Source organism: Mytilus galloprovincialis, chromosome 2 (genome assembly GCF_965363235.1).
Source record: "Mytilus galloprovincialis chromosome 2, xbMytGall1.hap1.1, whole genome shotgun sequence".
Lineage (NCBI taxonomy): Eukaryota > Metazoa > Mollusca > Bivalvia > Mytilida > Mytilidae > Mytilus > Mytilus galloprovincialis.
In genome coordinates, this window is record NC_134839.1 from 11,698,329 (window position 1) to 11,770,417 (window position 72,089).

General features: G+C 30.9%; 1 protein-coding gene across 4 annotated transcripts; it reads left to right on the forward strand.

The window, feature by feature from the left end:
• Positions 1 to 5,508: 5,508 nt before the first annotated feature.
• On the forward strand, positions 5,509 to 60,219 carry LOC143062899 (uncharacterized). 4 transcript variants are annotated; one of them, XM_076234713.1, is made up of 20 exons: positions 5,509 to 5,616; positions 14,252 to 14,376; positions 27,719 to 29,581; positions 32,611 to 32,628; positions 33,813 to 33,994; positions 36,521 to 37,075; positions 37,668 to 37,732; positions 38,789 to 38,872; positions 39,250 to 39,282; positions 41,140 to 41,287; positions 41,595 to 41,670; positions 42,763 to 42,950; positions 43,593 to 43,858; positions 44,411 to 44,673; positions 47,094 to 47,183; positions 48,724 to 49,237; positions 49,986 to 50,951; positions 51,557 to 51,712; positions 52,136 to 52,181; positions 56,890 to 60,219. In XM_076234713.1, exons 2-20 carry the CDS (start codon positions 14,307 to 14,309, stop codon positions 57,034 to 57,036), a joined length of 5,730 nt encoding a protein of 1,909 aa, XP_076090828.1. In that variant the 5' UTR covers positions 5,509 to 5,616; positions 14,252 to 14,306; the 3' UTR covers positions 57,037 to 60,219. The 4 variants fall into 4 exon arrangements, with proteins under 4 accessions (XP_076090828.1, XP_076090830.1, XP_076090829.1 ...); XM_076234715.1 differs by lacking the exon at positions 47,094 to 47,183; XM_076234714.1 differs by lacking the exon at positions 39,250 to 39,282.
• Positions 60,220 to 72,089: the final 11,870 nt, after the last annotated feature.

Below are 72,089 nucleotides of genomic sequence, written 5' to 3' on the forward strand. Positions count from 1 at the left end.
TGAGAGTATTCACAGTTACTTACAGCGAGTTCAAAGCCAATTTCAATTAATAAAAAGTAATGCATCTGAGACTAAATTATCAATTACTACACATCCAGCATCCAATGGCACGGTAAACAAGATCTCCGTAAAAATGAGGATGTGCTATCCCGTTTGAAATAAGTTTTCTACAGGTAGAACCAAACTTCAAAACGAAATCTAGAATTTAGTAAAGGTTTTAAGTGATTTGTGGTAACAAAATCCCTGAATTAATAATTTATCAGTAATACATAGATTTCGTTCATTAAAATCCAAAACGTTACAACAGACACGGGCATAGCGGAGGTGTTGTGATATACAAACACCGTAAGATAGAGGTGCCAAAGGAACGTCACCATCCAAAAAAGGAAAATTAACAATCAGGAACGAAGTATGGAAAGCAAAACAAACACTTTTAAAATTAACAGTACATATTAGCATATAAATATCGAAAATAGATCAATACTTTTCGCTTGGGTTTGGATGACTTTTAAATAAAACGACCATAAACTCAATTAAAATCAACAAAGCACTAAAATGACCTTTAGTATTAAACTTTTTTGGGCAATTTTATCAAGTGAGATGTAAATATTTCTGTACTTAACTTTTAAATTCCACTTATTTTTTGTTCATGTTAAAAATTCAATATCCTTTTAAATGCATCAATATCCCATATCCCATTTACTTTTAGGACAAATATCCCATATCCCTAAAATTAAAATGGCAAATATCCCGTATCCCAATATACCCTATACAAGCCTCTCTTATACGTTCAGGTATTTCACATCCAATATTTTATGGAAATATTCTATATAAAACACAAAAATGTCAGTATTCACCTCAGAAGCTAACAAAACCTTTAAATAGACTTATTAAGAAGGGATATAGTTACGATACTGTTGTCAGGTCATTAAAGATTGCATATTTTGGCGTTAATATTGATTCACTTATAGGGTCTTTGCATCGGAACTAAACACATTTATTATTAATAAATTGCCAGTTGTTGGCATGACACGGGTTATGTTCTTCTCATATATGTTTTGATGGTATGATACTACACCCCTCACGGGGAGGATTGTGTCTGAGTATTCATATGATGAAGACATAATTTTTCAATCAGTTTAATTGAAGTCCGGAGCTGGCATGTCAGTTAACTGCTAATAGTCTGATGTTATTTATGTATTATTGTCATTTTGTTTATTTTCTTTGGATACATCTTCTGACATCAGACTCGGACTTCTCTAGAGCTGAATTTTAATGTGCGTATTGTTATGCGTTTACTTTTCTGCATTGGCTAGAGGTATAGGGGGAGGGTTGAGATCTCACAAACATGTTTAACCCCGCCGCATTTTTGCGCCTGTCCCAAGTCAGGAGCCTCTGGCCTTTGTTAGTCTTGTATTATTTTACCTTTTAGTTCTTGTGTACAATTTGGAGTTGAGTATGGTGTTCATTATCACTGAACCACTATATATTTGTTTAGGGGCCACCTGAAGGACGCCTCCGGGTGCGAGAATTTCTCGTTGCATTGAAGACCTGTTGGTGACCTTCTGCTGTTAGTGTAAACATATTTTATTAATTAAATTCAGTAATGTACACAAATAGGCATTTACATAATAATACATGTGAAATAATTAAGAGGCTATCCAAGTAAATATCAGGCAAATCCTATGATATTGGTGGCACAACTTATTTTTTTTCCCACTGAATTTTTGGATCCAATGCAACGTTTATATCATACAAAGGATATATATGTCAAAGATATTTTTGAATCATCAGTGGATGGCTCAGAAAATGATTTTAAAGTTCGCTAACAATGCAACAAAATTTTGTACAAAATGAAGAGTTATCTCCCCTTTTCAATGAATTTGCAGTGCTTTCTATGTATTTTTTTTCTCTTTATTTGTTGTAGTTAATAAAAAACAAAATTTAACTTTAAGAAAGAATGAAATTGTGATATGAAATAGATGGAAAAAATTTGAAAACAAAATATGTCATGTGCCACCCACTGCCTGGTTTTTCCATGGACACCCTCTTAATAGGATACAACATTTCATATTGTAATACTCAAGGAGTAAAATGTTAAAGAAAAATATAACAATGTTACACTAGATGGAAAGAAGAAAAAAAACATATAACAAGGTTGTGACACACAAGAAAGAAGAAAAAAATATACATCGGAAATTCAATAATAAAGTGTATGTTTCGGAACGGACACAATTATTTAAGATATAAGTATTACTTGTTGAACAAAATGTGTGCTATCATATGACAAATCTTTTGCTACTGAGTATAAATGTTTGAACTGCCAAGAATAGTTCGATGTTTCGTTCGTAGCTGAAATCCGTTGAACCGTGTAGCAAGATTTCTTCCGACAAAAACTGTATATTGATATTATAAAAATGCTGTTCAGTATAATGTGAAAACGGGGCAGTGCAACAAGTAGTGCGCTGTCGTTTCTATAGCACCACATACACAAAGTGGCGAAACCACTATATCTTTAACAAAAAAGATGATGATTTAGAGAACTGCATTGCATACGAAGTCTTGAGTGATAAATTTGACTTAATCGCTTACAAATGTAAAAATAATTTGGAGGTTTAATCGCCCTAGACTGGACACAATTCCTGAATGAACCCACCGAAGTACTGGTCTTCGCATTCTCAGGGAGGAAATTCCATGAACGTACAGTTGCCGGTAAAAAAATAACTTGAATACAGAGCTGTTCTTGTTCGAACAGTGGGGATTAGGGACGAGTTTCTCGTATTATGATTATGTATAGTTGCATGGGATTCTGGAGCTAAGGTTGATAAATATTCTGGAGTAATATCATTTTTCATCTTATAAAATAAAGTAATCTGTGGTCCTCCCTTCGATCTTTAAGCTTTTCCCAACCCGTTTCGAGATATAATCTCTCTAGGGACACCAACCTAGTACCCCCAGTTACGATCCTGGCAGCCTCTGTTTGTACTTTTTCAATCTTATCAATCAAAAGATGTGTGTTGTTGTCCCAGATGACATCAGCATATTCTAATAATGGTCTTATATATGTTAGGTATATTGTTTCGAGTGTTCGTCTGTCAAGGATAAATTTAAATTTCCGTAGAACATTCAGTCGTTTGTATGCCTTTTCGGTTATTACATCAATATGTTTATGCCAAGTGCCATCGTTTGAAATATGTATTCCAAGGTGTTTATGTGTTGATACCTCAGTTACAGTTACGTTGTCCATGTTAAGTTTTGGATGATCAGGTTTGTGAAGTTTCCGTGAAATTGTCATGGTCTCGGTACGTTTTCTGAGGGTTAAAGGTCACTAGCCAATCTGAAGACCATCTATGGATTTTTGCGAGATCACTATTCAGATTGTTTGCTGATTCTCGGGGGTCATCTACTATCAAATATAAACTTGTATCATCAGCAAACAACTTAATAGTAGACTGTATATCAGATATGATATCGTTAATAAATATCAAAAATAAAAGAGGACCCAGGATCGACCCCTGGGGTACTCCAGCCCTTATATTTCCCCACTCGGATGATACACTATTAATTACAACCCTTTGCTTTCTATCAGATAGATAATTTTTTACCCATGCCAAAACAGAACCTTTAATGCCAATAGCTTCTAATTTCCGTAACAACCCCTTATGCCAAACTCTGTTAAATGCCTTACTTATATCACAAAAAATTACTCTAATTTCTTTCTCGTCATCTAATGCCTTTCCAAACTCATTTGTAATATTCAGCAATTGATTAATGGCTGAGTCCCCTTGTGTGAATCCTGATTGGTTGGGTGTGATTATCTGGTTATCTATTAGATAATTATGAATATGCTTAAAAACACATCTTTCCATGACTTTTCCGATAACGCTTATCAATGAGATCGGTCTATAGTTTCTATAGTCACTTGGAGAGTCCTTCTTAAATACAGGGGTAACATTAGCACATTTCCAGTCGGAAGGAAATTTGCCAACTGATAAAGATAGGTTAAATAACCTGCACAAAGGGTATTTAATAATTCCATATGCTTCCTTTAGAAGTCGTGGGCTTATACGATCTGGTCCCGATGCTTTTGATACATCCAAAATCTTCAAAATGTCTACTACCTCGTTCTCAGATATTATCATATCACCGAGACCGTCTGTTCGTGTGTCAGGTATGTCTGGAAGGTGTGTATTAGAGTCGTCAAGATTTGATTGACCACAAAAATAATCATTAAATATTTTTGCCTTTTGTGTATCTTCACAGATCAGAATCATCGTCTATATGTAAAGGGGGAATGTTGCGACTGTCGCTGGAGTCACATTTCATCAAAGATTTAATAAGACTTCAATATTGTTTGCTACCATGAGTTTCAGATATAATTTTGGTTGACAATTTTGAAAAATAATCAGTTTGAGAGTTTAAAACTAGTTTATTACACTTATTCCTAACTAATCGAAATTTTGTCCAGTCCGGAGCAAAATTTGTTTTTTGGCTCTTTTATCATGTTTATGGATACGATTTTTTTTACGAATCATCCTTTTGATATCAGCGGTAAGCCATGGTGGTTTATCTTTTCTGACTGTAATAATTCGGTTAGGAATGTTTTTATCTGCCTTGTCAATAAGTTCGTCCGTTATAGCACGTGCTATGACTTCGACGTTCTGCTGTTGTCTGCTCTATGGTCGGGTTGTTGTCTCTTTGGCACATTCCCCATTTCCATTCTCAATTTTATAGGAGGGTTTGGATGGGGTTAAATTATTAAAGAATAATGCCCTTAATCATGCCAAGAAATTGCCTCCGTTGAAATTCTGCAAATATCCCATAGAACAAATTACATGGATGATTAATATTGTCTATTTGGTATATGATCGTGTTCTTAACGACATGTACATAAAGGTTATAAATTAATTTGTCACAGTGAATGAAATCAAATCTTTAACTTCTAATGAGTGCCGTAGGAGGTCTACCGGAATTTTTAGCTAGCATTTCTTGGCATGTAAATGAAGATTAGAGAATAACGGGCAAAAAAAATGAAGATTAGAGAAATGCGTGGTCTATTTTTTTTAAGATTAGAGAAAAAAGTGGTGTAAATTAAATGTTTACAGAATAACAGACCCGCCCCCCGCCCCCCCCTTTTCCCATCCATGCAGACCCTCATATAGTGGGCTTAAACATGTTAGCGGAATCTCAACTCTCCCCTAACCCGGAGACCTAAAGAATAAAGACAATGATGTAATAGTACAACATTCGAACGAACTTCAAATATCAGTTGAAATAGTTCATTTTATCAGAGACATATATTTTGATTTTATTATAAATTCCAGTCACGTGAATTCCTAGCAATAATTTAGTAAAGAATTGTGTAAAAAATAACGTAAATAATGTACCCAGAAATTTTACAAGCATGTATTGCTACAAATTCAAAAGAATGTGGAAATGCTTTATAGTTTATACACACAGGATTGAACATAATGTAGGTTTCGTTTCGTTAACTATTCCGCAAATTAAATAACATTCCGGTTCAACCGGAACAAAAGAAAGGACGTACAAATGTGTTGTTTACAAGTCGATTTTGTTCGAAAATGCGATTTTTCAAGTTCATTTAACACATAACAGGTGAGAATTAATAACACTGACCCTCTTTACAAGCAAATAACAATGTATTACATTCATGTGCATGTTATCAAGGAACACACACCTGTCGTGTTATTTACCGGAAAGTAAGTTTTTGTATCCAGGTAAACGACGCCGTTACCTTGGTTATGTGTATTAACCAACTTTCTGATAGTCGATGATAGTAGCTTTTTCAGTTTTGATCAAAACCTTATGCACAGATCAATTTACATGCACTTTACTAATACTGAGCTTCTGTCCTTTTGGTTTCAAATTATTTCCACAAATTAAATAATAACATGTTTGAAAATGAAATAACTAAATTTAACAACATTATCAAATTATAATTTTATATGTATTTAATATAGTATATATATAAATATGAAAACATCAGAAGGTTCATGTATATTATAAAACCTGACTTGTAGATCTTTAAATCATTCAATAATCATTCAAGCCTATGCTTGTTTCATATTACACTGTATAACATGTACTGAATGTAAATTGTCTGAAATATACACATGTAGCACAGTATATGACCTTCTCCATAATTAGTCTCTTAATTGATAAAATAGATTGCAAAATAAAGCAGTTAGCAATTTTGGAATAAAACGGAAGCTACATGTACATGATTTGTGATGGGATTTTGTACATGTACATTTTTTTTGTTTGTACTAAATACATATAGCGTTATAAATAATACATGTATATACATAGTAGGTATTTATCTGAGTTTTAAATTATTGTTTTCATTTAAACAATAGCATTAATAATATTTGCCAATTTTTAAACCTATTACCCTCAATCTACCATTAAAGTTTTATTAAAGCTTTTAATTTTTAAACTTAAAGTTTTCTTCTAAATGACAAATGCCTATTTTAAAAAATGTGTATACCTGAGGCTACTATAACACATTGTGTCAGTAGTCTCGGATAGAATATGGATTATGGAAATTTATGCAGATTCTGATATATATATATATATATATATATATATATATATATATATATATATATATATATATATCAATAATCAAATTTATAAAATTAAAAAAACCTTATTGGTGAATTAAAAAAAATGGATTATACATTATCATGTAAGTAAATTTATAATAGAATTTTACAATCTTTAATTTCAATAGCATTTGCAGTCATCTATGATATAAGGACAGAGGGGCACATTTAAATGTTTTTTTTTGTTGAAAGAGACAATCTAAATATGTCTATAACCAAGTCTTTTTGCTCATTGTTGAAGGTTGTATGGTGACCTTTAGTTGTAAATTTATGTGTCTTTTGATCTCTTGTGGAGAGTTGCCTCACTGAGTGGCAATCATACCACATTTTCTAATTTTAACTCCTGTGTTTTAACGACTATTACTTAATTTGGTTGACATAACTAAATCCTTTTCTTGTGAACATGGGGGCCTAGGTGGCCCATAGACTAAGTAGTTCTGCTTCTGTAATCACTAGCCATTCAACACTGAGGTTGTGAGTTTGAACCCTGCCCGAGCAGGTGCACTTGACTCCAATCTTAATTGACTAGGATTGTCAATTTTCCTATCGAAGGTTGGTGGTTTTCTCAGGGCACCCTGACTTCCTCCACCAATAAAAACTGTCCGCCACAAAATAGCCCAAAAGTGGCGCTTAAAAATGGTGTTTAAACACAAACAATCAATCTTGTGAACATATGAAAGATGTACATGTATATTACTTGATTGATTAATCATACTTAATTTATTTTTAATTCAAGGAGCCAAGAAAATTGGCCATTGCATACATGTACCATCTCCTTAATTTAAGAGAAATATTGACAACCAAAAGTAAATTTTATGGTTGTTAACATGAAATTCTTGTACAATGTTGTATGAAATCAATAAAAAGAAGTCTCAAGTTTTCATTTCAATCTTAAATTTATCAACCTTCTTATTCATGATATTTTTTCTTTATTTCTAAACATATATACGTATATAATCAATCATTCAAAAAAATTTGGCAATGCAAAAAAGAACAAACTCTTTGGTACTTTTCTGGGTAATGATGTTAAAATGTGAATACATTTTGTAATAATAGAAAAAAAAATGAGCTTAGCTCACGACATATTTATTTTAATTGATCGTTTTGTTGCTGTCTTACTTACAATGTATGCTTGAAATCATATCTTCTTTAAATTCATAAATTGAATTTGCAGTCTACCCGGCATCATCTTCCATTTCTGTGTAAGACAGTATCAGTAAATTTTATTTCATTTATATAAACATGGTGAATGTATATGAAAATTTCATGTATAATTACTAATCATACATGTATAAACAGATGGTTGAAAAATAAAGTCAACAGTCCTTATCTAATACTTTGGTTGTTCTACCAACAGTTGAGCACCTTCTCCAAACAAAAAAGTATGTTTACTGTACTAACTACCCTAATTTTTATCCCCAACTGTAAAGTGTTTTTGACTATTTTTACTTAAGCACTGTTCAAGTCACAGTGTTGCTTCATATTCTCAATGTAATAAAAAATTAAAAAAATTCCCTACCTACCATATTTTTTTTTTCAGCATGTGACAGTATTACTGTAAACACACACACTTTTTTAGCTCACCTGACCTGAAAGGTCAAGTGAGCTTTTCTCATCACTTGGCGTCCGTCGTCTGTCATCCGTAAACTTTTAAAAAAATCTTCTACTCTGAAACTACTGGGCCAAATTTAACCAAACTTGGCCACAATCATCCTTGGGGTATCTAGTTTAAAAAATGTGTCCGATGACCTGGCCATCAAACCAAGATGGCCGCCATGGCTAAAAATAGAACACAGGGGTAAAATGTATATTTTGACTTATATCTTTAAAACCAAAGCCTTTAGAGCAAATCTGACAGGGATAAAATTGTTGATCAGGTCAAGATCTATCTGCCCTGAAATTTTCAGACAAATCGGACAACCTGTTGTTGGGTTGCTGCCCCTGAATTGGTAATTTTAAGGAAATTTGGCAGTTTTTGGTTATTATCTTGAATACTATTATAGATAGAGATAAACTGTAAACATCAATAATGTTCAGCAAAATAAGAACTACAAATAAGTCAACACGACCAAAATTGTCAGTCAACCCCTTAAGGAGTTATTGCACTTTACAGTCAATTTTAACAACTTTGTCGTCATTTTTTGTAACTTGTACAAAAATCTTCTTCTCTGAAACTACTGGGCCAAATTTAAACTAACTTAGCCACAATCATCCTTGGGGTATCTAGTTTAAAAAATGTGTCCGATGGCCGCCATGACTAAAAGTAGAACACAGGGGTAAAATGTAGATTTGGCTCTTATCTTCAAAACCAAAGCATTTACAAATGTAGAGCAAATCTGACATTGGGTAAAATTGTTGATCAAGTTAAGAAATATCTGCCCTGAAATTTTCAGACAAATTTGACAACCTGTTGTTGGGTTGCTGCCCCTGAATTGGTAATTTTAAGGAAAGGAGTAGGGGCAATAAGGCCTTTATTTGGCCCAAAAATTACTGCAAATTTAAAAGTTATCATACATATTTTAAAATTACTGAGAAGTATCTCAGGTAGAAGGTATTCAGAAAAACAAAATAATTTTGGACATAAAACAAGTTAACATGGCAACAAATCATGCCTTAATTTGCATATTTTGTAAAATTTTGTGATTTTCCTTGTTTTTCATCAAATTTTTAAGTATATTTTCGATTGGAAAAGTATGTGCGCACGCAAGAAACAACTTTATATTTGGTGAGATTTTGTCAATAGTAATGATAAAGCTTCAGTTAAATTATTTTGTTGTTTCTTGGTTGCGCACGATGTTTCCACAACAGAAATAAAGATAGAAAACTGCATAAATTCTGAATTTTCATCGTTTTTGTGAAAACAGTATATATTATGACGTAATTGTGACGTCATCACATAAGAATCTTAATGTTTTTCATTTATATTTCTTGACCCTATGCATTTCTAAAGATTATGTTCCAATTTGAAAAAGTTATCAAACATTTTATTTTCTTGGGCCAAAACCATGCCTTAATTACTCCTTTGGCAGTTTTTAATTATTATCTTGAATACTTTTATAGATAGAGATAAACTTCAAACAGCAATAATGTTCAGCAAAGTAAGATCTACAAATAAGTCAACATGACCAAAATTGTCAGAGAACCCCTTAAGGAGTTATTGTCCTTTATAGTCAATATTGAACAACTTTTCGTCATTTTTGTAACTTGTACAAAAATCTTCTTTTCTAAAACTATGGGCCAAATTTAACCAAACTTGGCCACAATCATTACTAGAGTATCTATTTTAAAAAAGTATCTAATGACCTCGCCTACCAACCAAGATGGCTGACATCAGTCAATACAGTAACAGGTGAGCGACACAGGCTCTTGAGAGCCTCTAGTTGATTGGTCTTATACATAGGGTTACACTGTATCTTAACAGGTAGTCTGAACATTCTTGGGAGATGTTATTCTGATGAACTAAGATAAATACATGTATGACAAGCAATGCAGCTCATCAACCAGCATGGGGCTATTACCTCTGTCAAAAGTATGATACACACAATGTTTAACCCCATCACACTGTGTATATGCTTGTTGCAAGAGCAGGAGCCTGTATTTTAGTGATTTTCGTTGGTCACTTTCTTTCATATTTGTATTTTTTTTTATTGTGTGTAGACTTATAAGGACCTTGGTTTTCTTGTTTGAAATATTTCACATTTTGTCATTTTAGGCCCTTTTTAGCTGAAAATTGTAAAGTATAGGTTTAGCTCATTGTGAAAGACCTTTAGTTGCTAATTACATCTATGTAATTTGGTCTCTGGTGGACATGTAGTTGATTAATTGGCAATCATACCACATCTTCTTATTTTTATATAAAAACTCTTTTCAAACAGAAATGTTAACAATACAAAGACCAACAAGACAAGATCTACTATCATGATAAACCTTAATCATGATAGTAGATCTTATATTGCTGGTGTTTAACATTTCTTTTCGATACAAGATTATGCTGAAATTCATCCATGATGGTTAGTAGCAGGACCCTAATGGATAAAATCATCCATGATGGTTAGTAGCAGGACCCTAATGGATAAAATCATCCATGATGGTTAGTAGCAGGACCCTAATGGATAAAATCATCCATGATGGTTAGTAGCAGGACCCTAATGGATAAAATCATCCATGATGGTTAGTAGCAGGATCCTAATGGATAAATTGTTCAAACAGATACCCTAAGAACAATTGTTGCTAGAATTTGTTTTGCTTTCCTTGATACTTTTAGAAATGGTTTTATTCACCTGATGGCAATAACACAGACTGGTCCTTTTGGCCGATGGGTTAAGTAGTTGGTGTGAAAGTTTTGTTTTATGTACATGTAGCTTACTCATATGATTTTATGTTGTTAAGTACTGATAAATAGTCTACTTTATTCTAATGTCTTTGCTGAAACAGTCTATCCTTGTATGCACTTTATATGATTTACTTTCTGTTCCAATTTACAAAAAACAAAGTTTGGTTTAAATATACAGTTTAAGTAAAGAAATGAAAATTTATTTATTTGCATTGTAGCAAAAAGCTTAAATATTCTGTTCCATTAAACTTAACATTGAGGTAAAGTCATATCTATACCTTATTTAAATCTATCAATCAATAAATACAATAAAATTATAAACATCCATTTAATAAATTTTGCAATGGGGACAAAGACAGTAAGTTTAGATTGCTTTAAATGTCGTCATATCTACACCTTAACTAAATGGTATGCTTTGTAAAGAATGAAATACCTAGTATACAAAGTTCCGTGGATGAAATATTGGAGTTGTGACTATAGGAAGTTGTCACCCTGCCAACTTATCATGTCTGGTATATTTAATGATTAATAGTAAGGAGTGGAGAGAGGGTATAAAACTTAAATGACCATCCATATATCTGTAGGACACTTCTCAAAGACATTGGTAAGGTCTGAAGTGATTATTTTATGGTTTAAAACCATAATTCTGATACATCCCAAACAGGAGAAATAGATTATCCCTGTATGATTTTTTTCCTCGTAAAGTTTATGTATATTTGAAGATAATGGTGAACATCAAACGACCTATACCAAAAAGGAGGATATAAGTACATGTATTATGTTTTATTGATGTTTTTTTGTTCTTTAAGTCCACCAGTTTGTTTATTCACCTATAAAAGCATATATGAGGTACCATTGCTACAGACATAAAACTTCTGCATAAATAAAAAAAATCATGTACTTCTGCCTTTATATATGAATAGATGAGAACTACACAACATGTGTGTACACCAGAGACATTTGTACATGTTAATATCAAAAGGACAGTTTTATTTTAAATATTTGTTCAAAGTACATTTCAAGTTTAAGTGATCATGGTAAACTTTTGGTTTAAATTTGAAGTTATAAAGTTGCACAATATCAAGTACCACTATATGTGTTGTCAACATGGTGTTTGCTACACATCGGGTATGAAGTATTCAATATATCTATCAAAAAGAAGATTTTACCTACATTGTATGAGTTAGAATTAAAGTTTTAGCTAGTACAAATGTCAGGAATCTGATGTTCAGTAGTTGTCATAAGTTGATGTGGTTTATAAGTGTTTCTCGTTTCTTGTTTTTTTTATATAGATTAGCTAGACCGTTGGTTTTCCCGTTTGAATGGTTTTACACTTGTAATTTGTAGGGCCCTTTATATCTTGATGTTTTCAGTGTGAGCCAAGGCTCCGTGTTGAATACAGTACTTTGACCTATAATGGTTTACTTTTATAAATTGTGACTTGGATGGAGAGTTGTCTCATTGGCACTCATACCACATCTTCTTATATCCCTAGTTCTATGTGTATATGAAGGATGTGCTGTCAGAATAAGTATAAGCTGTACTGTCGCTGTCAGTGTTGCTTTGATCAAGGTCATTTGGTCTCTTCATTGGCAATCCTTCCACATTTTCTAATTTTAATATTGACTATTCTTGCTGAATTTGTTACTTTTACATTTCAATTCCAGTCTGTAGATTTAAAGGAATATATCACATTATTTTGACAATAATTAAATCATTCATATTTAATGACATTATTGTGGTAGCTATACAATTGAGTAATATGACTGTAAAGACCAATATAAAAGTAATTAGTTTCTTTGGAAGAAGTTTAAGAAATATCAATGAAATGAAATGAACTATTTTGTGAAGACAGCATTTTAAAATTTGCTCATAAATTTTATGATTTGGAGCTTCAAATAAATGGAAATTTCAGTTACTGTGCACTTTGAAAAGTCTTTCTTTTTTGTGGTTTGGTTGCTGTCTCATTGATGTATGATATACCAAACATCTATTATTCATGTTATGTAGTTCTTAAATGACATATGTCTTTCAAAGCAGGAGTAAGCGTTGTTAATTTAGGTAAGAAATAGATTTTTTTTGGTCCATATTTCAAACATTTTTCATTTTTACTGTTGTGTCGATTTATATTCGTATAATGGATAGATACTGGTATAAATACAAAGGGAGGTCAAAGATTGTTGCCAAGGATTTTATCCTGGTACAAAAATGTATTAACACAATATAAGTCCAATCCATAAGAATGCAATGTTTAGTTTTTTTCGCTGCACTTAGTGTCTATAAGTTAAACTGTCTCTTAGCATTCATCTATTATTTTTCAATCATTTTCCCATAAATTTCTAACTAATGTACAGTACCTAGCAAAACCTTATTTCTTTAATGTACATTTAAGTAATGAAACCAAAGCATTACATAACAACAACATTGCAAAAGACCGATGGACATGCATGTAGATTTCTATTTAAAAAATCTGATCAAAACGATTATTCCTAGATCATTATAATGATCTTAATCCACTGGATTTAACAGATATTTATCTACCACAATAGTCAATACAGTATGTAGTCACATTGATTTAGATTGAGTTACATAAGTAAACATTTGTTTACCAAACAGTATGCTTTATGTTTGTTAAACGAAATGGTAGTAGGAGTGATGTATTCATAGTAGTGTACATATATGTAAAATATCTTAAATATTCAAGGTGAGTTGATTTACTTACAACCTATATTCTATTTACTGTAAATTCAAAAATTATTGCTTGCATTTATTATTGCAATTTTGTCATTTTAGACTTAAATGCGATTTTAATTTGTGATTTTGAATAAAAAAAAATCCTGTATAATTCATATAAAAAATTTCAAATTGTCCTTTTGCATTTTTTGCAATATTTAAAACATCGCAATAATTTTTAAATTTACAGTAACACCAAATAAAGTGATATCTGATATTAGATAGCACTCTGCACTTGCCCCTTATTTAGGTATGGTTGTCTTAATTTGCGGTAGACTTTATTAATTATTGATTAGATTGAAATCAGTGATGTTATTAAATCTAAGGATTTTTAATTAGAGTTACAATGGTTTAAGACAAGCAATTAGGTGATTGCCTAAAGGAAATACTTATAGTGCAGTTTCAACACGTTATTAAGAGAAGGGTCTAACTTTGCTATTGCAAATAAAACCAAAAATGATGACCAGAAATTTGACGATTGATTGATTTTTATGTGATGGACATTAAATGTGATTTGAACTTCAAACAAAAAAATAATTATTGGATTTTGTTCTTTCAGGAATCAAAAAAAGATCATGGATTAAAGCAGCTAGCATTTTACATCAGTTCTTAAAATGGCACTGTTAGAATACAGTGAAGATTTCGAGTTGGATGATGATGGAATTTTAAGAGATTCTAACTCACGTAAGTTGATAGCAATAGATACCAGTAATGTTATAAATTATTATTTTTTAGAACCAGTACAGTTTTGTCTTGTGCTCAGTCTTGATCAGTGGAAATTGAAGCTTTCACCATACATTTTTCCATAAGGACAAAATATTTGATCTTTTAAAACTGGACTAACATGTTTTTCAGACTTGTTTAGTGTTAGACAATGTGTTGACACATACACATAGTAAAGAGTTATAAAAAGCTGAAAATTATTCAGACCAAAAATGTTTCTAAATCTGTCTCTCCGGGCAGTACTGCTTGTGCAGCATTTGTTATCAACTTTGGTTGAATTCAGAACACTCTTTTCAAACAAAAATGGTTCTTAAATTTATGAGAAATTAGTCTTTCTCTTAAATTTAGTGTATTAAATATTCAATAACCAACTATATATTTTAAGATTTATTGCCCTTATACCTTTAATTTATTAAGTAAATACAAGTAAAAAATGTACTAGATGTTTGACATTATGACAATAGAAAACCAGCTTTCATAAAATTATGTAGTTTTTACCACAGATCATTGATAATAGAATTGAGAATGGAAATGGGGAATGTGTCAAAGAGACAACAACCCGAGCAGAAAATAATGCTTATTTTATTTGCCTTGTTTTAGACCCATTGGTGGCTTTGTGCTGTTTTCTGCACTTTGGTCGGGTTGTCTCTTTGACACATTTGCCATTTCCATTCTCAATTTTGTTAATACATGTACTTGTAATAAAACCAGATAATATACATATTACTGTGCTTATCCAGTGACCTTTGGGGTATCACAATAGCAATGGCCAAAACAGTTTACCAAATTGCAGTTAGATTTCTTCTCCAACTAACTGATCAACTGGTAAAATATTTTAGCAGATTGCTCAAGTGAAATGTTGTTAGTATGAAGTGAGTGCTGTAAATTCAAAAGTAATACTTATCATCCAGATCCAGTTAGTTGATATCTTTGTAATTCTTTTCAAAAACAATAATGACTTACTATAGTATGAGTCACTGAATAAGAAGGTCTAATATTGACAAGGAAACTTCTATCATAAATAGATTTTATAAATAAATAGTTCAAAACATTGTTTTGTAAGTCTATAATTTATAGCTCCGTTTTCCAACAACAAGTTAGTGCATAATTGTAATTTGGATTTTTTTTTCTAAAGCAATTACTTATCTGCTACCATTAAAGGGAAATAATTTACATTACTGAAAATCAGCAAAATGTTGTTACAATTTTTGTCTGACAAATATTAACTTTCCTCATTTAATTTGTTTGTAACATTACTTTTATGATTATTAAACTTTTATCCTCTGTTTTGAAAAGAAACAATGAAATTTATTTTTAAGATGATTAAAATTTTGAAAAAAAACTGTTAAAAACCTATTACTGAAAACATTCAAAGTTCTATAAATCATACAAATTCCACTGTAAATTAAGAAAGTATCACCAGTCCAGTAGTCAGTAATTTTATTTTGACATGAATTTTTATTGATATGGTAAAATTATAGATTAACAGCTGTTTTGCCAAACTTTGCATTGTTCAAAGTACTAATTATATAAGGATTCTCTACCATGGAGCACAAGATAACTTATAAGCAGTATTTGTCAAAACCTTTGTAATTTGTGTCCTAAATGCCTATCAACTTCCTCCTAATTTGGCAATTCATTTTTTTTTTATTCAAGTCGTATTGATGATTTTTTTGTAGGCAAAATCAGAAGCCTGGTATCATTGATTAATTTTTTAGTGTACAATAACTCAATAAAAATTATTTCCCTTTAATGCCAGCAGATCAGTAATTTGTATAGAAAATATTATACGAATCATAATTACACAATAACTTTGTCTTAGAAGACAAAGCTATAAAATATACATCTACAAAACAATGGTTTGAACTATTTATTTATAAAATCTATTTATGATAGAAGTTTCCTTGTCAATATTAGACCTTCTTTATTCAGTGACTCATACTATAGTAAGTCATTATTGTGTTTGAAAAGAATTACAAAGATATCAACTAACTAGATCTGGATGGTAAGTATTACTTTTGAATTTACAGCACTCACTTCATACTAACAACATTTCACTTGAACAATCTGCTAAAATATTTTACCAGTTGATCAGTTTGTGGGAGAAGAAATCAAACTGCAATTTGGTAAACTGTTTTGGCCATTGCTATTGTGATACCCCAAAGGTCACTGGATAAGCACTGTAAAAAACAGATCAATAAAGCAAAGTGAAACATTTCAGTGTGTGCTTTCTTGTTTATATAAAGCGATACTTGTATGTACATCTAAAATGATTCATATTGGGCCTAATTTAATATATTGTTTGTTTCCCCAATCCCAACCCTGCCCAGCCAAGTGTGGGTAGGTAGGTAGGGAAATAAAAAAAAAGCTTTAAAAAAGCTTTAAAATATTGGACAATACGGCAAGCCTGAAAATTGGAAATGAATAAAATTATATTTGACTAAGTTTTGACAATAAAATTTTATGAGTATCATCGTTTTTACAGGGTCGGTCGGGATTGGGGAAACAAACAATATTTTATTTTAGGCCTTGTTTGTACAAATAATGTTCCTGAATGTATCAGATGAACTATAAAGGAATTATTATCAGCCTTTTAACTTTGACTAAAGTAATTAAAATTATTGCTTGTATAGCATTATACCTTAATAACCGATTGATTGTGAAGAATGGATGTAATTGCCTTTTGAAATGTATTTTAATATCGTAACGTTATAGTTTAATTATACCCAAAATATGTATAGTCAGGGTATTGAAAATGCATAAGAAAATTGCATTGAAAAATGAGTTTAAATTTAATTTGTGAAAAGAAAGTTAATATAATAGCTAGGACACAGCTCTGTGTAAGGTATGTAGTTATATCTTAGATTCCACGAAATAATTTTACCATCTTCGTTAGGAAATAATCAAAAAGTCTGTGTAGATATATTTACAGTGACTTGACTGTTAGTGTTGCTATCCACCAATTGCAACTCATTCAAAATTTTGACCAAATTGCAATTTGTTTTATAAAATCAAATTGTTCAACTGGTCAGAATATTGAACAAATTGTTCAGTCAAAATGTGAAAGTGCAAGGTGATAAAATAAAATATACTTACAATCCTATAAGACTTTAACTCCACTTTATTGATGGAATTACTAAATCAGTCTATCAATCTGTATAGTTATATTATAGCCATTACCATACTAAAGGTGAACTGTTTTATTTTTAATTGCTATAAAAATGGCCAAACTAAGCTTTTATATAGTTTTTCTTTCGAAAAGTATTCTATATTCATAAGAATCACACATTATGTGAATAAAAACATTTCATATTCAGTAAAATATTTGTGAAATTGCAATATGTTTGTAGGAAGGGGAGATAATCTTTTTTGGTTTCAAAAAATCTTTATTCAAAAGAATAGTATTTTAGGTTATCTCGACAAGGAAACTTATCAATAGCATATTGTTATTTCACACATATTTTACTGAATATATGATGAATTATTTTAAATGATATATGATTCTTAAAAATATAAAATCCTTTTTATTTTTAATTGCTATAAAAATGTCCAAACTAAGCTTTTATATAGTTTTTCTTTTGAAAAGGATTTTATATTTATAAGAATCATATATCATTTAAAATAATACATCATATATTCAGTAAAATATGTGTGAAATAACAATATGCTATTGATAAGTTTCCTTGTGGAGATAACCTACAATACTATTCTTTTGAATAAAGATTTTTTGAAACCAAAAAAGATTATCTCCCCTTCCTACAAACATATTGCAATTTCACAAATATTTTACTGAATATTAAATGTTTTTATTCACATAATGTGTGATTCTTATGAATATAGAATACTTTTTGAAAGAAAAACTATATAAAAGCTTAGTTTGGACATTTTTATAGCAATTACTGTGCTTATCCAGTGACCTTTGGGGTATCACATTAGCAAAGACCAAAACAGTTTACCAAATTGCAGTCAGATTTCTACTCCAACTAACTGATCAACTGGTAAAATATTTTAGCAGATTGCTCAAGTGAAATGTTGTTAGTATGAAGTGAGTGCTGTAAATTAAAAAGTTATACTTACCATCCAGATCCAGTCAGTTGATACCTTTGTCAATCATTTCTAACACAAATAATATCTTACTATAGTATGAGTCACTGAATAAAATGGTCTAATTTTAACATGGAAACTTCTATCATAAATAAATATTATAAATGAATAGTTCAAAACATTGTTTTGTAGGTGTATATTCTATAGCTTTGTCTTCTAAGATGAAGTTATTGTGCAATTGTGATTCGAATAACATTTTGTATACAAATTACTGATCTGCTGGCAATAAAGGGAAATAATTTACATTACAAATAATCAGCAAAATTTTGTTCTGTCTGACAAATATCATATTTCCCCATTTAATTTGTTGTAACATTATTTCTGTTATTATTTAACTTTTATCCTCTGTTCTAAAACGAACAATGAAACTTATTTAATGATGAAAGACGATTAACAGCTGTTTTGCAAAATGTTGAATTGTTCAAAGTATAAAGGATTGTCTACCAAGGAGTACAAGATATCTTATAAGCAGTATTTTGCAAAACCTTTCTAATTTGTGTTTTACATGCCCTTCAATTTCATACTAATTTTGCATTTCATTTTTTTTTTATGAATCTTTTGTAGGCAAAATCATAAGCCTCGTATCATTGATTAAATTTTATGTGTACATTTGAACTCAATATAAATTATTTCCCTTTAATGACAGCAGATCAGTAATTTGCATAAAAAATGTTATTCGAATCACAATTGCAAAATAACTTCATCTTAGAAGACAAAGCTATAGAATATACACCTACAAAACAATGTTTTGAACTATTCATTTATAATATTTATTTATGATAGAAGTTTCCATGTTAAAATTAGACCATTTTATTCAGTGAATCATACTATAGTAAGATATTATTTGTGTTAGAAATGATTGACAAAGGTATCAACTGACTGGATCTGGATGGTAAGTATAACTTTTTTATTTTACAGCACTCACTTCAAACTAACAACATTTCACTTGAGCAATCTGCTAAAATATTTTACCAGTTGATCAGTTAGTTGGAGTAGAAATCTGACTGCAATTTGGTAAACTGTTTTGGTCTTTGCAAATGTGATACCCCAAAGGTCACTGGATAAGCACTGTAAAAATAAAACAGTTCACCTTTAGTATGGTAATGGCTATAATATAACTATACAGATTGATAGACTGATTTAAAAATACCATCAATAAAGTGGAGTTAAAGTCTTATAGGATTGTAAGTATGTTTTATTTTATCACCCTTGCACTTTCAGTCTTGACTGTGGTTTTCTACAGCAGTTGGTTCAAATTTGTGACCAGTTGAACAATTTGGTTTAATAAAACAAATTGCAATTTGGTCAAAATTTTGAATGAATTGTAATTGGCGGATAGCAACACTTACAGTCAAGTCACTGTAACAATATCCACAAGTTGACTCCTATATAAATAATTGCAACTGAAATGACATATTTTTGTAACTGGATCAATATTTTAGACCAAAAGGGTCGGTCGGGCTGTTTCGGCAGAAATCCCACTAGAATTTTTCTACTGAATTTTAGTTTCAATTTTAAAGGAATGTGCACTTTTAAATGCACATTCAACTTCAAAAGCATTATATGTTCTTTTTGAAATCTGACACAAACATTGTTTAGTAATATTCATGGATTACAAATGAGAGGATTCTTGTAGCTTCTAGTGCTGGTATTCTACTAGTCTGTCTCAGAAGAAAGAAGTGACCAACGATGCTTTCTTTATGCATGCCTGTTGGGAGTATTTTATTGAGTGAAGAGAGTGCAAGACAAGGAAATCTTTAAGATTTCAGGACTCTGACAATTCGTATATTCTTGCTTGCGTTTGATTATTTTTCTCATCTGTCTAACATTCAATTGTTTGGTGGAAAGGTAGGATGTGTTGTCTTAGTCAGAAGGTTTAGTACAGGAATTCTTTGGATCATGCATATTATCCAACATTTGTCTAAGTGATATGTAACCAACAAAAAGCTGCAAATTATATTTCTTTGAAAATTTCAAACACAGTATTGGTACAACGCTATAAAGCCTCTTTATATTACATTTTGATTAAGTGAGGAGAGGGACATATAAAAAAGTCTATGCACTTACCACATACATGTACACATGTATGCAGTCCTAAAAAAAGGAGATGGGGGGGGGGGGGGGGTCCCTTCCCTTCTTATTCCACCTCTGATTCTAAGATATTGTTACAAACTGATAGCTAATTAAGTAATTACATCAAGTCCTTTTATTACATGATATTTTGTCTAAATTTTGAACATATTAGGTATCAATATTTATTGGTTTAAATTATTTCCGCCATATAGATATAGTCTTCTTTACAAAATGTAACTTCAGTATATTATTAGTATGACCTCCAGTTAAGTTATTAGAACTTTGTTTCTTTGACTTGGACACACAAATCATAGATCTAGCCTTGGTTATTATGATAAGAGATTCACGTCAATAGCCAATCAAGTTGCAGTGTGACTATTTCCAAAGTAAGCCCTCATCAAATTAAAATAGTCAAGCCTTGTTTAGCATTTAAACATTTTCTTTAGAGAATAAATGAAGAATAAAAAATCAAAATATTTGATAGTACTTCAACAGGTTTTTAAGACATCCTTCAAATAAAGTATTTTTAATCCCTGTTGTGGATATATTTTTTTCTAAGTGACTTCAGGTGAGTTTAAAAAATTTGCTACTGGAAATTATAGAATTGATAAATTAATTACAAAAAAACTTTCAGTTTGTTTTGATTTTACTATTTAAAAAAAACTTTCAATTGATTTTATTTTATTAGCTTTTCTGTATTTATACCAAATATCTAATATCTTATATTGGAGGAATTCAGTAACACTAGAATATATTCTCACAAAATTGCTGTACAATTGGGCAAGTGTAATGTTACAAACAGTTTTCAAATTTCTCTGGCAGTACATCAACTGAGCATGCACAAAAGCATATAAAACCAGATTGATAACAGTTTCCTAAATTGTGAAATTTTCTTAAAAATTGGCATTGTCGTTGGAAAAAAGATTGTTACAAAGACAAGTTTAGGAAGCACAAAACACTACATTTATACCTCATATCTCAAGTATTTCTGACTTTGAATGGTTTCAGGTGAGTTGCAGCTCAATGGAATCGCGTTCTCTTACTTAAGTAGTATAGATTGCGTAACCTGACATTTTAGTGGATGCACTTAAAGTGTGGAATTACATTGTTCGAACACATTATAATGAAGAGATTAGTATTACGTGTATTCTGTGACCTTTTTTTGGTATTTGTCTAGATCTATGTTTACTTTGCACACTTTAGAATTCACTTAAATGATCATAAATATATCTTATAAGCAGGTTTATATTACGTTATACAAAGAAGCACATACAAACAAGTTAAATCAAAAATTTATCACCATTCATTCTTAGATGTATTAGATATATGTAAGAATTTTTCACCTTACATGGTGAGATTGATTTGAACTTATATGATTTTGGATTGACACAATTATCTGGTGTGTTGTGTTAATGGAACATGAATACATTTAAAGATAATATCCGAAAACTGTTATTGAAATAATTAAAGATTTCTATGTTTAATATTCTCGGTAGTGTATTTGTAAATATTTTCATGTGTGGACAAGTATATAGATCAGGATTTTAATTTAATAGGACATTAAATGTACATTCCTTAAGGTAAATAAGCAAATATATATGCTTAGATTCTAGAACCACTATACAAACTATATCATACTTGATTTTTCATCTGCTGATTTGTATTTTTAAAGCAGATCTAGGGTCGTATTCTCAATGTTATCCTGCAAGTATATGATAATCTCTTTGGAGATTTTCACAATCCTTCAAATATATATATAGAAAAGAGTGAAAATGGGCTGAAAAAAAAATATTTGCTTCATTGGAAAGACTGTTATTTCAAATAAGTTGGGAAACAAGAGTGGTTACAAGACCCTTATTTCTAATTATCAAAAAGTTAAAAGTGAATTAGGGTTTCATTTGGAACATTGTTTTAGCCTTGCTCCTTTCTGTCTGTCCCACATCATGTACATGGTTTGTTCTGCTTATCTCTCCTTCAGTTTTCAGGTTATTACGATGTATCTTGTACATATACCAATTTTGTGCATACAATTAGGATTTGGATTTTTGTCAGACTTTTATTTTAAGATATAACTTCAGATTTATAAGTATAATTTTACAACTGTCAGATGAGACGAATAGGATTCAGAAATCTTAAAATCTCATAAGTATTTTTTCAGAATACATAATGCAACAAATAGATCATTTTTAAAGTGTTTATTTCAGGATGCTTAATGTTACCTTTTTCTTTCTTCATAAAATATAGGTTCTACAGTTAAGCAAACAAGACTTTTGGAAATTATACTAAAATCCCCTGATTTCTTACCTATAAAAGGTAGCTATGCTACATAAACCTAAAATGTTGATATGCTTACTTCCCAAGGCTCACAGTTATTGACATAAAACTTGGTCAAGGTATATTTATTGCTGTGATTTAAATATCTATTGACTTTAGATGCCTCCTATATAATATTACAAAATATAATACCAACTTTCTATATAAATTGTTAGATTTAAAAAATGTGGATTATCTTAAGGATTTATTGAATTTTCTTTGTGTGATCTAAAATTTCTGGTATGTACATCTTGTTAATGTTTTATTTAGTGAATTTGAATAGGGGTTGGGGGGATTGGATGCTTCAGATTTAATTAAGGGCATATTGATGGAAAGATTTTTTTATAAAACTGAACCAGGAATTATATACACAACTACTGATAGAAACCTAGATTGATGTTATTGACACATTGACGTCTATTTTCTGCTCATTGTATAGTTATGGGAAAATACTGCAGCACTTCAAGTTTTTAAATAGAAGTTATTTTGTATCACGCTAATTTATTATTTCCTCTGAACAGAGGACCCACTTTTTCATGTCTTATGTTGTACAAATATGGCAAATTACCATGTTTTTAAAGGGTAATACCTAGGAAATGTTCAATAATTTTTTTAAATTGAGATGCAGAAACCTGTTAGCACTAGGTTCTAAAGATTTCCCAACATTCATGTAACATCTTGATTTAGTCTTGTGGTGTTATATGATAGGAGTAGTTAATAAACATTTTGACTGCCCTTTATTTTGTTCATTCTAACATTTTTGTATTCAATGTGGTGAATCTTACTTCTAAAATGATATTCTGCAGGAAGGGGGTATTTTTTTTTTATTTGTGTATGCATTTTACAGGGCACAATCTAAACAAATAAATATTTATAAAAAATGATAAATTGTTGGGAGACATATTATATTTTAGATTAATAACTTTTGGTAAATAAAAAATTCTTTTAAAGGCATAAGTGTTTTCAATTTAATATACTGTAGTTTTGAATGGGTATATATATATATATATATATATATATGTGCTTAAAAGACATTTAAACTTCTTTGAATGCCTGTTTTGAGGTATTAAGTTTATATAATGAAGAATTTTCAAAGTCAGGTCAACACCATTCATGTGGGAAATCCCCCATAAATGAGGAAAGTTGGAAGGTTCACTTGTCAGGGGCGGATCCAGGATTTTGGAAAGGGGGGGCGAAGAAACCTAAAATGGCCGAGCGAAGCGAGGCGAAAATTTTTAGGACCTTTTTTAGAATAAAAACATAAAATAAGTGTAAAATGCACTTTTTAAACGGTTCTTGACTTTGGGCATGTATATTTTATAGTTGCTGTAAAGTGTAAGGGTTGGACATTTTTTATGCCGTATTCTCCACATTAATTGTCTATTATGAAATGATGGGATGATCCAAAGCTGTGGACTAATATATTTGATGTCACGAGACTTGCCAGTTAAAAATGGACATGGAAAATTCTCGTTTGTTGTATGTTTAGTTAGTATCAAGATATACGCCGGGCTATTTGATGAAATTTACAATACGACCGACACGAGTTAAGAAACAAACAGACAATTTTTATCCAAATGTTTGGTAGAAATGTTTCCGCCAACAAGGAAAGTGAGGGGTTCCAAATCAACCAAAGGCTACGAATGAGTCTGAAATGACAACGAATTTATGAATGACGGTCGAAAAATGGAGACATTAAGGCAACACTCAGCAGTATGCAGTCGGGCCTTGAACAAAGTATTCAATAAATCAGTTCGGCGAAACAGACATTTCGTTCAGATATGGGATTTACATGCAAAACCCCGGCCACCAAAAAATTACGCCCGTTTATTAATCATCATGTTCATTTAATTCTAAAAAAAATCTGTTGGAAATTTTGGTTTCAAATGGCAAAAAAGTGGACAAGATTATTGTTTTCAATCCTGATACGACAAGATTTTTTGTTTAAGGCAAAAAGAGTGTCAGAACTTTTCCTCTCATACATCTCAGACTGCCCCCTCAAATCAAATGGTCCGTACCTTAGATCTTAAGCTTACTGACATAGGATCATTATTCAGCTATCTTATTAATAGGCTTGACCGTGTAAATAATATTGCTGTGGAACTTTTTTGTTCCTGACATTAACATAGAGTATTACTTTCTGTTTGGTGGAATTGTGAAATAGAAGTCAGTACGTTCTTGCTCAATCCTTGTCACTTTGAAGGTGTCATTCTTGTCACCCTCAGCATAAGCAATTTGTTACTGTAATTTGATTTTCAAATTGACATAATGACGTTTTTTTGACGCACTGGTTTACTCCACCGTAGCGAATCAGAGGACTTTGGCATAACCAATAATATATAACAGTAAATACGAGCGAAAAATATCTTTATAAGTAAAGAATTGCCACATAAAAACTAAATACACGGGAAATATCAAAGTTCACGAAGTCTTGTCTGATTAAACTTTACAAAAAAAAAAAAAAAAAAAGTCCAAGCAAAAAGGGGGGGCGTACGCCCTCTACGCCCCCCTCTGGATCCGCCACTGCTTGTTATTAAAAAAAAATATTGATTTGGAGCAGCATGTATTTAAATTGTTTTTTCCCCAAAATTGAACTCTGTATTGCAAAAGTGTACATTTGTATCTGCATCTCCTTCTAAATATGTCCTAAAGCCGTAATCATAATTACATAAGACTTTGAAGGATATTTTACATATTACCGTATGTTATTTTCACATCATATTCTATTTCTAAAATGATGAGAATAATGTAACGGTTGTTAATATTCTTACCAAAACATTGACTGCCATTGCTTATTTAGGGAAAATTATTTTGTATACCCAGCCAATTAAAACAATTTATCGAAATCTTAACTATTTATCCTATTTTGTTTTTTTAAATCAAAATAATAGACAGTTTCCTTCAGTAGATGATGAGACCCCTAATCAGAATTTCATGAATCTTCACTTTATATGCCATTGTGTACCTCCTATTTGTTTTTGATCTCAACTATTTGTGGCCTTTCCCTTACCAAAAGGCAAAAGGGTTAGGACAGTCATTTTTTGGCTCACAGTAAATCTAGTTTCTTACTACAATAATCTTGAATATAGGATTACATGATTGCAACCATGTAAATGATAAAAAGAATTTTATTAGTTATTGCCTAAAAACAATGAAGTGAGAAGGCTTACTTCATTTTAGTCTGGTAACAGAGGTGTTTATTTATGCAAAAAATATGAGAATTATCTTAAAACATTCTTTCCACATATTGGTGACATCTCTCATAATTTCTTTACCATCCAAATTATGGCAATAGATGTGCCAGAATACATAAAATTGAATGCACAGAGACCTCACACATTTTCAAGGGTAAATAATCAATATTATAAACTGGAAGCACCATCAATTAATTACTTTACATCTCAAATATATACAATACTGTATACTATGAGATATTATTAAGTGACTACAGGTCAATACTCCATTGACATTGACCAGCGTTCTTGGATATCACCATTACATTTCTTATTTACTATTTTTGTAAGTCTTTTATATTTTAATATTTTTATAGATGAGCAGTCGTTATTTCAATATATGTGCATTTGAACATGAACTATTATTGACACCTATAAGAAAATCTGTCATGACAGATAGCTATTACAATTTGTCCACATTTATAATTTATACAGTTACTTCATCTGAAATGTCATTCTTATTGATATTTTATTGTGCTTTAAAAGTTTTTCATTGGTATTTCCGAATTTGTCTATAATCTAGTTAGAATGCTTAATCAAGTTTTGTAGCTGTTTGAGTGTTATTGAGAGGTTGTGTATAAAATATTGAGTAGGATAGAATCTTGTTGACAAAAATTGTAAATAAAACTGTTGATAGAGGATTTGAGATTATCAGAAACTCAAGTGTTATTGTCTTTTTCTGATACATGAAATAGGACAGCGATGCATTTAGAAAGATGATTGGTCTGCATCAGTATGCAAAATTTTAGTTGACTGATTGATTGTTTAACAAAAACACCCAAAATTTACGTTGAAGTATGAGTTTAAGGACAGTTGAAAAAATATACAGCTGTGTCATTCGTGTATACCAAACATCTTCTTTCATTCAGTTTAATTATTTTGCTGCAAGCTTTGTTTTCCTTTCAAGTCAGCTGTATGTACATGAAAAGACATATCTGCCATGTTTTGGTTCAAAGTTTTTTCTTCTAATTTGCAACATAATGCATGGGTTCATTTTACATGGTTAAATGCGCATGGGGATGCAAATTTATGTAGTCAATTATCAACATATATCAGTAAAAATGCAAAAAGTTTGTGATTTTTAAAGAATGGACAAAAATTTATATTTCAATTTCTGGAAAATCTACAAACAAGTATTCAGTGGTTCAGTGATTGTCGTTTGTTTATGTGTTACATATTTGTTTTTCTTTCATTTTTTATACAAATATATAAAGCTAGGCCGTCAGTTTTCTCGTTTAAATTGTTTTACATTGTCATATCGGGGCCTTTTATAGCTGACTATGCGGTATGGGCTTTGCTCATTGTTGAAGGCCGTACGGTGACCTATAGTTGTCTGTGTCATTTTGGTCTCTTATGGACAGTTGTCTCATTGGCAATCGTACCACATCTTCTTTTTTATATTCATATGTATCCCAGTGCTAGCTCTCAGTGTTGTGATGCTCACCTAGTCTTATTACTTGCATTAATAAAACTCCATAATAATTTCTTAATTTACAATAATCATATTATTACATATCCAATAACCTATAAAAATTAAGTATAAGTACTGTTGTGTTATGACATTTTCTTTTATTTTTTAGCTGGTAATTACTTGATAGATGATGATGGCATTTTAAGAGACGATTACGATATTCACGATTCAGGAAAATACGCTTCAACTCATTGGACAGACTCTGGATTCGGAGGTAGTAAACAATCAGCTGGAAGTTCGTCAACGTTACGACAATTTGATTTACAATCCTATCCAAGTTATGACAGTGTTTCTCATCCTTTAGACGATGACCATGAAAATATCAGTGACCTTGAGGCTTCAAAAGACGATTTAAGTTTTGATCAGGATGGTTACTCTGCTTATGATGAGAATGGACATGAGAGAGCACAGACACCAATAAATGATAAATATAATGATAAATCTGTGAGGAGTAGCCATAGTAGCTACAATAATTCTTTAACTTATGATGATACAGAAAATCTAAGACGATCCACCGACTCTGGAAAGGAACTATTTGATGAGGAGTATTACAAACAGTTAAGGGAGTTAGGTGTATTAGTAGATGGTGCAGATTTAGTTGATGACAAGGACTCACTTCAAGAATTTGAACATTTGGAGTCACATGTTTCGAAGGATGATATAAATTTTGAGGAAAAAGATGATGAACCTGCATTTGACGATTATTTAAGGGCCACTCCTACCCCACAAGAAGAGGAGGATCATGGTGATTCGGTTGTCCCTGATATAAGTAGGAGTCAAATTCATGGTCACGACTACCAAACATCAAATACACGTCCTACAACAGCTACATCTTTGAGAACATTAAGTCGAGGATCATTTCCTGAAATAAGCCCAGAAGAAGCTTTGGAATTATACAAGGAAAATTTAGAATCTCGTGATTTCGGAGATGCAACAAGCATAGATTTTGAAAATACTTCTCAGAGAACAAATGATGATGACGAAATATTTTTGATTACAAGTAAAATATCTGATACCCCTAAACCAGCAAAAATAAGAGCATTTCAAAATGAAAGAGATGTTCCGTCAATGAGCCCAAGTTATGGAAAAGGAATAAATCAAAGGAACAGGTCATTTGATCAGTCTTTTGAAAGAACTGAAAGGGAGATAAGAAATCGTGGACCACCAAAACAAGATGGTAGACATATTGAAGATGATTCATTTGATGTATCAGATTATGGTAGTAGGGGTAATACCCCCTTCAGCAGAGAAGGATCAGTAACTCCTGATAAAAGGGACTGGAGAAGATCAGGGTCTATAACCCCAACACGACCTGACTCTGTAACGAGTCAAAGATCATCTGCTTCTGACAGAGGGCCTAAAACACCTGTCCGCCAACCATCGCTGGGAAATTTATCAAAACAAAACACAAAACAGACTCACTCAGCAAAAGGTGAAAAGGAACAAAATTCTGAGAAAATGCCCCCGAAACGTCTTTTACCTAAACCTACAGCCCAAGATGACAATAATAAAAATTTCAGGGTTAAAAGTAAAAGCACAACAAATATTGCTGCAAAGTTTGGCCCTGTTAAGCCAACTCATATGTCCCTTGTTGATTTATCCCATATTAATATTGATCATGGAGATACAGAACATGATGATCTTAGTGGCTCATCGGACAAAGCTAAAGTTGAACTCTCATCAAAACTCAAGCAGGAATTTCACAAACGTAAACAAGCAACAGAACTTGTGCAGCAACTACAGATGGACTATGATAAGCTTCTTTCTAAATATGCCTTAGCTGAACTTACAATTGACCAGCTTCGACTTGGAGCTAAAATAACTCTTCATTCTGATTCGCCTACTCCTAGTCAAGCTATGTCAGGAACGTTACCAGGCGCTCAACAGCAACAGATGTTACAGCTTGGACTTAATCGTGCCGTTAAATCACCTTCACCTTTCCAGGGCTCTATTGCTAGTCCATTATCTCAAGGTTAGTAATTTTTTTTTTTTTTTTAAAAGTTTATCAAAAATATAGGACATACTAACCTATCCTAATTCTTATATAATATTAAGATATGTTGCATTATCTTTATGGAATAAGATAGTAATTTATGAAATCATCTATTATTTTGAATTTCAGCAGCGGCATGTGCTATCCATTATACAAGAATATTTTATATAATTCAAGATATTGTCTTATTTCTGTTGAGATGTTGCAAAACTTTTGCTAGTTCGTACCTCTTAAATTTTTTTGGGCTAATTTATTCAAAAACAAAACATAATTTTATGAAATACTGAAGAAGAGAAGAGGAAAAAGAAATAATATAAGTAGCCTTAGTTTCATAATGTTGATATTAAACTGTATATTATAAGTATTTCTGTAAGATAAGGCTATAGCTGGCTACTCTATTTTTTTTTTTTTTTAAGTTTTACTTTCTAAATGCCATATTCAAGATAATAAAATTTGTTTGTCTCTTTCAAAATTAAATAATGTGGTATTGTAAGTAATTTTTTAGTGTGAAATATTGCAATCTCATAAAACTAAGTTTTTAAAAGTTTTTAAACCTCAACTCCCTCTTTTCACACTTCAATGGACATTTAATTGAATAAAACATGCAGTAACATGTCACCTGTGCTTCACCTGTTTTGATAATTAGGTCACCTGCAGTTGTCACGCTGAAATTTAATGAAAGTTTTTAATTATAAATATGTACCAGTACTATTCAGATGTTTATTGCTTGTATGAATACACTTTTTGTAAATATAGAATTTGATTAAAAGGTGTGAACTTAATATAGGAAATAGCCGATCCAAGATATATTTATTGACGTACAAATTTAATGTACATTTAAAAATTAATACAGGAATGAAAAGCTTTGAAAGTTTGCCAGATTATACAATTTTATACATTGTCCATAGATCAGTTTAAAATCAATGTAAACTTATTAACGAAACACATTCCAGTAATTTTTAGAAGGCAAAGGAGAAATCACATGATGAACATGATGAATGTCGATAAATAATTTGCTCATTTAGTTTTTGTCAAAAATGTGAAATGGAATTTTATAAGAATGTCTAAACATCATTAAGTGCACACAGTGATTGATTTATAGTATTTTTCATTTCATGGACTTTAACCTTTGCATAATGCATACTTTGGCTTTTCTTATCTCTCAAAAATTTATAATGTAGATGTTTTTATGGATGAAATTTGAAAACCTCATAAATTTACCACCAATTCATGGCAGATTTTCATTATAATATATAAGGCTGGAATTTTTATATAATAAGGAAAATCTGAGCAGCAATATAATTTTAATTTTAAATTTGAGTATTGCGGAACACATATATATATATAGCAAACATCCTTATCTATTTTATTTCAATTCTATATGTTTTAAGATACAACAATATCAAAATAAACTTAATTGTGTATAATAGGTATCAATAATTTTCATCTCTCTCCTCTTTTTATGCAAAGTATAATTATAAAATTTGTATGATTGAAACAGGTTACTGGTTAGCATGACCTTTTGTTGCAGAATTGCAAGACCATATTTCAAATTCCAAAGGTGCTAACGTTTTCTGGGTATAGGAATTTATATTGCTTTATTCCTCTTGTTGACTATATTAATGATAATTGTTTTCAATGCCTCTTATTTAAGGTACCTTCCCCCTCCCCTTCTCAATTGTTTTTTTTTTTTCAATTCATTATCATTATCTCAAACTTTAAAACACCCGTCTTTTTTAATATGTATTTTTTTGAAGGAGTATAAATTATTGAAATAAAGAAATTGTCATCAGCGAATGGAGGTAGAGTTAATAAATGGTCTATCCATAATCCAATTACCAATGTGTAATGAAGTTTCTATTGAACCTAATATTAATTGATCTATTGTAAATTATAATTTCCATTCGAAAAGCAATAACTGACAGATTGACTTAAACAAGATAAACTTTTAATTAAGACTAAGTTAAACCCTTCAAACATAATTGATGAATTAATGAGCTATTAAAAGTTCTATAGCCATCTAGATTGTATAAGCTACTATATTATTAAATTAAATAGACGAAAATCTATTAATGAAATTCAAGATATATATGTAAGACCTCAAGTGATGCTATTAAGAACTGGATAAAAATGTGAGACAAGAACATTTATAGTTAAAATGAAAGTGTGGAAAAGTGTTTGTTCAGTTGCATGCTAAATGTCGTTATACTTAATCAAATTATACTGAATAGTGCAAGAAATTTAAGTTTTAATTTAGTGTGATTATTTTAAGAGATATATAGCAACATTAATGCTGAAAGATCCATTTTTGTTAAGTATCTGGTATAATATACGTACATATTTGATGTAGGAAGTTTTAGGAATAATCAAGTCAGTGCAAATTGTGAATGTATGTGTGCCTATTACTGTGAGTGCATGGAGAACAAAATTAGAAAAAATGTCATTTCACCAGTTACAATTTTTTAAGGCCGAATCAAATTTAATAGAAATATAACTGTGAATCTAGAAGCTGAGGAATAAAAAAAACTTATTGTATATCATCATTTTTAACAATCTGGATTTTAATACAACAAAGTTACAACTGAACTTTCAAAACTACAAAAATTCACAAACAAATCGAGACATGAGAGGATTTATATATTGAGTGATAATTTTATACTTTAACTTTTATGTTCAGAAATTAAAATGATAGTATATTTACAAGACGGAATAAACAATCTATTCCAGATTTAAGAAGCTTATAGTAACATTATACTTTGAGAACTTTGACATAGAATAGTGTATTGAGGCGAGGAATTAAATAATAATACAAAGGTTCTTAGCTTATCCCTAATTATTTATTATTAGAAAGTATTCTGAATTATGATTTTTTTAAAATACAATGACTTTTGATGAGCAGGACTTCCTAAATTTATCTCAACCAGCACATGGTTATTCTCGGAAGTTTCATCCATTGGCGTACAGTGATTCTTGGATTTTACATGTACGTCCATTATCTGTTATTTCAGAAGTTTCCAGAGAGGAGGGTAGGTTTGACCATTTTTTGTATTTTGTTGTAGCACTTTGATTTTGCATAAGCAAGTCTGGTTACATTGTATGCATTAGAGTGGCAGCTTCTTCAGTAACTACAGCTTTATCTGTATTTTTTAAATATGATAAAAATTCAAAATATGAAAGATTGCAACAAATTAATGCATGTTCCTGACAAAATATTTACAAGCACTTGTTGTCTGGGTTCGATTCACACATGGATTACTTTTACAACAGTTGGGTAAATGTCAAGGAGATGGAGGTATTCAATAGTATTTTAAAGTATGGGTTGAATATATGCTTACAAGACATTAAATATTAATTTTGGTGGCCTGTTTGCATGTTTGCTTCAGAGAGCAGAATTAAAAAGAAAATGACAGGCATGCCTTTAGCTTACTCCCTGGCAATAGTGATTTTTTTCTCTCTTAGAAGATGTTAGTTTGCATGTTTTTTGTTTGGCACTTATTTTGGTATGCATGCGGAAACAAAGATCTTGGTAAAGGTGGAAGAGAAAGAACAATAATTGTAACAGCTAATTGATAAAATAAGTGATTTGTGCATTGAAAAGAAAAATGACAGTTTTCTTCATTAAATAATTTGTCAACTCAATAAGTAAAATGAGATTTAACATCAATGGGACAGCAACCCAGCAATACAAAATTACAGAAAGAAATCCTAACTTAAACAAAGTCATACAGTCTTTAACAATTTAGGCAGATGTTTACACAGTATTTCAAAAATTCAGAGCCTAAAAAAAGTTGATAATAAATTGAGCAAAAACTACAAAAAATCTGTCATCTACAACACCACATTCTCTAAATAACATAAAATTATGACATAAGAAAACCAAACACAAAATTTTTAATTGGTGAAAAGTGCATAAACATTTGGCAATGGTTATGACAGTCCATGGTGTAAACATGAGACATAGTGGTACAATGTATGTGTCATTTGATATTCATCCATAGCTGCTTCATATTTGAAAGAAACATTTCTGCATGTAAATACCAGCTACAATATAGCAAAAAATTGTATTCTGTAAATCACAAGAACTTATGGTTATGTCAAGAGAATCATCCAACCTATTATAGAAAAACTTGACTAAGTTTTACTAAGAAAAGCAACCTCAAGATACTAGTATTTGTAATAATTATTCTTATAACTTGACTTTATCTTACAGATAGCCTTGCAGCTGAATTACACAATGAACGAATACAGGAACAGAGATATAAAGCACGTAGCCAATCAGATTCTGGCTTACTTAACGGCCATTTGGGTCTGTCAGAAAGTAGAACACAGGAAAGTGGTGCTGAGAGTGTTAAAATGGGATTGCTGTTCCAAGCACGTAGTTTGGATGATAGGGTAATCAATATATTATACAACTATATTGTGTTCTCCGAGTGATGGTTTAATAAAATGATATTATCCATAGTCCTTTATGTTCTGAAATAGGGATTCAAAAATCATTTTTATAAAATGTCTCTTATAGGGTCATTATGATCTATTTTAATCTGCCTAAAAGATTAAAAAGGTTGTGAAAAGCTTATTCTTTTGTATTTTGAATGGAAAATTTTAGAGCTTCCTCAAATATAAAAATAGAAGGTGTGGTATGATTGCCAATGAGACAATTCTCTACAAGAGACCAAATGACACAGAAATTAACAATTATAGGTCTCCCTACAGCCTTTCACAATGAGCAAAGCCCAAAGCCAAAGGCTTTATTGCCAATCTTGTCACCATCTGTTCGAAATTTGAAGTGTTAAATTTAGAAGAATATTTAACTTTTTTCGCCAATAAGATACCTATGCAAAAACTGAAAAAAGTGACATCTCTTGTATTAAACATCATATTAGATCCCTTATGTACCTTTATCTCTTGTTCATTCTTGTACAACTTATAAACAAACCCATTTGGAAAATATTCAACAATTTTACTCATTGAAAATCCTTTTACACACAAATGATCAATTCTTATCCTGACAATGTGATAAATGAATTTAATGATCTGACTTTTAAATATTCATACGTAATTGTTAGGGATTGATTTCAAATATTTTGGAATTTAAAGACCATCAATTTATTTACATAACCTTTTTGAATAAGGTGTGCTGAAATTCTTTTTGAAATCTGTGAAACCAAACTGTTTAACTATAGTTAAAGAAATATAGACACTCTTTTTTATTTTCTTGAAAGATTATTAAATTTTGCATGGTTGTACAAAATGTATAGTTCATTAATGGAAAACACAACTGATTATATCTTATATTTAGTATTTGTATAAAGGAAGGGTAAATTGAACGACAATTTATGAAGCTGATAAAAACTGAATAAATACATAATATGCATAGTGGATAAATTTTGGAACAAAATAGAATTTTCTTCTTTGAAATGGAAAAACCTAAAAAAGTGAAACAAGCAACCACTGGAAATCTTCTACACCCTCAGTCTGGATTCAAGGGAAAAAACCTCATCAACTATATTCTTTTCTTTTTGATACTGAGATATCTTGATCTCTCACTGTAATACATTTTCATATAAAACCTGTGTCAATGACCTATTTCTTTACAGTCCTTGTTTCAATGGAGACAGTATTTAACTGTTCCTGTCTGTCCGAACTCCTGTTTATCACATGAAATTTCAATCACATTTTCTTGTGAACTACAAGTTAGAGCTTTCTGTAATATGTCAATAGGCTTCCCATGGACATGCTGTACTGTATATGGAGTGGTGAATTCAAGTGGGGGGGGGGGGGGGGGGGGGGCAGAAGGTTGAACTCCCCCCCCCCTTGTATTGGACAATGAATGCATTTGAATGTGGGCATATGGCTTGAAACCCCTCCCTCTTCCTAGGTTGGATTCCCCCACCCCCCTTTTTTTTTGATAATGTCTAGATCTCCCCTGCTAGGTCTTTATACATTATGACCATGTTGGAAGTTTTTGTCACATTTTTCTAAGGAACTACAAATCAGAGGATCTTGAAATTTGTTATAAACATTCACATGAGCGATACATCACAGTTACACTTACAAATGCACAGCATGATCAGAAAAAAACATAAGTGTTTTGTTTATGGCTCTACAACAAAGTTGTTTGGGTCTTATAGTTTTTCCCTTGTCTGTCTTCTGTCATTCCGCAACAAACTATTATACACATTTCTTTTTCTAAATGCCTTCAGACATTGAACTTCTTTTTGTTATATGAGTTAACCCTGATGTGTTGCATATCAGTTTTAAGTCTTGTTCTGCTCTCAGTCTGCTAATTTTTGTTAAAACTGCGGACTTTGGAGTTGGTTTGGACTTTGATAAATTGTTGAAAATTTCAGTTATCCTTACTTTTTTCTAAATGCCTTTAGATATATGGCTGAATTTTTGGTATGTAAGTTACCCATGCTGAGATACATATCAAGTTTAAAATTTGATGATATCATATGCTGGAAAAGCTTGGTTAAAATGGCATTGAACTGGAGGTATTAAACAATCATGCTGAAAGCATAAAGGTGTTTTTAAAAAATAAGGTTAATAAACTTTATATAACCTGGAACTAAACTAATCAAATACAGGAAAGACATTGTTAAAGAAAAGTATAAATGTAAATATTTATCATTGATTTTTTTTGTCTTAAAAAAAAATATATCATGTACTGGGGATTCAATTATTTTCGTGGGTATAAATTTCTGTGGATTGGTGAAAACTTGCATCTTCGTGGATATTTCATTTTGTGGTTTTGTCAATCTCTGTATACAAAGCCTATTGAAATTATGCTATTCGTTAGACATTTTAATTCATGGTTCACCTGTACCTCCGAAACCTCCCAAAATTGGTATTCAACGAACAATAATAAATCCTCAGTAATAAGTTTGCTTTGATGTTAAAATATTTCTTTCTTTTCAGATGGAATCATTCAAAACTTTGCTAGAAGAAAAACAATTAACTCATGAAGAAAAGGCTAAAGTTTTTGATCAGGTCAGAACAAACCATGAAAGACTGAGACATGACTATTTACAGTCAAAAGAAGACTATAACGTTCTGAAACGGTCACAGCCTAATTTAACTGATATTAATTTTGACGGAGACAAAGAGCTAGAAGGAGAATTATTTAGACTTGGAATGAAATTTGATGAAATCCATGAAGCTATTGAACAAAGTGAAAAAGAGAAAGCCTCGGAACGACAGCCTTTTCAGAAAAAAATGGTTGATGCAAACACTTCCGACATGTCAGATGTTAATTCTAGCGATCATGAAGGTAGATCTGTTGACCAAATGAAAAAGAAAATGAAAGGAACCATAGCTGGTGATGACTTGATTAAACCAAGAGAGAACTCTGAATTTGAACAGAAAGTGAAACAATTACATGAGGAATATAGTGCTTTAATGGATAGGTATCGGAGACTGAAACAGATGGCTCAGACACCAGAGAGGGAAGAGGAAATAGATAACCTTGTTCGTGTAAGTGTCTTTGACTTAATGTATGAAGTAGCTTCTGTTTTTTTTGAGGGGCGAATATAAGAACTTTCTTGTTAACTATGTATATAGTAAAAATACAGTACATCAAACACATTTGTTTCCATTTTTATCACAAAACCAGTGAAAGTACTGATCTTTATTTACTGAACATTAATTTGAGAATACACATAGTTATAGTACTGACAAATAAGTCTTATACAAAGTGAAGATATATATTCAACAGAATAGGAATTTGCAGATATGTTACAATCTTATATGTCAATATTTATAAATAAGAAATTTGATATTTTCTGCACTTTCATTTAATCATTACAAAGAGAATGTGCTGTTTTGTCAAGCGGTTCATAAAACTTTGTGAGCTCATGATTTCCATTTTTTTATGTTACAATGGAAAAGTTGACAGATTTGCAGCTAAACAAAGACGTAAATGTATAGTTATCTTGTGCATATCAAATTATATCAAATTTTATAAATTTGAAAACCCAACAGATCAGATGTTCTTTGGATAAGAGATTGAAAGGAGAGTTTTACATTGATAGACTTGCCTTATGAAAAGCTTTATTATATTTTTTAGAAACTAAGAAATATTTGTGATGACGAACCTGACATCTTTAGAATGCCAAGGGAATTGCAAGAAAGGTAAGAGTACATGTACATCAAGTTACTTAAGGTTAAAGGTATAGCCAGACATTTGAATTTGAAATTTGAATTGTTGTCTTAGTTTCAGCAGAAAGCCAGTAAATTCTTGCATGCTTTTTTATATGCTTTTTAATGCTTACGCTAATTATTACAGTTTATGTACTAAAATTTAACAGATTGAAATTTAACATTCATATTCATAATAATCTTTCTGTTTACTATATAATACTTTCTTTTTAATGTAATACACAGTAAAATTAAGCAAAATTTACGTGCAAATTATACTCAAACTATTATTGTGAGGCTTTATTGCAAAAATCTTGTCAGTCCTTCTGTCCAACAAACATTTTTGCCACACTTCACTCACAAACTGTTAAATAAAATGACTTCATATTTGGTTACAGCTTGACAATCATGAATTGTAACCTGTAAGCTCTTTATGAAACTTCTAGATACTGTCTTCTTGAAGTTTTTTCACACAGTTACTTCCTGTTTGCCTATACTTTAAACATGTCAATATGTTTAAAAAAAAAAAGCAAACATGTTCATCAAACATTTCTCCAATACTACTGAATAGAATAATCTTATTATTAGTCAGCAGCCCAACAGTAACCAGTTTGACATATACATACATATATACTTTTTAGATCTTAGAAACCTAATCCTCATTTTCCAATACTTTGTAAAAGGAGTGGGGGTATGCTAATAAACACAATAAACACAATAACACATGCATTCTTTTTAACAACATGCTTTTACTATATTATCAAAGCTCTCAGATGTTTTTGAATAAATTATTGGTCTATTAAAACTATACCTGCGACTTCTAATATAATATGCTGCATGTACTTAACACACATGAAACAATATAAAGATGGAAAACATCAGTTATATAACGCATGTTCACCTCCCAAACAATGTAACAAGAATACTTTTAACAGAGTCATATGCAAAACATGATTTTATTTAACATGCATAACTGGCAATAAAAAATAATATTGTTCCATTTTATAACTTATTAATTTTCATCTTGCTTTGCTTGGCTTTCTAACACAGCCATCATCTAACTCCTTCTAACAGTAGTACAGCAGCTTCTAGTCGCAGCAGTAGTACTAATTGGTTTAATGAAGAAATTGAAAGGTAATTTGCATACTGATTATTTGTATTTTGATCATGATGTATTGTAAGTTGGACATAGTTAGTTATCTGTAAGTCTCTGAGGTAAAACAAATTGTGACTATGGCATCAACAAATACACATAAAAGATATGAAATTATGGACCAATATACACAAATATGAATAAGAACCTTGTGGAATTGGTACCAAGTTAACAGGAAATATCACCTGAAATTAATTGCAACCCAAATGCTTTGGAAGTATTTAGAAAACAATTGTTGATGCAGTTGACTGTTAAAATTTTAGTTGAAGAAAAATTTGAATAAATGAATGAAAAAAATGCATAGTAAAGGAATCACAATATTGAAAGTTTTATCAAAGTGATGGTACATTTTTTACAGTTCCTCACCAGAGGAAATAGATACGGATGATGGGTAAGTTAGAAATGGAATTCTAGGTAAAAACTTTCAGCTGAAAAATGTTAGACTTATGGTACTGTAAATTCAGAACTTATTGCTTGCATTTATTATTTTGATATCGTCATTTTAGACTAAAATGAGATTTTAGTTTTTGTGATATTGAGAAAAATCCTGTTTAATTCATATAAAAAAAAATCAAAATTTGAGTTTAAATTATTGCGATTATAAAAACATTGCAATATTTTCTGAATTATCAGTAACAAAGTAATATGATTATTGAACTGAAATGCCAGTTAAAGATATTACAGTGAAAGCAATTTTTGGCATTCATAAGAATTATGGATTTCATGATTTATTTTGAAAACAGGAAGTGTTGAATTGGATACCCAGAATTCCATATATCGCAGATGAAAAGATGTTTTTGTGGAATTGGCTAAAATGGCAGATTTGTCACTGTATTTAATTTCATAATGTTATGTATATATTTGTTATGAATGTTTTATACATGTATTTAATAGTCACATTATCATCACATAACATTGGCTGTAACATTTAAATTTCTGCTCATTTAGTGATACTTGCTATTTTTGAAATGTTTATTTATTTATTGCAGTTTAGATTTTAAACTAGTTTTTGTGAATTAAATATAGTGCTGAGAGATCAAATATAGGGAAAGTGCCATTTGCTTTGACAACAAATCTTAGAGGGGTCTGTAGGTGGTCTGTTGCATGGCAAAATTTCTGTCCCTATCCAATTTACCATTTATTTTGATAAAAGTCAAAATTTCCCACCCTTCATTCTGGCTCTTGAAAATATGAAAGTTATACATCCATATTCATATCTTGGCCACAATACACAGTATGTGATAGTAGGATAAGGCAAACTGGTTTATGGATGCATCTTGGGAGAAAAATAGGTCACTATGACCTTCATTTATGCTTCATTGACTATGATTAAGTTTGTATCCCAGTTCCCAAAGGGTTCATAGATGTAAATGAACTGTACTGAAGGGTAATGCTATAACAAATAGATAATAAACTCCAGTGAAAGTGTTAAATACTTGTTGTTCCAGCTGCAGAACTCTAGCTGTAGTTCTGTATATATGTGTATTTAAAGCATATTATAACATAACATATTTTTATATAATTACTGTCACATTTAATCAATGGTCATTATTACATCTATAATTTGGCATTACAACTTTATTTTAACATAAGCTGTATTGTATATTGGTTAATGATTTTATACAAAATAGCTAATCAAATTGTTACAACTGGACTGGATTTATTGCAATAATAATGACACTTTTGGTTATTTTATTTTATCACATGTACATGTAAATTGTTACATACTCACATGGTGTATAATTCACTTTTTGCATCATAATTACATGCTGTTTTACGTATTTCCACTTGATTTTAAAAATTTAAAAATTTTATCAGTTTATTTCCAAAATAGTGTTTCATAAGCATCCATCAATAGTGAATTAACATAAACACAGTCTAAATTATTTCTCAAAATGTAAAATTTTCAATGTAATGAATAAAATTTTAATAAAATAATTTATAATCATTTACTGACTTGCCCAAAAAATTTAGAAAAGTGTGACTAGACTGTCATGTCTATGATCTGATACCTTTCTACACTGATGCAGATAGCTGTGACATATTAAAAGTAGTAAATTTTTAAGTGCAAATTTTATTCTTCATCAGAGAGGTCTAACTGACAAAAACCTGTCAAAATAAATCAATTTACTGATATGAGTTGATAATCTAAGGTATCATGTTTATTTTATGACTGATTAATCTAAGGTATCATGTTTATTTTATGAGTGATTATTTAGAGTTTGACTAATCAGTTAGCCTATTACAGGTGGGAACAAATACATGATGGAGATGAAGAAGCTAGACTCCTAGGGAGGCGACGCCCATCAGAGGCCATATCAGAAAATGGACCTACTCAAAATGGAGTCAGAAGAAAAGAACCTTATGCAAGTGTAGAAAATCAAAGTTTTACAAGGGTTTGTAGAAGTGAATGTTTTTACAACTTAATTGATAATACAGAAGCTTAAAAAATAAAATACTGTGTAATTGTCAATAAAACTGAAATTTTAATTGACCAAAAAATGTTGACCATAAAAGGCAAAATGAAGTATTTGTTTACATTTTTCCTTCTTCTCAGATAGGCATGATGAACAAATGAATATATTCTTTACCAAACAACTTTGTTGAAGAGGTTTGAAACATTATTATTTGTAAATTAGACTTTTTAGATTTCACTTTACTTTTGGTTGAAACAATGAAGTAATTTGTCACATGTTTTTACAGGGAAGAGAAAATAATCCAAATGCATCTATGGAAAACGCTCATGACAGGTCAAGGTCACACCAGGATATGAATGGAGGTAAGTACTTGTCTCATTTAGTAAATATGGATGATAGAGGAGCAAAGAGATTATTTACCTGGAAATAATTTGAATTACATTCTGAAGTGTACAAAAAGTTTGAAAATGTCTGATGTTAAAGTTTGATGCCAGAATATATGACAAATGACCTCATACTTGTGTGTGCAAAAGACTCCCTAAAGAAATCTATTTCTCTTATGGTCATCACTTTTACATGTTAAATTAAATATTCTGCAAATTCTTGATCTAGTTTTTGCACATACCATTAAGACGTTAAATGTCCAATGCCGGTGTCCAACTTTAACATCAGACATTGTCAATCTTTTTGTACGTTTCAGAATGGATGAAATTTGACAAACAATGATTTGAGGTAAAAAGTGTGTGTGTGTTTTGTGTATCATTAAAGAAATAGCATAAGAATTTTGTCATGGACAAAATGTACATCTTCATAAACTTTGTAAGACATGAATGAGCTTAGGATGTGTAGTGTAATACAAGATCTATCTCTTCAGGCAAGATATAGATAACAAGCCACAAGCCCACAATCATAAGATCATTTTTGTTTAAATGTTGAATAATATGTTCAAGTCAATCTGATAGATTATAGGTAACTGCTTTACCTTATAAAATAAAGATTGCTGCATTAAAAAACAACAAGTAAGCTCAACAATACATTAGAATACTCTGCTACGATTATAAGCTTCTTTTGACAACTGAGATTTTTGTTTTCTATCATCTTTTGCCATGATTTTTACAATGAATTCTGTTAAAAGTGAATTCCAAATTCCTCATGGCCTGTTTGCTGAAAAATTAAACAAGTTTTAATCATTTATAAATGTTCAGCATTTAAAGTTGATTATTTGATTTTAAACAGTTAAGTGGTTAAGTGTTTGTAATTTTGTCAACAACAGCCTCTCCTGCACTGGGATACAGGATTTTAGAAGAAAATGATCATAGAAATGTAAAAGTTTTCCTATTTTAAGAATATTTATTAAAGATACCATCTTTATGTATCGAATTCATTATCAGTTTATTTTCAAATAGCAAATCAGGCAGCAAATCATTAAATTGGAACATTTTCCTATATTATAGATCTAACGAGAGAAAGTGGTTTACCAGGATCTTACAATTTTTCTGGTAGCCAAGGTAGCTTATCATCTAGAGACAGTAGAGGGAGATCACCCAGGGAATTTGATCGATCATTTGATAGAGATTCACCTCATTTACCTCGCCCAAGAAGACATGATCTTAGAGACCCTAGACGAATGGACAGAAAAAAGGTTTGTGAGAAATTTGGGTTTTACAATAATGTTCTCATTGGTGAAGGCTGTATAGCATGTACAGTGACTTGTAATATTGCTTTTATCTTCATCATTAGATCTCTAGTGTATAGTTATCTCATAGTCAATCATGCACATCTCCTTATTGAAATATGTAGATATATAAATAATGCTGTTTAGAATTGAATAACAACAAAAGTGGATGTAATTAGTATAATCATTTTTGCTCTGCATTTTTTATTTGGAAGGAAACATTATTAAAGCATCTAGAAAATTGTGTTTTTCTTATAAAACATAAGGCATAATTTAATATCATGTTTGTCTCAAGTTGTGCAATCATTATCCATGCAGAAATACAAGTTGCTGAAGTTTGACTAAGGTATGATAACAGTGATCATTTGAAAAACAAGATACAAAATATTCTTCAATCCTTTCAAACTTTACTTGCAATAAAAAAAAATCAAAATGTAATTTGGTCATTTTTTGAGAACAAACAGTTTTAATACATTGTGTTAAAAAATCATGTAGTATATAAAATCTAATTTGTAGCTACGCCTTCATTCTTTCATGAAAAATGATATAATCCCACAATAACTGCTTATAGGACCTGTAATTTTAAGATATATATAAACTCAATTGTAGCATAGTATGTCTGGCAGTATGCAGAGTTTACAGGATAGTGGAATATCAGACCAAGAGAACGGGGCCACAGGAGGGGGACAACTGTCAAATATTCCAGGTCCAGGCAAATTTAAAGAAATGACCAAACAAAGAAATGCTGCTGATGCAGACAGTGGTTTCATTGGTTCAATTGTTGGTTCAGAGGTCAGTCAACTGTCAGCAAGGCAACAACAACAACAACAGCAGCAGCCATCGTTGAGACTAAGAGGTCCACCTGCTTCACCAAGGTAATATTTAGATAAATAGTTCACAGGTTCGGGTGTTCAGGCAGTAGTTGAATAAAATCATGGAGTATTGTTAACTTTATGAGATTGTCAGTTGATGGCCAATTTTTGAAAATAAAAAAACACATAGATAACTGTGTAGACAATTTTTTTTAAACAAAATGTAAAAAGGATAGGGTATATTGATTCTTTACAAAAAATTATACAAAAGTCGAAGCATCTTTTTCTTTTTTCTTTTTTTTTTTATCTCAAAGTCAGTGAGGACCTCAAGATGAATCAAAAGCTCAAACTTCTGTGCAAATTACAGACCCAAAGCATTTTCTTTGTATTTATCTCAAATTTACAGTGTATACATCAATACGCGGAAAAATCTCACACTTATGTTCAAATTAAAGATAGCCCTATTACTGGTTTGATTGGAATGCTTTACTTGGTACGAACAAAGCTACATCTGTATAATAAGAGCACTGATTCTTTGTAATATCAACAAATTACATACTTTTACATGTATTGAAATCTTACATATGATAGGATAAATTGTCTGACATTTTGTAGACCCAATTCAAGACAAAGAGATTCAGACAGTTCTATGGCAAGTGCTCGTGTAAGAAATAAGGATCGTCCACCGTCAAGGGATTCTAATCGTTCAAGGAATAGGAAAGATCAATCTTCACAGTCTAGGGATTATACTGATGATAGCTATACTCTAACCACAGAAAGTGAGATGAGTTTTGAGATTCCGTCAGAACGACGTAGCAATAGAGGTGGTAGAAAGAGAGGAGGTAGTTTAGAGAACACAATAGAAGAGGAAGAAGAAGGTATTTGTCATACTGATAGCAACAATATATTTTTCTAGTTTTCGGGTTAGATGTGTACATAGAATTTTTTATTTACATTTTATTAGACCAAAAAAAGAGTTTTTGATTTGTATTACACTTTTTATACGACCGCAAAATTTGAAAAATTTTTCGTCGTATATTGCTATCACGTTGGCGTCAGCGTCGTCGTCGTCGTCGTCGTCGTCGTCGTCGTCCGGCGTCCGAATACTTTTAGTTTTCGCACTCTAACTTTAGTAAAAGTGAATGGAAATCTATGAAATTTTAACACAAGGTTTATGACCACAAAAGGAAGGTTGGTATTGATTTTGGGAGTTTTGGTCCCAACATTTTAGGAATTAGGGGCCAAAAAGGGCCCAAATAAGCATTTTCTTGGTTTTCGCACTATAACTTTAGTTTAAGTTAATAGAAATCTATGAAATTTTGACACAAGGTTTATGACCACAAAAGAAAGGTTGGGATTGATTTTGGGAGTTTTGGTTCCAACAGTTTAGGAATTAGGGGCAAAAAAAGGGCCCAAATAAGCATTATTCTTGGTTTTCGCACAATAACTTTAGTTTAAGTAAATAGAAATCTATGAAATTTAAACACAAGGTTTATGACCATAAAAGGAAGGTTGGTATTGATTTTGGGAGTTTTGGTCCCAACAGTTTAGGAATAAAGGGCCCAAAGGGTCCAAATTAAACTTTGTTTGATTTCATCAAAAATTGAATAATTGGGGTTCTTTGGTATGCCGAATCTAACTGTGTATGCAGATTCTTAATTTTTGGTCCCGTTTTCAAATTGGTCTACATTAAGGTCCAAAGGGTCCAAAATTAAACTTAGTTTGATTTTAACAAAAATTGAATCCTGGGGGTTGTTTGATATGCTGAATTTAGAAATGTACTTAGATTTTTAATTATTGGCCTAGTTTTCAAGTTGGTCCAAATGGGGGTCCAAAATTAAACTTTGTTCATCAAAAATTGAATAAATGGGTTCTTTGATATGCCAAATCTAACTGTGTATGTAGATTCTTAATTTTTGGTCCAGTTTTCAAATGGTCTACATTAAGGTCCAAAGGGTCCAAAATTAAACTAAGTTTGATTTTAACAAAAATTAAATTCTTGGGCTTATTTGATATGCTTTATCTAAATATGTACTTTGATTTTTGATTATGGGCCCAGTTTTCAAGTTGGTCCAAATCAGGATTCCATATCAAGTATTGTGCAATAGCAAGAAATTTTCAATTGCACAGTATTGCACAATAGCAAGAAATATCTAATTGCACAATATTGTGCAATAGCAATTAATTTTCAATTGGAGTTATCTTTCTTTGTATAGAATAGAAGCTGATAATATATGTTGGAAATTTGCCAGACATGACTATGATGTCATTTTCTATTTTTATTTGCCAATAACTTTATGTAAATAACTTCATTGGAAATTTGCCAATATAAAATGTTGCTGATGAAGCTTTTTTTCCTTATCTTATCTAAAATGTTTTTAGATAATGTATGTTTGACATTTGCCAGACATGACTATGATGTCATTTTCTATTTTTATTTGCCAATAACTTTATGTAAATAACTTCATTGGAAATTTGCCAATATAAAATGTTGCTGATGAAGTTTTTTTTATTGTTTTATACAATAAACAATGTATATTCACTTTTACTACCAACCAATCTTTACCATTCAGTGATAACAAGCACTTTATTTTACATTTTAATATTTTATGATGTATTTAAACGAGTAGTTATTGTTGCAAACTCCATTAGAAATTTGAATTGATATCAGTTTTGGAAAAAGGGAAACGGGGATGTGAAAAAAAGGGGGGGGTTTAAATTTTTCTCATTTCAGATTTCATAAATAAAAAGAAAATTTCTTCAAACATTTTTTTGAGAGGATTAATATTCAACAGCATAGTGAATTGCTCAAAGGCAAAAAAAATATTTTAAGTTCATTAGACCACATTCATTCTGTGTCAGAAACCTATGCTGTGTCAACTATTTAATTTTAGATTTAAAAAGTTTGAAGAAGAAATCTTTAATTGATTTGTAAAATCTTGACATTTGTTTTGTGTAAAAAAAACCATGTAATGTCAAAAATTTGATCACAATCCAAATTCAGAGCTGTATCACGCTTGAATGTTTTGTCCATACTTGCCCCAACTGTTCAGGGTTCAACCTCTGCGGTCGTATAAAGCTGTCTCTGCGGAGCACCTGGTTATTTTTCATATGCTTTAAACTAAATATGAGCACAAATTTCTAGTTTATTGTTAGAGTTTTTTATTTCATGCTGCCGTTTGGATACTGAAACCTGTATGGTGTTATATTTTCCATCAGTTTCATGATTTCAATATAACTATTGAACCATTTTTAGTTTTCTTTATATATAATTTTGTAAACAATGATAAAATTCCAGGATCATCTATAAGTTTTACTACGCTGGATGAAAGCAGAGAGTCCCATCAGCCCTTTTTGAATTTAGGTCGCCGTTCAGCAAATCGGAAGGGTTAGGATGTTTGTGTGTTTAGAACAATCACTGTCTATTTCCATTAGTTTTATCACTGTGCTTTTGTCCGTGTGATATTTCACATTCCTATCACACATGTCACATTTGAAATGCATATTTATCATATTAAAGTAGATACTGGTCTTATTCAAAAATTTCTGCATTGAAGCAAGATCCAATTCCATGAAAGATCAAATATTAATTAAAAAAATCATGCAGGATATTCACTTATTTGATAACGCAGATTATTACGGTACTAACACCACAAATTGTATATACTAACATTTTTTCTCATTGAATTTTGGAATAAATAGTTGACCATATTCATACATACATAGCCAATATTACATTTGTCCCATATGTGTGTTTGTTTTTCTCTGTTACTTTCCATGATTGTTTTGCTAAAAAGAAAAACCTTAAATGCTTTCCATATTAAAGAGTTTCATTTATTTGAAACAAGCAGCTATTAAAAGGAATAGAGAGAATTGGTTATTTTTTTAATAAATAAAACTTTTTTCTTTTCTGATATCAGAATTTAAATCAGTATTATCTGTTAAAAGGGAGATCACTCATCGTCTATATATTTCTTTAGATTTACACATTCAATAAATGATCCTTCCTAACACACACTTATTTGTGTTTGGGCACCAAACTTTAATATACAAATAATCAAGTTTTTGGGGCTCTGAAGGAGAGAGGTAGGAATGAAACAATTCTCTGTTAAATAAACATTTTTATGTGTTTCTCATAGATTATATTTTCTCCTTAATAGTTTGACGATTTTAAAGCCTCTTTTTATAGTTATATTTCATTATATGGATTTTATGTGTGAAAAATTTTAGTTCTTTTAGTTCCTAGTCTAAAAAACTTTCAATCGATATAATTCTTTTGAGACTGATTCTTTATTCCTTGTTCAAGGCATGTATCAATCTTGACTCTAAAAAATAATTTTGCAATGACAAATAATACTTTTTTGGAAATATTTATTTGATACATAATTTCATGCCCTTAATGTGTCATTGGTTTAACTTAAGAATTACAGGCATGTTTATTATCACGTCTGACTTGGACACAAGAGTGACAGCATTTAGGAATAAATAAAAGTAAAATTCATCCTTTTTTCTTGATTTGGGAAGAGACGTCTGCTGTCTAAAGCCAGGTTGATGCAGCAAGGCTACCACATAGAAATGTAGTGTTAATGTATTTTATTGTCAAAAAACATTGAAAATAGTATCAGACACAAGTTTTGCAACTTAGAAAGTCTTATCCATTTCATACAAATAATAGATAACTGAACACAATAAAATATATGTAAATAACATCATATTCAATATTAATATGGAGACATGAAATGAACATGAATTGAAACGACATAGCTTATCGATTTCAATATTTTTTCATAGAAATGTAAAGAAAACTGTTTATGACAAGAGAAGATATATGTAATATATTTCTTTAACAAAATAAAGAAAAACTGTAAACTTGCTTTATTTGTAGAATTAATAAAAAAGAAAATTAATTTTATTTTCTTGAATTTCAGAGAGACCAAGGTCAAAGCTAAGTCAACACTCTAGAGCCAGTGTTAGATCACAGGACAAAAGATCTCCACAAAAATCAAAACAGAAATCTGCAAAAGCTACTAAGATGTCAGATGATGATTTGACTCCTAGAGCTACACCAAATCAAAGTTTCTCAAATAGTTTTAATCGAACCAGTGAACTTTATTCATCAGAGGAAGAAACTCCTCGACCCTCATCCTTAAACAGATCTTCACAAAAACTGAAACCCATGAAGGCCTTTCCCATAGACCCTAGACCAGATTCAAGGTCAAAGGTTGAAAGGCCATCAACTCCAAGGTCAAAAGGAGAGAGAACTCCAACTCCTAGATCTGGGAGAGCAGAAACTCCAGTGAAGAAACAAGATATTCCCAAAACTGAAATTGTACGACAGACTATGAAACCTGAGGTGAAAGACATGGCTGCAGGTTCAGATAGTGAAGACACAATTGAAGAGTCTATAGCAGGGACAACTGCTACTCGAGGCTCAACAGGAAGGTGAATATCTCATGCCTATTCTGTTACTTGAAAAAACATTTTTGCATGAGCATGTGTTGTATCCTGTGGATTCATTATTATTCACTGGATACCTTTATGTGGTTTTCGTGGGTACAGATGAACCACAAATTTAAATGTTCAACGAAATACTAAAATCTATAAAGATTTATCCAGACTTTAGCAGAACTACGTAATCAAATATCCACCAGGATGCCAGGTTTCTGTAATCCACAAAAATTGGCACCCACGATAATAAATGAATCCACAGTATATCAAACTTGAATTGTTCAAAGTACATTGATTCTTGTAAAATAAACTTATTTCAACTCGTATGGCATTACAGGATATCACAATCACTACCATTTCATGATGGTAAAATACTTTTCTATTTTCTCAAAAGTTTTAACTGTCACAAAAATGTGTTGAATGCCACAGATTCCTAAATAGTAATATTTGCTCTATAGACAGTACATATTATCATCATTCAGTTAACAGATACTTTTTAAGTATGTGATTTACTAAACTGAAGTTTCTTACAAATTTTATCTGCCTCAAGACTAAAATATTTAAGTGTTGAAATTGATGCTTTCATTCACAAATAAAATTTTAAAATTCAAACAATTAATGTTCTTTGAATGACTGTTTAGAATGAATTAAACCTATTAAAGTCAGAGATCAAATCTAATGCCTTCTCTGACTAAAACAAAAGTTGCATAAATCTGAATGGTTTTTATTATTCATTTTTTAGTGACAGACTGAAAATATTACAGGATGAAATAGGAAGATTGAGGGAGGAGTTTCAAAAAGCAACAAACCAGCAGAGGCAGGCTTTACAGCAACAACTGCAACAGCCACAACCTCTTCCTCAACAAACCAATCAAAATCAAGATCAGTATTTTGACCCAACGGAAGACCCCTATGCCTTCATGAGAGGACCAAGGAGGAGAGCTAACTCTTTTTCAGGTGGTCCATCCAGAGATTGGGATGAGTGGTTTCGCTATCCTCTACAACATAATGCTGATGGAGATATTCCACTTGGTTATGCTGCAGCCGATTCATATGCTCAGCGTCCTCCTCCACCGGAAGTATTACCTGAACCACCTCGATCTCGACAGAGAACTCGTAATAGAAGAAAACATCGACATGGAGGAGTAACGATAGAAACTCAGACCATGAATGGTTACGACTCTGACCAATCACCAACAAGAGCAACTGCATCTACTGTAACTGACGACCACTTATTAGAATATTATGTGCCTAGATATTACACAACAGGGACCCAGCAAACTCAACCAAGGGCCCCTAATATGCAGAGATATTCGTCTCAGCCAAATCTTGCATTTACAACTACCCCTCCCCCACCACCAGCGCCACCTATATCAACTCATATGCCAACAAGCTCTTATGCCACACCTATATCTGCTGGATACAGAACAAGGAGACAAGCACAACAAGTACATACATCACCTCAGCAAAGACTATATTCATTTGATGACCTTGATGCAAGAGATCAAGGTCAAGCTCAGCCTGCAGGATATGTGATTGTTGAACCGCAGGCTGGACAGATACCAAGACCTGCTCCACCCCAGTATTCTGTGAGGACTGAGACATGTCCTATGTGTGGAGGATCATCATCCCACACCCATGGTGATTATATATATGAAGTGCCAGTAGAGAGACCGCCAATGGCATATATGGTACAAGGTTCTCCAAGGTAGGTTCAAGAAACATAAAAATTAGGTTTGCATTTCCAGACTTAGTCCCAACAAACATTTCTCCCACCAATAGAAATCTTCTTTTTGTTGATTGTTTAAATTAATAAATTTTAAAATTTCCACACTGTCATCTAAGATTGTAGAATAGAATATTTAGATTTTCGTTTAGCTCGCCGCTTTGTTGCAGGTTAGACAAAAATCTAACTTTTCTATTCTAAAATAGACTTAAAGGCTAAGGAATGCAGTTAATAGCATAATACATGTTGTTTTAGATTTTTGTGAATTGTAATGTTTTTAGACAGCAGATAGATTATTAGATAATAGAAAGTCTGAAGTTTTAATGATACATGATCGATAGACCACTCAGTTCAAGATGACAATGACTTTGTTTATATAGAATTTTGTTTTTTTGTGTTGGCCTAGTACATAACAATATATTCATATCCAATTAGGATATCATTGTTCTGAATTTGATTGAAATATTTGTGACTGAATGGCAAGCAGCAAATATTTGTGACTGAATGGCAAGCAGCAAATATTTGTGACTGAATGGCAAGCAGCAATTACATGTAATTAAAAAATACTTGTAACCATGTTTTTTCAGAGGTAAACCACCAAGACCAAGAAGAAGATCTAAATCAGCTTCATCAAGAGTTAGACATTATTCTCCAGATGGCAGAAACAGAGCAAAATATATTGTTAAAGAATACTACACAGAAAGTTCTAGCGCTGAATCTGAAGATGAAATCCATGTCAGAAGGTATTGGTCTTATAAGAAAAAATGTAGATTGTTCTTGTAAAATTTGGAATTTTAAAAAGAAAGTAAAGAAAACCCATTATAATCCACTCAAATCCAACCCCTTCCCCTAAAAACAAGTATTATAACAGGAAAAAGGTAAAATTACAACTATTAGGTCTTCTAATTCTTATTTCTCAAAAGGACTTTGAGATTGATTTTGTCATGTGGTCTTGTCTTGTCAAGGCTCATCGTTAAACAAAATAGAATAGTTACAAACAAACGCAAACTTGTATTAACAATTTTTCTCACAACTTGTAAATGGTAAGATCAACTTGAATTTTATATAGAGCCTTCTAAAATCAAAAGATGTAAGTAATTCTACTTCTGAAGCATGAAACTAATTTAAATTATACAACAAAATGTATATGCTGTTTTTTTCTACAGGGGGAGAAACAGAGGAAGAAAAGGGCGAGGAAGAAAATACAGAAAGGTAAAGCTAAGGTTTCGTGCTGGGGGTCAAGGTCAAAGTAATGCTTCCAACAGTGGTAGTCATGTCAACACTGTGAATATGTCACCTAATATATCTGGCACACTTAGTACTATTTCTCATCTGTCGTCTGCCAATCAAAGCACTTGTAGTCACAATACTGCTGCACTTCCATCTGCTAATCAAAGTACTGGTCAACTAGATGTCCATTTAATACCACGTGTCAGCACTCCTGTTACTATAGTGACAGATGTCATTACTAACTTTGCTTCAGACTCTGAAGGGGTATGTTGTGCATGTGCATCTGTTGGCTATGTAGATGATATTTCCTTTCGTAGATAGCTATGGTGTTTTTATCTGTGTTTGCCTGTAGATACCAATAGTGAAATTTAAAGTTGTGCATGAAGTTTTAAGTAGGTAAAAAGTATAGAATATATTGTGTGATGAATTAATGTCATGGCATGTAATTTTTTGTAGTGTATTCTACATGGCATGAATTTCTTTGAGTTATTTTTTATGGTACCATAGGTTTATATTGGTTGAAAGTAAGTAGAATTAAAATAGCAAATTCTGCATTTGATTTAATTGAAAATCAAAATAGATAAAAGTAGTAATATTACTTGCTAATATACTCAATGTATGGACCTGTCTATGCATTCCAGCAGTTTTAAGCCACTGACTGTTTATGATAACTACTTTATTCCAACTGTTAGAGCTAGTTAGTTTCTCTTTATTTGTCGCCTGCAATGCAAGTGTCATAGACAAGAGATAGAGAATGGAGATTCAATTGGTATGGTGTCAACAGTGGCATCTGTTTTTAAAATATTTTCATGACAACACTAACTTTGCCAAGCAGTCCACAAGTTAAGATTATCTTCTTTTGGAGTTATAATGATCTTCTGTAAAATTTTGATGGCTATTATTATGGTAACAAGGCCACATATGATACTAAGACCAAACACACACAACAATACCCTAAATATCAACCTAGCGGCTGAGTAATTCTTGAAAACAACATGTGTACACACATAAATTGGAAGAAGACGATTTTACTTGTTTTGGGCTCCGCTATGTTGGGATCATTGTAACTGCAATTAAGATGATCAGTTTAAAACCAGTGATTATCAAGAGATATCTTTCTGACCAATATTTTGATTTTTATGTCCTGTCTAAGATTGTTCCTTTGTAGTTTATCCAGCTAGAGTTTTTAACCGGATTTTTGTGACAAAAATGTCGGTTATTGATTTGGGGATGTATGGCGGGCGGCCAGGCGGTCGGGCAGTCGGGCGGGCGGCAATCAAATGTTGTCCGTGCATTAACTCATGAACCGTTCAACCAAAGCTTTTGAAATTTTAATATGTTGTTACTGACAACTAAATGAAGGTCAAGTTCAATAATGGCGATTTTGACTTTTACCGTTCAGGAGTTATGTTTCTTGAAAGATTGAAAAATGGAGTTTCCAGTTGTGTCCGTGCATTTACGCATGAACTGTTCTACCAAAGCTTCCCAAATTTTAATATGTTGTTACTGATGACAAAATAGAGGTCAAGTTAAATAATGACGATTTTGACTTTTACCGTTCAGGAGTTATGGTTCTTGAAAGATTGAAAAATGGTGTTTACAGTCGTGTCCATGCATTTACGCATGAACTGTTCTACCAAAGCTTTTGAAATTTTTATATGTTGTTACTGATGACAAAATAGAGGTCAAGTTCAATAATGACGATTTTGACTTTTACCGTTAAGGAGTTATGGTTCTTGAAAGATTGAAAAATGGTGTTTACAGTCGTGTCCGTGCATTTTCTCATGAACCATTCAACCAAAGCTTTTGAAATTTTTATATGTTGTTACTGATGACAAAATAGAGGTCAAGTTCAAAAATGACGATTTTGACTTTTACCGTTCAGGCGTTATGGTTCTTGAAAGGTTGTAAAATGTCGTTTCCATTCACGTTGTTGCATTTACTCACGAACCATTCAATCTAAGCTTTTCAAATTTTAATATGTTGATACTGATGACAAAATGGAGGTCTAATTTGATATTGACGATTTTCACTTTCACCATTCATCAGTAATGGTTCTTGTGATATTGCCAGGACACAAATAAATATTAATAAATCCGGTTTGCTGTTGTTGTGACAGCCTCTTGTTGTTAATTTAGTTACCATTAAGTTGTGCGCATTAACTAACCTAACCCTAAATTATCATTATGATGGGAACTTTTTGGAGATCTGTGCCATATTGTGGTTTTTATCTAGATTCCATGGTTCATTGAAAATCGAAACGTCATGGTTGGACACTTAATCATTATAAAAGAACAAATTATACTCTTCTATTTTCACAATAATGTAAAGTACTTTAATTGATAGGCACACTCAGTTTCTGGCTTGCATGTTAGGGAAATGTATAGTGAACTGGATGCCATTCTGATATAACTCACAGGCATGTGAAGTCATTAATTCACAGCTGTTAATATATAACAATCATAAATTGTAATTCATCATGGGCTGATATCTTGATAATCTTTAACATAGAGTCTTTTGAGGCTATACAATACAGTTATAGAGGAGGTAATGACGTTGCTAAAGTAAATTGTTATTTTTGCAACGTCAAACTATGACTTATGGGGAAAAGATTCTGTTTTTGACTGATTTTTATCTTAATTAACTTGAAAATGAGTTCAAGGACCCGCTTTTTTAAGATGCCAGTTTGGTTTGTTTACATAAAAATATTATGTGTGCCAATTTTCAAGAAAATGACAATGATGCAACTTTTTTAAATTCGATAAATATACAGCAAAAACTTATGTTTTTTTTTCTACATTCAGTTATTTGAAAAAACAAAATGCACAAATTTAAAGGACATCTATATAAAACAGAATTTAAGTATAATTTAAAAAAAAAAAACAGCTTGTATTTATCTTTTAAAACAAAAAAGGTTATGTATTTCTTTCAAAAAGAAAATTACGTCCACAAATCCAAATTTTGAGCAAATATATAAAATTTCGACCTCATTTTACTCAAAAAGTAGAACGTAAAGTTATATTTTTTATTACATATTTAATTTAATCAGGCAAAAAATAGCCTATATGCAAATTTTAAGCAAAATTTCAATATGGGATCAAAACTGTATTGTATGGCCTTAAATCATAAGATTTGAAATTCTGAAAGTTGATATTTTTATGCCACTGCTGTATGATTTAAAAACCTGATATTTGAGTTTTGTGTCTTTATAATAAATTAAAAATTGTTGTATATGTACCTGTTTGATTAAAATTTAAGCAGGGTTTTCCAAAGGAAAATCTGGTTATAAATGTTGGTAAGGTTTGTGGTCTAGCAGCTTTCAACAGTTTTCATGCAATTACCAATGATTCATTTCTGTTTTTACAAATTTAATTTGTTGTTACTGAAGATAATATGGAGGTTAAATTGAATGATGATGATTCTCACTTTTGCCTTCAAGAGTTATGGTTCTTGATAGACTGGAAATTGGACTTTGTTCGTTTACATGTAAATACTTATGAACTGTTGTGCCAATGCTTTTAAAAAAATCAAAATGCTGTAATTGATGACAAAATGGTGGTCAACTTCAATATTGATGATTTCATATTTTCCATTCAGGAATTATGGTTTCTGATAGATTGGAAAATAGACACCAAATGTGGCAGGTCAAAAAAGCCTGAAATTGCCTTTCAAAATACAGAAAAACTCACTTGCTGTCAATTTGACAGCTGAAGATTCCTTGTTCAAATCTCATTTAGATTGAGAAAAAGAATAAAGAAAGTTTTGATTACAGAAAAAGTCCTCTTTTCAACACAGTGTTGATTTTCAATTATCTTAGACATAAATAAATATGATGAATTGATTGATATTTTATAAAATCAATAAAATGATAATGCTGCTTTGTAAAAAGCTAACAGATACATGTAAGAATTTTTTATAGCACTAACTTAAATTCCATGTAAAAATTATAACCCGTTAATACTTTTGTGGTAGTGTAATTTTTGATAAATCTAAAATTGATTATAATGAGTGCCTTAATGTCAGAGTATGGGTTTTTTACAACTACATAAGAAATATTGGTATTAATTTGGTTGAAAATTTGTTCCTTAACTTTCACACGGTTATTCAAATGGCAATTTTTCATGTTTTCAACTGTCATGTTTGTATCAAAGTATGGCTCTCCATAATTTTTAGTATGCACTCCTTGTTTTATTTTTTTCGAGAATGAGATCCAGGCTGGAAATTCAACTTTTGACATATGCTTTAAGACAACTTGATAATTTGACACATATTTAAAGATTTAAAAAATTGTGTTTTTGTGAAGTGTATTTTAATGTGTGATTTGATCATACTATTTTGATCTTTCTGTTTCATTTGTATCTCTAGATAATTTTGTTCATTGTTGATAGTGAATATTCTGTATTCCTTTTATTCTTTTTAATATTTTTAAAATGTATATATTTTTTCATCATGTCAAATGATATTTATGCTCTCAGTGATAAAAGTAACTATTGATTATTGAATGATTTTAGGAAATTAATTACATCTTTCAGAAAATCTATTTTTCTTACCATTCTTTCATGTAACTATTGTATATTTTCTTAACATAGAAAAAAACATTTTGGTTTAAACAGTATATGTTTCTTTTCATATTTGAAAAATGTCTTTACTGCCATTTAAATAAAATTAATTTCTTCTTTATTTTTTATAGGCTAGATCAGACTATGAGGATGAACTGAACAGGTCACTTAATTTGACAGAAGAAATCGATGGTTTGACAAGAAAAATGATGGACACAGTGGATGGAGAACTACGACGTGCAGGAAGGAAAAAAGAATTTCGCTCGTCTATTTGGTAGCACAGGAAACTCTCATGGAATTATAAGAAAAATGGAAGCTGTGATATTCTGATAAGGTTCAGAACAATTTGAGATAATATAGTTAAGAAATAATTAACCAAGATGACTTAGCTCAACAGTTAGACATGAGAAACTTTAGTTAATGCCTTAAATACATTAAACGATTGCCCATGACAGTATAATTTTAAAAAAGTGCTGGTGCTTTGTATGTATACAAAAAAAAACTATAACCTTTAGCACCTTAGAATATCATTTGTTTCTACGATGCGATATAAAGCTTCGTTAGTATTGTACTATGATGAAAGAAGTTGCATTTATAGATGTTTTTTAAATGTTTGACCAATCAACTATATACCTTGTCTGTGATATTTTTAATTTATTATAACTTATTTATATTGTTTTTTATGTTTATACCAATATGTCTTAACAAGGATGCTTGTTATAAACTTTTGAATGAAAATTTAACGATATTCCTGAATATTGAAGTTGCAATACTTTGAGGAAATTAAAAAAGAAAAAATCACTATTCAACAAAATGTTGCAGTTTCTTTTTTGTATTTAAAAGTAACAGAACAAATCAGAATATCATTTTCATTTTTGATCTTAACAACAGACTTTTAAACTAATCTGTATTTTGATTTTTGTATGTGTCTTTAATGTCTTATATATGATAAACAATATGTGTCATTTTTAATTCCATCCAGTTATTATTTATTCTAGTACATGTATATGTTTTAAAGTTTTACATTTTTTCTTTATTTTTTTTTAATGAAGAATATTTTCCATTCCAGATAAACGTTTCAATTTTTTTGTATAATGTTTTACTATGTTTCATTCTTTATCTGATTCCATCCATTTTTTTAATGTCTGTGATTTATGTTTTAATTTGTGTTTTATTTTAACCAGTATATATGTTTGTCTTTACACAATATTTTGTATCTTTTTTTTTTCTTTCCGTCCCATTCATATCAGTATTTTATTTGTTATTAAGCTGATACACATCCATGTGGATTTGATGTTAAAGCAATGTTAAGATAGAAATGAACATATCATTATCTTTGTAACAAGTACCATATCATTTTGTTATTTGCTCTAATGATTTTTTTTGCTGGAATTTGACAGAAAAATATGAGGATAATTATGATACAGATTTTTAAAATGGATATACAACATTAATGGTCTCCCAACCAAATAAGGAGGTTTTCCTTTAAAATAAAATACCTAGAATAGAAATAATCAAATGAATTTTCTTTGGTAATGTTGTCCATTATATTTGATCTGTCATGTAAGAATATTTCTATATGTAAAAAAGTTCCCTGTTAAAAACCTGTTAATTATGTCATGTCTCTTGAAACTTGAAATGAAAATTCTATAGTTCAGATAAACGAGAAACTGAATATTTTTTATTTAAAATTCTCTAAACTAGAATTGATCTAAATACAAGTAAACACTTAAAGTCTTATTTGTGTGCCCAAGTAGTTATGTATAAAAAGAACCTATTCTGATTTTTAGTGCACACCATTTGTTGATTTAGGTAGATGGTTTTTGGGGGTTTGGATCACTCATGTCTTTTCTTTTTTTTTGTTACTTCCTGTCTTTACTACATGTATTTCAAAAATAATATTATTTCTTTTAGGTTTATTTCCCTTTATAAAACTATGTCATTTCGCCTGTTATGAAGGGTTGCCTCATTGGCACTTGTACCTCACCTCTGCATATTTTTAAAATAGTTCAATAAATGAAACAAAATATAATCATAAACATACGTAGTGCCTAAATAATTATTACAAAAGTAGTTAAAATTCACCTTACATTTTGTAATTGCATTTTCATTTCTTATACAAAGCATAGTTGGAAATGCAGTATGAGGTTATTGTAGGAAAATCAAAACTATTTAAAACACAATAAAACATATTCATGTGAATAAATCCATATTTTATTTTACATTTTCTGATTATAGGCATTTTATTTTAACTATCATGAACCACGAAAGATGTTATTTTCTTCTTCATGATAAAATAGCAAAAATTTGATACATTTTTGTACTTGTCAAATGACAAAAATAAGGTATTACATGTAACAGTAAATATATTAATAAAGGATGAAATGGTCAGTTTTCATAATTTCTGATATACCTCGGTACTTTTGTAATATTTAATGTGCCTCAATGCACTCTAAAGCAGTAATTTTACTTCTTTTAAAAAGCAGAATGTAGTTTTTAAATGTATTTAAAAAGGTGAGAGGGAGAGCTCTGTGATCACACAAGTAAATTATTCAAATAACATCATGCAGATTTATTCTGATTTTCCGCAATAATTCTCCAACAAATCAAACAAAAGCAAACATTACAATGTATCCCTTATTAAAACAGTTCTTAAAAATGTAAAAAAATCATCTAATGATACTCTCTGAAAAGAATTTGTAATTTTTTTTAGTGTCTCAGTGTTAATCCACATAGAATACATCTTATTTAATGTACCAGTACATATATAATTGTTGCATCATCATTTATATGCATTAATCATGATCAGTATTTATTTGACGTTTTTTTATTGATGACCATTAAATATATAAGGAAAAGTATATGTTAGAGGTTATCATGAACAGAGAGTTGTGATTAAGTCATTTGTCTGGTCCATGGAATCTAAATTTCACAATGTAATAATAAATATATCAGTTATCATCTTTAACATGAACTTATCAGATGTTTAAAGTACATGCAAATATATTCTTCCTATATATTACATTTTTACCCTCAAACTTCAAATGGTGTAATGTATGAAAAGCTGCAAAAATTACTTAAATTTCACATTTTCACATTGAAATTTATATACAGACATCTTCACCAAACAAGTATATGCTTTAAGATGTCACTTACAAAGATAAAAAATCATTGCAAATACCTTTCTTGGGGGACAATTATTAAATATTGCAAAGAAAAATAAGCCAATTATGAATTATTAATGATATCAATTTTATATCATCATTGAATTAGTGTACTAAAATTATCAGTTTTAATTTCATTTAAATTATCTGTAATCAGAGATTCCATATCTATCATGTTGGTAATTTTAGGGTCCAAAAAAGACTTTATCACATCTCATCTTATTGGAGTTACACAAACAAGATTTGTCAATGTATTTTTTAGAGAAAGAAATACAAATAAATTATATTTATCTACAATTGTCTTTTCTTATTTAATTCCGTATTTTTTTTATAATACAATTGCATATAATTACTATTCAATGATGCTGAAAATGTTTTAGGCTTGCTTGTGACAAAGTTTGCAAAATGTGAGATATGATTACAATGAAGTCACAGAAAGTATTTCATAATAGAAATTAGAAGATATAGTGTGAGAGCCTTGATAGGAGAACTCTCCATCTAAGACACAATGTATAAAAAAAATCAAAGTATGACCTTCGACACAGAACCGTGGCTTCTACCAAATAGTTACTGTAAGTTATTAAGGGCCTAGTGGAAAACAATTCAAACAAAAAGGCCAACTGTCTTATCTGTATACAAAACAAGAAACACTTATCAACCACATCAACAAACAACAACCCCTAAACATCAGGTTCCTGGCTTAAGATGGTTGCAAAAATGCAGCGTGTTTAAACCCACTGCTATAAAGCTTAATATTTCAGAAGATAGAAAACCTGGATTCTCTATACCTTGTATATAGATGCCTTATGTTGCAAAGTTTTCTTTATATGTCCATCACCCTTTACCTCACTTTCACTCATTTTCTATGTTCAGCAAGTGTTAAAAAAATGTAAAGTTTTTTTTTTCATTTGAATTTCTCACTTATTACAAGTAGTAGGATAACAATACTTGGTATAAAGGTTCCGTGCAATGTTTTTTGTCCACCTGACAGGGTTCACAAGACTTGAAACTAATTTCTTTGATCAGTATCAAGGTTCTGTGATTTAGTCTGTTTCTCAGATATTATGAGCATTGGCTGGGTTAACTTGACAAAAACAAAATCGGGGTAACAAACTAAAACTGAGGGAAACGCATTAAATATAAGAGGAGAACAACGACACAACATTAAAATGTAACACACACAGAAATGGACTAAGCATTAGACAAAATCCGATGAGAATAACAAATATAACATCAGAACTAAATACATGAATTTGGGATAGAAAAGTACCGTGACACGTCAGACGGTGGTATCTCTTTATTACTCATTATTCAGGGCTGGATGAATCAAAGGTCAATTATTCGATGTGTACAGTCAAATTTAAAACCGTAATACAAATGTATGATAATGATAAAAGTAAAAACTCTAAATAGCAAAAAAATATCAGGAAACCTTTATCTTCAATTACCTTTCTTGCATTCCACTAATATTTCGATTTGAACTACGGCTGTTGTTCGATTCCTCTATCCCAAATGTTTCTTCTGTAAGTAGAGGAAGTCGTATTTGACAGTTTCTCGGACCACAAAGATCAGTAAAACTAAACTCATACACCATAGTCGACCGGCAATTGTTGGTTTCTTTATATCTTGTTCCACTAGGAACTACTTGAGACGGATATCCAACAGACTCTTCCTGGACTACAACATAATTATAAAAAAAAAATATATGAAATTTGAAAAGATTCTATTTTGAATAATAGCTATTGAAGTTAAAGATGACATACTTCTAATAAACAGTTTGGCTCTCCGTTTTGGAGCATAAACGCTCGACCGCAGTCCATGTATCAATTTGAAGCTTTTTTGGTTCATACAGCCAAACGTATGCTTCATTCCCCTCAAGCTAGGTGATAATGCAGAGTATTAGTCCAAGTGATGACAATTCGATACTTACTTTTCGACATCCGTTTTCTACCAGTCGATTTCATTCGTAATTTTATATGTTATTTTTCACTATAATAAACATAATTAAAGTGATTCTAAATTGCATGATAATGTTTTTTCTTTTCTATCTAGACTGTTCTGGTTTAGTCTGATGTAGAATCATTCGGGGAATAGTTGGAGGGAAAATTAGTTCATGTCATTACCTAAATTATTGTTATGTTTACCGGTATTTTCACATAACTCTAGAATGCAGAGAAAATATATAAAGCAAAAAAAAAACAAAAACAAACAAACTGTAAAATTAAAGAATGAAATAGGTAATAGTAATGATAATATCATTATCAAAATAAATCAAAGGTTATTATTACTTAACAACATATTATATTTTAAAAGTTCCTGCCATTCATCATGTTCTTTTCAGCTATCAACTTCAAGTATCTATATGATCATTTAACCCATTTCTCTGACATCAGTCTATTGTTCTAACAGTGGATTATTTTTCAAGAACCCACTGACCACCATGTTAACTTAAGATAACTTATATCATAACTTAAAACTTTTAACTTACGATATGTTATCCTCTCAAAAACGAGTGACTAATGCAAGGCTCGAACTCGCTCGTATTTTCATCAGTAAAGTCTGTAGTCTATACGTGATACCACTAGACCACGAGTGCTGATAAATGTTCTCATTTAAATATCATCCTTATAGCGTATATCTGTCACTACATGCCAATAAACTGTATTTCTGTCTTTTTGATATTTAATAAAATATATAAACAGTATAGAATCAAGGAATTGTAACTATTACTTATTTGTACAATTCCATGATAAAAAAAAAAAATCATGTACACATATTAAGGAATGTATCTCCCTCATGCAAAGCTCTGATTCCTTTCACGGATTTGGCTATACTTTTTGGACCTTTTGGATTATAGCTCTTCATCTTTTATATAAGCTTTGGATTTCAAATATTTTGGCCACGAGCATCACTGAAGAGATATGTATTGTCGAAATGCGCATCTGGTACAAGAAAATTGGTACCGTTAATTTTATTACACTTATCACTTTTAACGTATAAGGCCTGTGCCTTTTCATCATAACAAATGCTTACTTTTGGTTTCAGTATTATAATGACATCATACCATGATCACTTAGTTTTTCTTTGTTTGATTGTAAATGGTCCAAATATACATCAATATTTAACTGACTCTAATGTGAATAAAGTGTGATAAGCTGAAACTGTAAAACTACTTCTTTGACGGTAAAACCCGAAATAAAATCGTCAACTTTATATGAAAAATGAAATATAGATACCTCTAAGATTAAAAACAATATTTTGGTAGAGAAAAACGTTACAATAAAAACAATATTCCGGGTACTAGGCTTGAACTTGGCACTGTTAATAACACAGTTACTTCTTTCGGTGCAAACGACTAGACGATCACGGCTATGAACAGCTTACATGTTTCAATGCAAAATTGACATAATTATATATTGTACATGTGTAGCATCAGCAATTCTGCTTGGGTTTTAGAATGCGAACCCCGAATAATACTAGTTCATTGATTAACAGATTGACGATGGATGCCAAATGTAATAACGTTCAAATAATCAAACACAATGAAAGGGAACCAATTTACACTAAAATTATGTATAATTTTTTAATTAAGAATAACCATTGTGTCTTTTTTATCATCAACTGGTGTCCAGTGAAGTGGTGTTATTGTTGCATTTGATTTAAAATGTTTATATTCATTTTATAGGTGTGATGTTAACTCAAACTAAAAAAGGAGATATTAACACCATTGACTTGCACATTGGGTTACTAAAAACTATATATGTAAATATTAAAGGTTTCTAAATGTTGGTAATTAAATTTGTTTAACTTTCCAAAAAAGATTAAAATAAATTCATATATTAATTATATGTCTTTTTGAATGAATCATAAGTACTAAAATCTAATCAATATAAATTATTTGTAATGATTAAACATTGAATGAAATAATTATTTACCAATATAAAATCTGGTATCAAAAAGGGAAGATAACAACACATTTAAGTTAAATTAAGTTAAATATAAATGTGAACCGTGTGGATCTAATCATTTGCAGCTATTATAGAATAAAAAAGACAAAAAAACGAAATTATTTTCAAGAAATTCCGTTGATTCATTGTCAGATCATGAAACAGATAGCCGTTTTACTAGAAATGGTTAAGCTAAAGAATTGATAAGAAGTAGTGGATTCGAAGATGATAATCAACTCGCGACTAAAGTCGCTCGTTGATTATCGTTTACGAATCCACTACTTCTTATCAATTCTCTACTACAAAGTGCGTCTTCTGAACTTTGAATCAACTTTGCTGTAAAAAAATGTTTCCACACAATTCCAAAAGAGCGTTTTAGAATATAAACAGAATACAAAAGTTACAAACTGTCATCAAAAGTAAGATTAGAAGTTAAAACAATAAAATATTGGGCTTCTTCTAATACAATCTTATAATTGAATTACAATACAAATAGCACAACAGGTTTTAAGCAAGGTGTCTGTTGAAATACATGGACTGAAGTACACTTTAGTATATGTGTTTATGTATTGTTTCGATTCCTTTATTATGACAAATAGTTGCACAATTTTATATATGACTGAGTTTCACAGTTTACGAGAGCAAGCATTTTGTTGATCAGTATATAACTGAATTAACAGGACAGATGTTTGGCGTCCTGCTATCCAATTGATACCCTTTGTATCTATTTATAGTTCAGAATTCAAAATTTTACTATAATTTATTTTAAGTACGTTAAAATTAAAAAAAAAAAAAAAACACACACACACAGAGTTATAAACTGGATATTTACTTTGCTAGAGACGACTCCATCAAACCGGGATAACTTCACTTATTTCTAATCGAAAAATAATCACCCAGCCACACACATAAGAAATGCAACTAAGATTGTTAAATCTCCTAACTGATAAATTGAAATGTGTCTGATTTATCTATACAAGGTCCAATCAATCTTATATTTCACTATTTTACGATATTTCTGTGTGTGTTAGTAGGTGTTTTAGATCAGAAGTCATATATACATAGTACCATACTAGTGTTAGTGTTCCAAGGTTGCGTTCTATATCGAGAGGCGGATATCCAGATTTAGGGGGGGAGCGGGGGTTGGTTATATAGGATTCACTGACGCATGACCGGAGCGGGTCCTACTCCGTGGGATCCGCCACTGATATCGTAGCTGATTCATAAGGCTACGTGTATTGTTTACTATTCGGTGGCGGATCCAGAACTTTTCATAAAGAGGACCAGCTTGAGTCATGCTTCAGTGATTCACTATATAATCAACCAATTTTTTCCCATGAAAGGGGAGGCCCGGGCCCACAGAGCCCCCTGGATCCGCCTATCCTACTGAACGTGTAGTTAGTCTAGCTTCTAAATAGATAAAAGTCAAGATAGCAGCTACACTATCTACACGATCAGTAGTCAGAAATGTATGTAGCAGCTGCTACTATATTGAACGAGGGTGGTAAAGGGTTATTTTCATGCAATGTTTTCTGCCTTTTTATTTCACGTGTTTTCGTGTTTTGACGTTTTATTTCTTGTTTTCTAGTGTTTGGTTCGACTTGCGTGCCTCGCGTTCTCCTTTATTTAGTTTCCGTGTTTCGTGTCGGTACTCTTAATTTCTCGTGCTTGTCCCGTGTTTGATTAAAATGTAAACCGGGACTAAATTCAAAGTCAAACCGAAGATTGTTTTAAATTATGTGTTCCCAGAATATTTAAAATTGCTATTAAACCAATTATTATAATGTACTTGAAAAAAAAAATACATGCAGTGAAATTTTTTGGTTAAAATACATTTATACAAAAAAGTCATGGTTGCATATAATTTCTGTAATACTTTTTCCCTTCATATTAGTATTAGAAATGCCGATACCGAAATCGTAACCGATACCGAAACCGAAAAAAAAAATTAATAATAAGGAAAATAGTAAATGTAAATAATGTTTAATTAACTAAACCCTTTTTATTGTTTGAAATTTAAAACACTAGATGGAGTATTAATTCAATTTAACATTTTACATGAATCTATCAAAAGCCATTGTTGAATTCAACGAGTATTAAATACACTAAAGTAAGTTATCTTCAATTAAGGTTTGGATATAAATTTATTTCTGAAGATGTATATTAATCATGAATCAAGTTTCGTGTAAGGGAAAGAAATGTACATAAGATTGTATTTGGTTGTGATCCCGATAACATGTTTAACTCCACATTATGTATGTATGTACCTGTCCCAAGTCAGGAGCCTGTAATTCAGTGGTTTTCGTTTGTTTCAATTTGTTACATATTTGTATTTCGTTAATTTTTTTAATAAAAATAAGGCCGGTAGTTTTCTCGTTTGAATTGTTTTACATTGTCATTTCGGGGCCTTTTATAGCTGACTATGCGGTATGGGCTTTGCTCATTGTCGAAGACCATACGGTGACCTACAGTTGTTAATTTCTGTTTCATTTTGTGGAGAGTTGTCTCATTGACAATCATACCACATCTTCTTTTTTATATATAGTTCTGCAATATGTGCAATATTGTTCCGACAATATATATAAAGGGAACTTTTAATTTTCAAATGAACCAAAAGAAATACTTATAAAGGCAAACATTTTTTTTATTTTATTATAATTGTAATTTTATAAAGCTATCCATGATATTATGGCCAATCCTTCATCAAGGTTTCAGGTCATTGATAGCATGTCCGTCAGCTGAAACATGTGATCTATGAAGGGTGATTGGCCAAGAATTGGAAGAGGATGAACGAAAATTTGTCGATGAAAAGATATGTGCAGAAAGTTTGTGAAAACATTCTATAAGACGAATAAACATTTGTTAAATAGTAGGTTCTCTTTATAGACATAGCCGGACCGTTATTGCACATGTTGTAGAAGTAAGTGCAGCCATTTCCCTACGACGAAACCTGCTTTATGTACATCATAAATAAATTGCATCAACATCTAAAATTTATATAACTTCCATTGGTGTATTTAAATAATGGTTGAACTTTGCTGATTGATAAGATTTATGTGGATTGATAGCTGAAGTTGAATTTTTCGAAAAACTAAGGATTTCTTATCCCAGGCATATATTACCTTAGCCGTATTTGGCACAACTTTTTGGAATTTTGGATCCTCAATGCTCTTCAGTTTTGTATTTGTTTGGTATTAGAAATATTTTGATATGAGCGTCACTGCTGAGTCTTATGTAGACGAAACGCGCGTCTGGCGTATTAAATTATAATCCTGGTACCTTGAATAACTATCGCTTATGTAGTTGCATTATTGCAAATCAAACGTTTCAATATTAAAAAAAACATATGTTCAAAACTAACAAATACATATTTAAAGCAATATCTTTCTATATCAATATATTATTGACAAAAATTATGTTTGAAACTTACAAATATATATGTAACATTTTCGTTTGACCCTGGAAATCTACAAAAATTGATTAAAAGAAATGTGCCAATCCAAAATGTAAAGTTTCATTTCTGCTTCAATTTTTGGTTAACATTTACCATAAAATATACCTCTTATTCTGATGTTTTTTTCTGAAAATTTGAATATGATCTCTGAAGTGGCACTGTACAATATTAAGCCATTTGTTTTGCATACAAAAGCGTTGATTTAGAATCTTCCTTATAAAAAATCAATTTCTAACATCAAAGACAAATTTAGACCTAATTTCGTTTAGAAAAAAGCCTTAAAAAACTTAAACAATAATGAAAACAACGTCAACAGTTAATGATTGTCTCTGATATGATTTGAATTCATATTATGATTATGATTACTGTACAATGTCCAGTCCGGGAATGTTATAAAACGTCTTTGTAGGCTATACATCTATCTAGAGACATGTGTGTATATATATTTCTCTGATCTATCTGAAATGATAAAAGAAAAGATTTTTTTTTATATTTAATTCATGAATCAGAGCAGTCAAAATACTTGTGAATACAAATGTCATTGTTAATAAAAAAATCATTTGTCTTAAATATAAAATGAAATATCTCTGTGAAATTCATTATTAAAATTCTTATTCTTAACCTCAAACATATTTAGTTTCATCTATTTAATAACGCACGCAAGTTTTCAACAGTTCAGGAAAAGATTTTCTTTATTCAGACATGCTCTTTCAAATACACATGGATATTTGATTGTAAAGTCACTATTTCATGACATCATTTTCTAGTTTTTGGTGCAACCAGAGATGTATAATAGTATTATATGTCTCTAGTGCAACATATAATACTCTCCTGTGTTCCTTGTTCACTGGACACTTATAATGGAATATTGCTTGCATCACATTGTCATAAGTACTGCATCAGGTATTACAAACCAGGCTGAATATATATTGATATTATGTGTCCCCAGTACAAATGGTGTAGGAACTGCTATCCACTAATCAGCAGCACTTGGGTTTTATCGGTTACTTTCATGTTCAATCTTTCATCTTTTATGCTTCACTATGTGTATCTTCGTTGCTCTCTTTTATTTGAATTCATTGTTGACTATCTTTGTGTTACTTATTGGGGGCCATTTTTAGCCCATTGTCCTGTTTAATGATAAATATAAACAAAAATCCCTGCATGTCTTTTAGGTTTTTGTGTAATTGAGTTGACGTCTCATTAACGTATACCCCACAATTACGCTTGTCCAGCTTTTCCTCACTATGTGTATACGGTATATTATTCGCTTTTGAGTGAGAACATATTATACTTGTGAAAGCAGCAACATTTAAAGATAACTTTGATTGTTACTTTATTAACCCTATACCGAGGTTAAAATGCATTATAAACAAACCATTATGAAAAGCAGTGTAAATTCTTGCAGTGGTATTGACAGTGTTGTAAAAATCAAAAACCCTCTGTATATAACACTAACCAAATCAGTTGAGATTTCAAAAGAAATACGATAGTTAAGAGTTGTGAAAACCAAATATTCCGAAAAGCAGTGCCACATTTTCTTAAGGAAACCTTTAAATTTTATCTATGCATAGAAAAACCTAGTTTCGAGAGATAATAACGGGTTTTACTGGTGTGATATCTTCTTTATTACTTATCATTAAGTGAAATCAAAGGTCTTGGCCAAAGTTAAAATCGTAAAGAAAAACTACGATATTGATAAATATTTAACTAGTAAATACTAGTACCCGAAATTTAAAAAAAATACATCAGGAAACCTTTATCTTCAATTACCTTTCTTGCATTCCACTGATATTTCGATTAAGATGACGGTTACTGGACGATTCCTCTATCCCAAACTTTTCTTCTGTAAGTAGAGGAAGTCGTATTTGACAGTTTCTTGGATCACCGGGATCAGTTGACATAAACGCATACGCCATAGTCCACTGAAAAATGTTGGTATCTGGATATCTTGTTCCGCTAGGAACTACTTGAGACGAATATCCAACAGACTCTTCCTGAACTATAACACAATCGTTTAAAACATGTATGAAATTAATAGTGATTCTTTTCTGATTAATAGCAATTGAAGTGATGTACTTCTAATAAACTGTTTGTCCCACCGTTTTGTAGCATAAACGGTCGATAGCAGTCTAAATATAAATATGAAGCATTTTGTGTTCACAAAGCCAAACGGATGGATCTTTCCCATCAAGCTTAGTGGTACTGCGGAGTATAAGTCCAGTGATGAAAATTCAATACCAACTTTTCTGTATTCTATTCTGTTTTCTACCACTCGATTTCATTATTTCTTTTTAGACGTCATTTTTTTCTATAGTAATCATAATCAAAGTGGTTTTAAATTGCATGATAATATTTTTCCTTTCTCTCAGTTTTGGCTTGGTCTGATTCTGGGAAGAGTTGAACGGACTAATCGGTTTACGCCTTTACCTTAATTATGGTTATGTTTTTCGGCAATTTTTCATTATTATAGAATGCAGAGAAAATATATATAAAGTAAATATGACTTGTAAAAACAAAAACTAAAATGAAAATTGTAATGATAATATATATTTTTAAATAAATCAAAAGTTATCATTACTTAACTACATATTTTATATTACATATTCCTACCATTCATTTCAGCTATCAACTCGAATCGTAGACTATCCAATCCATCTATACTAGTATACAATCAAATGTATACTCAAAACAAAAACAAAGCTCTATAAAAGTAGCGTTGTCTTTCATTACATGTATTTCAACATCCGCCTTGCTTAGAACCTGTTGTGCTATTTATATTGTAATCAATTATTTATTATTAGAAGTCAAACATCTTATTTTTGACGACCGTCAGTAAATAAAACAGTCTCAAATGTATATGTGGCATTTTTTATTTCATGTTCGAAGGACGATGAACACAAACCCTATAATTTGTCATTATTTAGTGAGAACATCATCTCATAGCGAAGTAAAAAGATGTAGAAATAATTGTTTTATGTTCTAAAACACTCTTTTGGAGTTGTTCTATACAATGAAAAGAAACAATAAATTGTACGATTTCAAAAATTTGAATTTAAAACATTATTTTGCAGCAAAGTTGATTCAAAGTTCAGAAAAAAAAACACTTTCTATTGTTTCGATTCCTATAAATTAATTTATTATAATAAATGGTTTTATAATAAAATATGAGTTAGTTTCACAGTTTACGTGAGCAAGCATTTAGTCGATCAGTATATATGATTCCCCTTTACAACGAAGTGTGTTAAATGGCCGCGTATTATAACATTGTATTAAATTTCACTTTGTTTTTAACAGACTTTATCGAAATGGGAATCAATTCATAATGTGCAAAGGATCATGACCCGGACTTTAAAGTAGTTTTATATATAAACGAGTCTAAATTGAAAACTACGTTCAAACCTATGATTGCGTTGGATAAAAACCGCAATTTTTATACGTGTGCATGTAAAACAAATTTCGTTGTAGAAGGGTCTAAAACAGCACAAACAACATTGTTCCAAAAGACCAAAAAAGTGAAAAAGTATATTTAAACAAAACTCATTTGACTAACAGGTCGAACAACTGATGTTCTTTAACCCTGCTGACTGCCATTGGCGATTGCCAAATAAAATTGATCACAAGATGTAACAAAATGGATCTTAATATAAATTTAATACTAAACAGATTTTTTATATATATATGTACGTCTGAGTCAGTGACAACTCTACAACAGATTTATCCATCGGATCACTATATATCACACACCTGTAAAATCTGACTACAATCTATTTTAGTACTTTAATAAGGAAGATATCTACAATACTAAAAATAACGAGGTCCAATTTGTCAGCCTTCTTGGGGTAAAAACGACAAATCAAAGAATTCAACTTTATATATATCTAATATAAGACAATGCTTTTGATTAAAAATTACACCACTACAGCCCCTTTTGTTTTCCAATAATTAACAAGTTCCGGGTCGAATCCGAAACCGATACCAATAGTATATTCACCTGTAACCTATTACCTTAGCTGTACGTTCCGCATCTGACAGGCGCACCACCAAACGGTGTATTTAGGATTTTGCTGTATATAGGGTCATAATCACAGGGTTGACATTACGAAATTCAATTATTGTCACATTGTTCGCTATTGCAGAATTTTAATCAGTATGACTTTCTAAGATGGCAATACGAATACTAAAAATCTGGACTTAATATAAGGCGTATAGGTACAGTTTCCAATCTGTTAGCCGGCATGACGTAAAACAGCGTATCAATGAATTCAACTTTATTTATAACTAATATAGAACAATGCTGTTGATTAGAAAATACTCCATTCCAGGCCCTTTTGTTTTCCAAATAATTATTATTACCAATAATTGATTGGTTCCAGGTCAGGCTCTCAAGAGCTTGTGGTGCTCAACTGATTCTATTGTTGTTTTGGAAATCATGTGAAATAAGATTAAAAGCATAATGAATAGTATTAGATACCTTAATAATGATTAAGAACAAGTTTGGCACAGTAGTTGAATTAAAAGCAGGTCATCCCATTGTAGTCTTACAATAGTAACTGAAGACCTCTTATCTTTATTTAAATAAGTTTTCAATTTCTGACCATTTGTAATTGTTTTGATTATAATTTTCCCGTAGACTTTATAGTAAACCCCTATGTCCTATATTTAGCAATGCTGGTCATGTTGGTTTGATGGCATGTTCATCAGATACATTTTTCAAACAAGATAGCCTATTGCAAATAGTGGCTAGGTTTAATTCTATTTGGGCC

Coding starts and splice junctions, on each gene's coding strand:
- LOC143062899 (XM_076234713.1), top strand. CDS start 14,307: ATGGCACTGTTAGAATACAGTGAAGATTTCGAGTTGGATGATGATGGA. Junction 41,671..42,762: donor ACACCAGGATATGAATGGAG/GTAAGTACTTGT, acceptor CCTATATTATAG/ATCTAACGAGAGAAAGTGGT. Junction 44,674..47,093: donor AATAGAAGAGGAAGAAGAAG/GTATTTGTCATA, acceptor ATAAAATTCCAG/GATCATCTATAAGTTTTACT.